Genomic DNA, 72,089 nt, shown 5'->3' with positions numbered 1-72,089 from the left:
AATGAAAGAATTAAAAGTCAAAAGTAAAACAATAGGATTAGTACTTACTTGAAAATGAGCTTTCCATGCAATTTCTGTGAAAATATCTAATGACAGCATCAAAAGTATTTGTTATGGCAAGATTTAATTTAAAACTAAGCCTGACCAAATCCAGAAGATGTTCCTGGGTGATTCTAGACCTTAAGAAATTCTTAATCAGCTTGAGTTTGCTTTTCCTCCGGGTGCTAAATTGTGTGGGTGTGTGTGCGCACCCTGCCCAGTGTTTGTATCCTGCCTTGTGCCCTGTGTTGGCTGGGATTGGCTCCAGCAGACCCCCGTGACCCTGTAGCTAATGTAATGTAGATAATGGATGGATGGATCTCTCTGTAGAAGCTACTACTGCTGAAATTGTTAAAAGTATTCAGAAACTGACACAAACATTTGGAATCAGGTCACCAAGTCTGTATTCTGTTAAAATGTTCTGTTAATAGGTTTCATCCAAATTTGTTGCATTTCTGTTGTAAAATCCTAATCATTAAGGTCATTAGGATATTGCTTTGATAAACACAAACTTTTTTCTTTTTGTGTCACATTCAGAAATAGTGAGATATTTCCACAAGAAACCAAATATTCCAAGCCAGTTGCTTCACAGCATTGAATCTTACACTAAATCCTACTATTTGAGGGTATCGCTCAGTGCGCTGCTCGCAGTTAGTTTCTAAACATCATCTTTATAACAGACATCGGCAAAAATAGAGATTTTAGGTAAGAATTGTTGATGCAGGCATTCAAGCATTAAAGAAATTTTCTAAAGTTTGCCATTTCTTTCTCATTTAAAGAGGATTGTTGGGTGAGATATTGAAATAAAAGCTAACAACTCACATTCACCCCAATTACTGGGTGTCATTATGTTGTATGAAATAGTGTAACTTTGCTGGCACAAAACATCAGCCTGAGGATGCATTATCAACAGAATGAGCTGGCATTTCCTCTTAGAGATGAGGATCTTTGGAGCCAAGAGCAAAAGAAAAAAAGAAAGAATGTGCTTGAGAATTCACTACTGTGGCAATAGCAACTGGTTCTTCTAAGAATATTGAGCTGTCTGAAAGAGTGATATGATTGTACCTGTGGATGATGCTGTAGCTGCCGAAATAAGGTATGGTCAAGCACGAGTAAAGCGCATGTCTAAAGATATCTCACAGTCCAAAAGTTTGTTTTGAAAATATTTAGTGAAAGTTAAAAGCAAATAATCCACACAAGAATAAAAGAAAAAATAGTTACACACAAAGAATAAAAGGCAAAAAAAAGGGAAAAAATATATATTGTCTTAAACTTAGTTTTTCTTGAGAAACTTAAGTTATTTCTGTACTTAAAAGTTCTTTACTTCTTCTCTACTTAAAGATTCTCAAATTCTTATATACTTAAAGATTCTTAGCTTCTTCTTCTGTATGCTTTAAGCATACGGCACAGCTTGTGAATTAAGTGCTATTTTCTTACATATTTACTTCACACACTCAAAAGGCCCGTAAGCCGATTGGCACATAGGCATGTGCCCAGCCAGGCACGGTTTAAAACCATATGCCTTCCATTCCTTAATCAAGGCAAAGCTGTCACTAACTGAAGATTATTGTTTTAGTCAAAGCTGTTATAAATGGCAGGAAAATACCAACACAATTCTATTCACGGGGGTTATAGGAACCTCCCATATTTTATGCATTATCATCTAGTAAAATATTCATGAATTTTATAGAACTAGGAAAATGGCTCCTACAGATGCTTTAAAGCAAAACACTGTATGCCGATATATGAACACTTTAATATTCAGGCAAATTTCATTTAATTTAAATTTGTAGATTGGCAACATAAAATAGTAAAATTCTAAATCCTTCAATTTTTGCAGACTAGTGGAACACCACCAGACGCAACTTTGCACTACAAAAAGAGGATTTTTTACTGCTTTCTTTATCTGTACTTATCCATTGCATAAATTTGTCTCTTTAGTCTAAGCTGTTTGGTAGGAGTGATATCTGGCTTAATTTTGTTGATTGTTGTCAGGTTTACTTCATTGTGTAATTCGTTATAACGTAAGCAGTAAGCACTTAGTCTGGCAGTGCATTGGCTGCTCTAATATTTGATTGACAGACACATTCAAGGGAAATGGAAGACTAAGTCCATGCATGTTAATGAAGAGAAAAGTATATATTTTTTTGCAATAAATATTGATTTCTTATATTGCTTTCTTTAACATAGTTCTTTATGAGCATTCAAATGTTTAAGGAATTACAAACAAACTTCAATTCTGAATTTTCTTTACAGGTTGGCAACCCTTTGGCTTCCCAGGCTCCTGTGCGAAGCACCGGCTGGACCCCTCTCATAGGACCTGTGTTTTATTACAAGATGTGGCCAGACTTCATCTACAGACTGTCTATCTTGTGGATTACACTTTACCTGGAGCCACATAATTCCTTTTTGATGTCAGCTATAGAAAATACAGATATTAGCTGAATGTTTAATTGTTTGCATTCACTTTGATTGGCCCTCAATTACTAAATCTGATCTAGGTGAGCTAGTGTCTTATTACCAATTTAGACATGAACTGTTGGATTAGGACACCCAAGGTCTTAGGGTGCCTAATTGGTTGATACCCATTGGTACCATTATATTGCAATGAGTTACAATAAATTTAACATACAAGAGTCATAAGAAGATATTGTTGCTACAGAAGTGGAGACAGAAAGTGAAAAACATTGTCCTAATTAGAATTAAGTTCTGCCAACCCTGCCAGACCAATGACAAATTTATAATTACTAATATTGTGGTGCCTTTTGTTATAGTTCCAGCAATAAGTGATTGTACTCACTGATTATTCATATAAATTGCCAGGGTTTCTTTTATGTAATCTATAACTATTATAGCCTGCAGGAGGTGCTCCAGCCTCCCTAACCCAACACAAACAGATGCAGACACAAGTTGAAAGCACAACACATGCTTTATTCAGTGGGAAGCACTCTCCTTTTGTTCCCCACCTGTAGTGCACAATACAGCATGTACCAATAATACAATAAATGCAGCACTTTGTCATCTTCTTCCTCTGTCTTGTCTCTCTTTCTCTCTCTCTTCTTCTTCTGCCTTCACTCCTCCTCCAGCAAGTGTCGTCCTCTCCCTCCCGACTCTGGAGCACTTCCAGTGGCCCATTAGCATGATCTGGAAATACTTCCGGGTGATGTGGAACACCAACATTATAGGACTCTGCAGCCTGGGACCCAACAGGGTTGTGTTGAACTTCAACTCCCATGGAAGCTTGTGGGAATCCAAGGCACCGTTGCAAGCCAAGAGGCTGCCATCTAGTGCTCCAGGGGAGATAATTTCCTGAGGCATCCCGGCTGGGTAAAGGCCCTGGGTGTTTGCCACACTATATGGATACGATTTCTTTAGCAACAGCCATGTTTTCTACCAGGGCAATCTGTAGTGCTTGGTGTCTGATAATGGTCTTTATTTCACTTCACCTATGCTGCCTACATTTCTGCAATAGAAATAAAGTCACTGTATTAACTCAGTTAATAGTAATGTGAAAAGGAAAGGAAAAGGAGAAGCTGTGGAAAGGAGATTTACCAGGACACTTAAAACTTTCAAACTTGCTTCTTTTTTTATGTACGCACCCAACTTTCAGAATTACTCTATATTTTGGAGTGGCATCATGGGTTACATACAGTATATCATACCATTATACCAATTCAACTACTCCTAACAATACAGATCCATTTCAAGTAGAATTATTGACTCTGCTATTTATATTGTACTGTAAAATACTACCATTCAGAAGTAAATACTCTCCAGCATGTAAAAATGTAGATGCATATAATACAGAGTAAAGTTTCTGAAATGATACCTGCAACAAATAATTTCATGAACGTACAAGGTAAAAGTGGCAGAAAAACGTTTTATTTCTTTGACATTGAGAAAAGCACTTTCAACTACATGCTTTATATAAAAATGTAGTAAAGAAATAAATGTTTTTTGTTTTTAGCATTACTTTGGGAAATGATTGATTACATGATTACATGAAAAAGATGATTACATCTTGCCTGAAGAAGGGGCCTGAGTTGCCTCGAAAGCTTGCATATTGTAATCTTTTTAGTTAGCCAATAAAAGGTGTCGTTTTGCTTGGCTTTTCTCTACTTTGGGAAAATTAAATATTGAGTCTTTTTCTATTATTATGGATGAGCAGCAGATGGCACTGTTACATTGGATTTAAAAGGGATTATACAAAATTGGCTGCAGCGTTGGATTCTGTATGCTTGTAAGCATGCCTTTTAAGCAAGCATGTGTATGTGATAAGTCGAGTCTGCAGACACTTTAAAAGTAGCAGTTATTATAGCTATATTTAGTTTATCATGGGTGAGAATGTGGTGGTGGGGCAACACTGCACTGGTGTTTAGTATATGGAGTTAGATCACTGCCAAGAGTCAGTGTCTGAGCACTACTCTTTTTGTAAGTGCAAGTTACATTTTGAGCATGAGTGATGCACATGGCAAAGGTTTTGCAGTCATGTGATTATCTGCAGTGTTCTTGTGCAGCATCACTGCCATAATTATTTTAGAATGAAAGTGGCAAAGCAAGGGTGAGATTAAAAGCAAGGTTTTTTTCCATTGGTTTGCTGCAGGTGTTGTATCCAATTCTGTCTCCCCTGTCCCCCTTGGCAAAAATGTCAATCAAACCTCAAAATCAGTGACATTTCAAGATCAGTACTAGATCACAACCTTTTCTACACATCATGGCAAGATCTAAATTCTGTTCTCTTAAAAAAAAATTATTCACTTTTACGAGTACTCCACCTGCAGCAATGAATCTGTGAGAATTTGTGTTTTTTGGGCCTATTGAAAGGTGTCAACTGAGTGTGTAATGCTTGATTCTTTTAACGGTAGAGATCAGAATATTAAAGAAGAATCATGCAGATCTGCCTCTATATATAAATAGTTGGGAGTGTAACTCCCTGCAGCGCCCCCTGATGGCACCTCCAGACCTCACCACCTACACCACCAGACTACAATTCCCTGTATTCCTTGCAGGTGTTCGGATGGGTACCGATATTCAGGGCTGCTGCTGTCTAGTACATGGGGGGAGACAATAGGCAGGGATCTTTGATCTCCCCTGTCCTTCCATATTATGGGTGTCCCATCCAGGCATGGACCCCAAACCAGTTTCAGCTTCTGCTGGTCCTTCCATTATTTTATACTGGCTAGTCACAAAGGTTTCTTTCCAACCAGCCAGCCAATTTAACACATGTTCTGTCCTGGCTTCCTGTCTGAGTAACAAACCATCCCTTTTCCAGGCTGGAAGTGAAAGTGTCATACTTTTTCCACTATAATGGTATTTTATTACCTGTTTATTTATACTGTTACTCACACAGAAATTTATTTTCTGTTCTTCAAAATAATTTGATGTTTCATTTATGAGAAATGTATTTGTTATGTCAGGAGCAAACTCATGTCAGTTGCTTAATCTTCAATTTTTAAGCATTAATATGCTCAACAATAAGTGTAACAATTAATTAAATAAATTACCTTTGAAAAAGTATAATTATTATTTTATTGTTATTTTAAAACAACATTTTTTCTTAACCAGAACTCTAAATATCCATCCATTTTCTTAACCCGCTTATCCATGATAAGGTCACTGGGAAACTGGAGCCTATCCCAGCAAACATAGGACACAAGACAGAAACAATACATGGACAGGTACCAGTTGTACTGAGGATGAACACACACACACCCTATAGTCAGTTTGGCAATTTCTATAGACTATGGGATTAAACCGGAACACACAGAGGACACCCACATGGACTCTGGAAGAACATTCAAACCCTGCTCTTCTTGTTTTAAGGCAGCAGTGCTACCACTGTGCCCTTCTGCCAAATTAAATATAGACTTCATAAATGTTTAATCACATCTTTTCACACTATGGCTTTCAATTTCTCATATGTGCTCAAAAGTAAAACATTTAAACTCTCATACATAAAACAACCAGATAAATGAAAAGTCTACTGACCATGAAAAATCAAGATAAATAAAAAATTCTTTATGTGACTGAGTGTAAATTTCGAGCAAGTTCTGATTTTGACCATATAAGATGTATCTATTTTATAAAGAGATTAAGCTGTTTTGTGAATGGCCCTTGACTAAAGCAACAGATCCCTTTATTAAATTTTTTTGCAAAAAATGTTTTAGAACTAGCAGTTGTAAATGCAACATTCTGTTGCTGTTTGTTGGTAGTGTTCTGCTATTAATATGAAGCAGTATTGATTTCTCAAAGTTAATTTCAACAAAAACTATGACAGAGATTAATATCATGTATAGTATATCTAATGCTTTTTAATCTAACTATATGAAAAACTTGGAAAAGGCAACATTACAAAAAAATAAGATTATGAAAGTTCTACAAACAAAAGACCATCAAAAGTAGCTTAAAGAGATGAGCTAAACTTTTTACTTTTCTGAAATTTAAATTAAACATTTGAGACAATAAAGTGTGTTGTCAAACTATTAGAAATGGACTAAACAACAACCTAGAAACATTTTAAAACACAAATTGATTACAATTTTAGTTTAGTAAGTAAAAACAAAATAAGAAACTCAACAGACTGAATAATCAATTTAATGTTATTTTCATTTAAATTTATTATTTGTACAACACCTTTCTGATTTATTGTAGTAGCAATATAGAATGATTCATTGAACTAATTATTAGATCTTCTTCAGTAACTGGGAACATTGTTACATTTACAGACTATACACCCAAGCATACAACATTATTACTCCCTCTTTAATTTAAAGATTTTAAGAATGTGATTAGCATTTTAGTTGCTATGTGTTGGCACATAAAATATTGCATTCATTAGGGAATAGTATCCGGATTCATAACTCAAAACTGCACCAATACCAGAGCTAGAAAAAGAGCAACAATATAACCTACACAAGTCAATTCAAATAACTGAAACTGTGGATTGTTTTTAATTCTAACAGAAAGCAGAGGTAAGATTTGTTTTTTCTTTATTGAATCAAGTAGTGCATCAAAGTGGCATAGAGTAAGAGACTGGGGAAAATTCCTGCCCAAGTGTCTCTATGGGTTTGTTCATTCTCCTCTAGTGACTTTTTTCTCCAGGTAGTCCAGCGTTTTTCCATACCTGAAAATGTTCTTTCAAAGTTGTTTGGCAATTCTAAACTGAGACTGTGTAGAAGTGTGTTTGAATATGCACTGAAATAGATTGGCACCTCATCCAAGGCCAGCTCCTGCTCAGATATAATCTGCACAAATCCCACAGGTCCTACTTCTCACACTGTCCAGGCTCCAAACATTATATTACACTGGTCAGAAAATGAATAGGTGTATGGGTGGGATGGATAAAATCAACCAGAATATTTCAAATGACAGCAAATTTCCATTTAAAAAGTTCACATATATAAAAACAGGCTGTCATACAAAAGTCACCAGGAGCTCAGTCTTGTTATATTACAAAATCAATATGGATATACAGTACAAGCACTGGGCAGATAAAGTTTGCTTAACTGTGCTTACTCTGTAATTTAAGCCTGTGTTCTGAAAACAAATCATACAAACTTTTTCACTTTGCAAAATAGCTGATTTTGGAAACACATTTGGAAATTTCTCTTGGGACTGTGTTTGAAATTACGTATTTTTTCAAATAAATCAAAGCCTTTAGCTGCAAATATGCAGTCCCATGCGCTTTAAAACATGGTGTCTATATCCTGCTTGATTTATTTTAAAATTGGATATTAACAGTAAGCAGTGTGTTTGTTACTGCTAGTTTCCTGCTGCTCCCATGTAAATAAATGATAATATTTCCACTAACAGCAGAACAGACCTGTCCTAGCATGTAAGATTGCATTCAGTTTTCTGAAACATTTTGTTAGATTTTTTTTTTATACTGTACTTAGGAAGCAGAAGCAGAAAATGTATTTGGACTTTGGAAAGTTAAGGAGAAACAGAAAAGAAAAAGGGAAACATCCTCCTTCATTAATGGCTCAAAAGACACACTCATTGTAAACTAAAAGGTTCAACAAATAACATACAAAAGTGGTGAAGATGTACAATGAACCTATTCCTGGTGGCACGGTGGTGCAGTGGTAGCGCTGCTGTCTTGCAGTAAGGAGACCTGGGTTTGCTTCCCAGGTCCTACCAGTGTGGAGTTTGCATGTTCTGTCTGTGTAGGTTTCCTCTGGATGCTCCGGTTTCCTCCCACAGTCCAAAGACATCCAGGTTAGATGCATTTGCGATCCTAAATTGTCACGTGTGTGTGTGGGCTAGCACCCAGGCTGGGATTTGCTCATGCCTTGTGCCATGTGTTGGCTGGGATAGGCTGCAGCAGATCCCTGTGACCCTGTGTTAGAATATAGTGGGTTGGGCAATGACTGACTGACTGACCTATTCATTGGAGAAAACACCATTATTACCAAACTGAGCCCAAACTATAAAAGCAGGTCAATTGTTACCTCTCACTTTCTTAATGTGTAAGGAGATGAAGTTAAGGAAAGGCAAATACAGTATCCCCATCATACATTCCCCATTTGAAAAATGTCAGTTCTTTAATGTATAAAAAACAAGCAATGCTTTATGGCAAAAATAATAAACCCAGGTGAATATATTATATAGTTTCAAAAGGAAACTAAAGAAACATATTTTTTCACCACACAACTGCAGCACAGTTATAGACCTAAATGTGTAAAAATGTCTTGAACAAAATATGACTGAATAGGTTTAGTATTGCCTTTAAGTATATAACATAATAGAGACCTATCACATTTATATTACAGAAAAGACTGCTGTTTCACTAAGCTCTTAGGTACTGGAAACAGCAAATCACAAAAATGACAACACAGAATTCAGGGAACTGAGTTAGATTACTTTTAAGGTAGCCCAAAGGCAGGCCATGCAGCACAGTGCTAAAGGCTTTAGACATCAAACCCTAAGGTTGTAGGGTCAAATCCTGCCACTGACACTGTGTGACAATGAGCAAGTCACTTCACTGACCAGTGCACCAATTGTAAAAAGAAAAGAAATGTAACCAATTGTATTTCAAATGTGATCAAAAAAATGAAAGGAACAAAAAAAAAAAATCATGCTGGATATCTATACTGATATGGACTGGGTAATGTGTTAGGAAGGAAAGGATGCCACCTCATTTGATGGAAATGAAAATCATCAACCTACAGAGGGCTGAATTCAAAGACACCCCGAAAATCAAAGTGAAAAAATGATGTGGCAGGTTATTCCATTTTGCCGAAATTTTAATGCAGCCACTCAAATCATACTCAGTACTTTCTATGGCCCCTATGTGATTGTGTGCATACCTGACGTCTGGGGGGCATGCTTCTAATGAGACGGATGGTGTCCTGGGGGATCTCCTCCCAGATCTGGACCAGGGCATCACTGAGCTCCTGGACAGACTGAGGTGCAACCTGGCGGCGTTGGATGGACCAAAGAGGAATCCAGGACCAACTGCACTAGCATAGGCTGTGACAATGGGTCAGAGGATTTCATCCCGATACCTAATGGCAGACAAGGTGCCGTTGTCTAGCTTGTAGAGGTCTGTCCCTTCATGGATATGCCTCCCCAGCAAAACAGGTCATGCTGAACGATGTTACAGGCAGCATAACGTTCTCCACGGCTTCTCCGGACCCTTTCATATCTGGCACATGTGCTCAGGATAAACCTGCTGTCATCTGTGAAAGCACAGGATGCAACTGGTGGCCCTGCCAATTCTGGTATTCTATAGCAAATGCATATCAAGCTCCAAGGTGTCGGGCAGTGAGTACAGGGCCCACTAGAGGACATCGGGCCCTCAGGACACCCTCATGAAGTCTGTTTCTGATTGTTTGGTCAGGGACTTTTACACCAGTGGCCTACTGGAGGTCATTTTGTAGGGCTCTGGCAGTGCTCATCCTGTTCTTCCTTGGTTAAAGGAGCAGATACCAGTCCTGCTGATGGGTTAAGGACCTTCATCAGCCCTGTCCTGCTCACATAGAGTATCAGCCTGTCTCCTGGAATCTCCTCCATGAAATTGAGACTGTGCTGGGAGACACAGCAAACCTTCTGGCAATGGCACATGTTGATGTGTCATCCTGATGAAGTTGGACTACCTGTGTAACATCTGTAGGGTCGAGGTATCGCTTCATGCTACCAGTAACGACACTGACCATAGCCAAATGCAAAACTAGTGAAAAGCAGTCAGAAAAGATGAGGAGGGAGCGAAAAATGTTTAGCGGCCCCCACCTGTTAAACCATTCTTGTTTTTGGAGTCGACTCATTGTTGCTCCTCTTGTGCACCTGTTGTTAATTTAATTAACACCAAAGCAGCTGAAACTAATTAACAACCCCCTCTGCTACTTAACTGACCAGATCGATATCCCAGAAGTTTCATTGACTTGATGCTATACTCTGATTAAAAAGCGTTCTTTTAATTTTTTTGAGCATTATATATATATATATATTATATATATATATATATAGTGACAGATAGGGGGCGCTCTCGCTCCCTTGAACCCCTGTCCACGACTCCAGACACCAGGTAAAAGTCCACAAATTGACTTTATTCAAATGCCACAGTGCACAAAATACTCTCTCCTCCACTATACTAATTCAAATCACAAATAATCACAATAAATCAATCCTCCACTCCCAGATGCGTTGCCACCCTTCCACCCAACTCAGCTCGACGTCTGGGATCTCCCACAATCCTTTTAAATACCCTGACCCGAAAACGTTCTAATCCCCAGTCCATGTGACCTCCATACTGCAAGGAGGGATCCACCTGGTGGCTTGGGGGTATTGACCGGGATAAACGGCCGCCCGCTCCCCTCCCAGCAACGAATTATAACTTGGAGCGGCCTGCCCCGAGAGGGAAGTCTTCCTCCAAGAGGACGTTCCGGTTGAGCCTTGACTAATCCTTTTATCTTGGTCCCTGGAGAACCTAGGGGGAATATTAGTCCAATTCGACATCTTGTCCCCCTCTCTCCAAGGACAGTTTTGCCAAATGTCGCCCAAACTTCGGCACCTGTAGCACTGCCTCCGTCCTCCTGGTATTCTCCCCCTGTGGAATTGAAAACAGTTGGGAAACTTTAGGGCCGCCCCTTCTCTTGTTGGGAAAGAAACCCCTACCGCCTCTAATGGTGCTCTTTCTTCTTTTTCTTTCTTTCTTATTAGGAGACCCCCGTTTTATTTTCGGGATCTCCTGTTTGTTCTGGGGCTTGTCCACAGTCTGACTCTCTCTATTAGATAAAGAGAGACCCTTTACTGTCTGCACCCCTTTAGATTTACAAATGACCGGTGGCGGCGTCTTTAGGACTGTCTCGCTCCGGGAGCCAGCACTATCCAGCTGCCCCGGCTCGATCGATACTTCCTCCGACCGGTCTGTCACCGTACCGACCTCCTTTGTAGGGTATGCCATGTATTGGCACCCGCTACTCATTAAAAGCGGGCCCAGATTATACTGCGTCCCTATTACTTGTTTTACAGTACCGGCTTGGCTCACCTCTTTCTCATTAATAGTCATTAAATATTTGGCAAACATTGTACCAATTTGACATAAAAGGGTTATTCAAAAATCTTTTTTTTTTTTTAACAAACTTCCTCAAGACAATTTATATGGATTGCTTCATGTTATTGAGCCTGTGCCAAATTGCGACTCTCCTACTCTGCTTTTTTTCTTATATGCAGAAAAGGTTTTTGACCGTCTATATTGGGACAATTTTGGTCAGCCATGCATCACGTGCATTTTGGAGATGGCTTTACTAATTTGATCGAAACGCATCACTCAACAGTTGTACCTGCAAATTAACTCATGTAGTTTCCTTTACGTATTGCAAAACAGTCTTGTCAGGGTTGTGAGCTTATTCTAATCTTACTTACATTACAGTATCTCTCAAGCATTTAGACTATAGACTATATTTATAAGATTTTTAACATGTCATTTCTTTATATGTGTATGATATTCTGTTATTCTTGAATGATGAATTTGTTCAACAATTATTGATTATATGTAGGGCGGCAGTGGGTAGTGTTGCTGCCTCGCTGTTAGGAGACCCAGGTTCATTTCCCGTGTCCTCCCTGCGTGGAGTTTGCATGTTGTTTCCGTGTCTGTGTGGGTTTCCTCCAGGTACTCCAGTTTCCTCCCACATTCCAAAGACGTACAGATTAGGTGCACTGGTGATTCTAAATTGTCCCTAGTGTGTGTGTATGCACCCTGCCTGGGGTTTGTTTCCTGCCTTGCACCCTGTGTTGGCTGGGATTGGCTCCAGCAGACCCCCGTGACCCTGTAGTTAGGATGTAGTGAGTTGGATGATTATATGTAGAGCCAATAGTAGTGCTGACAGCAATCCTTTACCCATTCAGTTTAGATGTTTACGCATAGATATTTATCCATCACTAAATAAAATTTCTTCCTTGAACCATCTCTGTATTTCCAGTGATATAAAAACTTCTTTGAACTCTTCACTTTTCTGTCACTTCCTGCTAAGAAATTGTACTCTGCTTGAAATTGTTGCTTTTACATGTACAGTATAATCCTACCTCTAACTGGCTACTATCTTTTCACATAATGGCCCTGCCTTAGGTCTCCATTAATTAATATGTACTGTAAATCCTCTTATAGACCTGATCCTTTAATTTCTGTTTGGACTAAACACCTTTCTCATTATAAAGGAAACGTTTGCTAGGATACCGTGTTCATGATTACATACTTGTCTTCCATTAGTTCTCACAGCTATAGATCATCCATAGAACATTTCTTACTCCAAGAAGGTTTCTCAAAACTGGCATTATATCTGATTCTTGGTGTCATTCCTGGTGTTCCTGGTACTCTGGAGGTGTCCTAGCACATTTGATATTTAGTCTGTAGTCATTCTTTTGCTTTCCAGTGTATCAAATGTAACATTTCCCTATCCCTTCAGTTTTTATCCTTTTAATTATTATCAAAAGATTGTTTTCTTATTGGTTTCTATAGCTGTTGATCTTTTTGCTTATAAATGGGAATCCCCAGAATTAATGACTGTTTAAAAATGGAGTTTACCTGTTTTATATCTATGCATTTCAAATTGTACTCTAATTTAACTAGAATACAGGGGTTCATCTATCCATTAAGGCAAGTTCAGAGGGGCAACAAGGTATTGTGAACTTTCAATTTTGTTGATACTTTGAATTCTCCTTTTGGTGTATAATTGTTACGAAAGTTATTTTGATACCTTTGGTCTATTTGCTATTACTACGCACTGCAATTTTTGTTGTTTTTGTGCAGTATTTGTTTCTTCCATCATTAGATCAGGGGTCTGTTCCAGAAAGCAGGATTAGTGTGAAATCTTGTTAAAATAAGTCAGAATGTATGAAAATTGGGCTAATTCCATCCCTGAAAACCTGGATTTAGCCAAGCTTGCCTTTCTGGAACAGATTAAGCCAGAATTTAATGACTTGTGAGGCTAGAGATGTGAATAACTTGCAGACCCTAATTTTTGGAATGGGATAATGATTTTCCTGTTCCAGAAAGAATGATTTGCTGAAATTCAGCTCAGTTGCTGTTGCAACCAATTTTCTGAAACTAACCTGCAAATAGCAGGTTTAACATGAAGAATTAAAGCTTTCAGGTCGCAATCATTAAAGAGCAGAATATCCAATCGTAAGATCAAAGTCCATAAATATCCTGTCAGAAATGTTGATCCCAACTTCCCTTAACCAGATTGTGCCCAGAAAAATGTAATCAGAAAGCAACCAGAAATTCTGGCATGACCTTTGTATAATCTGCATGTCTGTTACTGTTTTACATCTGAGAATTTACTGGCCTTTTTATATAGGGCAGTTTTCCTCACAACATTGGAGATGCCACACATCTGCAAATTGCCTAACTTTGAAGAAGTGTGTGCTCATACACGTGCACTGGATGTATTCTCAAGACAGAAAAAAATAACCACCAACAAAAAGGAATTCCACAAAGTCAAAGATAGGACAATTCAATCAAAACAACTGCAACATTTCTGAGCTGTAATAACTGATAATAGACTGGCTGGTGGAACTAGAGATGGGAGTAGATTCATACCTGGTGGCATGGATCGTGGACTATCTTACAGACAGACCTCAGTATGTGTGTCTTGGGAACTGCAGGTCTGACATTGTGGTCAGCAACACAGGAGCGCCACAGGGGACTGTACTTTCTGCGGTCCTGTTCAGCCTTACAGTATATACATCAGACTTCCAATACAACTCTGAGTCCTGCCACATGCAAAAGTTCGCTGACGACACTGCTATCGTGGGCTACATCAGGAGTGGGCAGGAGGAGGAGTACAGGAGCCTATTCAAGGACTTTGTTAAATGGTGCGACTCAAACCACCTACCACTGAACACCAGCAAAACCAAGGAGCTGGTGGTGTAGTTTAGGAGGCCCAGGCCCCTCATGGACCCCGTGATCATCAGAGGTGACTGTGTGCAGAGAGTGCAGACCTATAAATACCTGGGAGTGCAGCTGGATGATAAATTGGACTGGACTGCCAATACTAATGCTCTGTGCAAGAGAGGATAGAGCCGACTATACTTCCTTAAAAGGCTGGCATCCTTCAACAGCTGCAATAAGATGCTGCAGATGTTCTATCAGACGGTTGGGGTGAGTTGCGGTAAAAGATTATTTTAGTCTATGAAATGCTTCTTGACCATCTTTAGTTCAAAAAACGTTTTTGGATGATCTTCTAGTAAGGAAGATATTGGAGAAATTAATGGCCTGAAATTTTTAATTAATCACCTGTAATAGTTAATAAATCTGACAAATAACTTAACCTACTTGACTAGTTTCCTCCAATCAATTACTGTTTTTACTTTGAATTATTTCAAGGTAATACCTGTTCTTGTAGTCTGAAAAATACAACAGATGATTGATGAAAATCACATTTTTTCAGTTTTATGACTAACTGATGTTTATATAATCTTGATAATACCACTAACACGTTGAACACATACTTAATGTTAAAATCTTTGAATATAATCAATATATCATTAATATATACAGTGGTGTGAAAAACTATTTGCTCCCTTCCTGATTTCTTATTCTTTTGCATGTTTGTCACACAAAATGTTTCTGATCATCAAACACATTTAACCATTAGTCAAATATAACACAAGTAAACACAAAATGCAGTTTTTAAATGATGTTTTTTATTATTTAGGGAGAAAAAAATCCACACCTACATGGCCCTGTGTGAAAAAGTAATTGCCCCCTGAACCTAATAACTGGTTGGGCCACTCTTAGCAGCAATAACTGCAATCAAGCGTTTGCGATAACTTGCAATGAGTCTTTACAGCGCTCTGGAGGAATTTTGGCCCACTCATCTTTGCAGAATTGTTGTAATTCAGCTTTATTTGAGGGTTTTCTAGCATGAACCGCCTTTTTAAGGTCATGCCATAGCATCTCAATTGGATTCAGGTCAGGACTTTGACTAGGCCACTCCAAAGTCTTCATTTTGTTTTTCTTCAGCCATTCAGAGGTGGATTTGCTGGTGTGTTTTGGGTCATTGTCCTGTTGCAGCACCCAAGATCGCTTCAGCTTGAGTTGACGAACAGATGGCCGGACATTCTCCTTCAGGATTTTTTGGTAGACAGTAGAATTCATGGTTCCATCTATCACAGCAAGACTTCCAGGTCCTGAAGCAGCAAAACAACCCCAGACCATCACACTACCACCACCATATTTTAATGTTGGTATGATGTTCTTTTTTTGAAATGCTGTGTTCCTTTTACGCCAGATGTAACGGGACATTTGCCTTCCAAAAAGTTCAACTTTTGTCTCATCAGTCCACAAGGTATTTTCCCAAAAGTCTTGGCAATCATTGAGATGTTTCTTAGCAAAATTGAGACGAGCCCTAATGTTCTTTTTGCTTAACAGTGGTTTGCATCTTGGAAATCTGCCATGCAGGCCGGTTTTGCCTAGTCTCTTTCTTATGGTGGAGTCGTGAACACTGACCTTAATTGAGGCAACTGAGGCCTGCAGTTCTTTAGACGTTGTCCTGGGGTCTTTTGTGACCTCTCGGATGAGTCGTCTCTGCGCTCTTGGGGTAATTTTGGTCGGCCGGACACTCCTGGGAAGGTTCACCACTGTTCCATGTTTTTGCCATTTGTGGATAATGGCTCTCACTGTGGTTCGCTGGAGTCCCAAAGCTTTAGAAATGGCTTTATAACCTTTACCAGACTGATAGATCTCAATTACTTCTGTTCTCATTTGTTCCTGAATTTCTTTGGATCTTGGCATGATGTCTAGCTTTTGAGGTGCTTTTGGTCTACTTCTCTGTGTCAGGCAGCTCCTATTTAAGTGATTTCTTGATTGAAATAGGTGTGGCAGTAATCAGGCCTGGGGGTGGCTACGGAAATTGAACTCAGGTGTGATACACCACAGTTAGGTTATTTTTAACAAGGGGGCAATTATTTTTCATACAGGGCCATGTAGGTTTGGATTTTTTCTCCTAAATAATAAAACCATCATTTAAAAACTGCATTTTGTGTTTACTTGTGTTATATTTGACTAATGGTTAAATGTGTTTGATGATCAGAAACATTTTGTGTGACAAACATGCAAAAGAATAAGAAATCAGGAAGGGGGCAAATAGTTTTTCACACCACTGTAGTAAGACAAATGTCCAGAGAACATCTCTTAAAATTCATTTCCTTATCCATATGTCATGAAAAGATATTAATTATGTTCCGTAGATGCGTTAAATGCTATTTTCCACTCATGTTCATGTAAAATAAAACCAAATGGAGGAAATAATTCAAAAGCACTTTTTAATCAGAGTATAGCATCAAATCAATGAAACTTCTGGCATATTGATCTGGTCAGATAAGTAGCAGAGGGGATTGTTAATCAGTTTCATCTTCTTTGGTGTTAATGAAATTAACAACAGGCGCACTACAGGAGTAACAATGAGAAGACTCCCAAAACAGAAATGGTTTAACAGGTGGAGGCCAATGAAATTTTCCTTTCTCATCTTTTCTGACTATTTTTTTACTAGTTTTGCATTTGGCTGTGGTCAGTGTCACTACTGGTAGCATGAGGCGATACCTGGACCCTGCAGAGGTTGCACGGGTAGTCCAACTTCTCCATGATGGCACATAAATACATGCCATTGCCAGAAGGTTTGCTGTGTCTCGCAGCACAGTCTCAAGGGCATGGAGGATATTCCAAGAGACAGGCAGTTACTCTGGGAGAGCTGGACAGGGCCGTAGAAGGTCCTTAACCCATCAGCATGACCAGTATCTGCTGCTCTATGCAAGGAGGAAAAGGATGAGCACTGCCAGAGCCCTACAAAATGACCTCCAGCAGGCCACTGATGTGAATGTCTCTCACCAAACAATCAGAAACAGACTTCATGAGGGTGGCCTAAGGGCCTGACGTTCTCTGTTGGGCCCTGTGCTCACTGCCCGGCACCATGGACCTCAATTGGCCTTTGCCATACAATACCAGAATTGGCAGGTCCACCACTGGCACCCTGTGCTTTTCACAGATGAGAGCAGGTTCACCCTGAGCACATGTGACAGACGTGAAAAGGTCTGGAGAAGCCATGGTGAATGTTATGCTGCCTGTAACATCGTTCAGCATGACCGGTTTGGTGGTGGGTCAGTGATGGTTTGGAGAGGCATATCCATGGAGGGACGCACAGATCTCTACACCCTAGACAATTTCACCTTCACTGCCATTAGATATCGGGGTGAAATCCTTGTACCCATTGTCAGACCCTATGCTGGTGCAGTGGGTCCTGGGTTCCTCCTGGTGCATGACAATGCCTGGCATCATGTGGCAAGAGTATGCAGGCAGTTCTTGGAGGATGAAGGAATTGATACCATTGACTGGCCCCCAGGCTCTCCTGACCTAAATCCAACAGAATACCTCTGGGAAATTATGTTTCAGTCCATCCAACACCACCAGGTTGCACCTCAGACTGTCCAGGAGCTCAGTGATGCCCTGGTCCAGATCTGGGAGGTGATTCCCAAGGACATGATCCGTCGTCTCATAACGAGCATGACCTGATGTTGTTAGGCATGCATACAAGCATGTGGAGGCCATACAGATTACTGAGTACGATTTGGAATTGCTGCAATGAAATTTTGGCAAAATGGACTAGCCTGCTGCATCATTTTTTCAATTTGATTTTTGGGGTGTGTTTGAATTCAGCCCTCTTTAGGTTGATATTCATATCCATCAAACAATGTGGCATCCTTGCATTCCTAACACATTACCTAGTCCATATCATCCTGCATGATTTTTTTCCCATTGAGATCTGATGTATTTTCAAAATGTTCCTTTAATTTTTTTGAGCAGTTATATATACAGTGTATATAAATTCCACAAGTAGTGAAAAGATTCCAGGCAAGCCACCACAGATATTTTGAATGAAGCCCATTTACTCTAGAGTATAAGATATAAAAATTACAGGTTTGCACAGTTATGGTTCTAAATATTTTATTTAATTCACTGGTGTGGTTATGGATCCAAGAATCGGTCATGACGTCTGTTTAGTGATATTTGTGCTCCAAAATTATAGCACCTGTTTTTCTTTTGACACATTGGGCAATCTAATGGATGCATCCAGAGTCTGTGCCTTGGGAAGTGGGCTGTTATGATTTTTGGCATTTTTGAACTGGCAGTATCAAACCCTACACTAATTTTTATGTACAGGATAATATCAGTTTAAATTAGTTATTTTTTTTGTCTTTTTTATAACGTTATTGTGCCACTATTTTGTTCATTGTTTTTGATCACAGGTGCCACCATTTTGTGTGTTTTTTTTTAATGGCCACAGTTATATCTTAATTAACAACAGTGTTTACAATGTTGTTACTAACAATCAAGTTTTTGGATTCTTTGCTAACTTAATACAGCATGCTTATTTATTTCAGATCAATTTAGGGCAGGGCTCCTCAATCACGGTCCTGGAGGGCTGCAGTGGCTGCAGGTTTTCTTTCCAACTAGTTCCCTAATTAGAAAGCAGTCCATGCTGATATTGAAACTTGGTATTGAACTGTTTGGCTTGTTAAAGTTTGCATTCATCCAAGACCAATTTGAATTGCACTGTAGAGTTTCCTTCTGTGAGAACGCTATCCAAGTGTTTTGTGGACCAGAACTGATTTAAACTTAATGGTCCTTCCAATTCCCCTCTCATTCATTTCTAAACATTTTTATCACTGATACTTCATGATAAGCACGTGAGCCGGAGACCTGCTGGTTAATTGGTTATCTACATCTCATTATTAACTAATGTTTGATTAAAAAAACAGGCAACAATTAAAACTTAAATGCAGCTGCTAAAATCTAAAATAGGCAATTAAGGGTTCTGAATGGTAACAGGTGATAGAAATGAAATTAAGCCCAAAAAACATATTGCTTTAGTAGTAAATAAAAAGGTTCTAATTAAGAAATTGGTTAAAGTGAAAACTTGCAGCCATAGCAGACCTCCAGGACTGTAACTGAGGACCTCTGATCTACAAAGTAACTAAAATTTGCATTTGATAAATGAAAGCACTAAGAAGGCATATAGTTAAACATCTATTATCATTATCAGCAAGGACTGATTTCTTATTAGGACACTGGCTGGAATGAAAACCCGTAGCCACTGCGGCCCTCCAGGACCGTGATTGAGGACCACTGATTTAGAGAGTTAATATCTTGTGTATTTCCTTGATTTGTCTAATTTTGATTGTTCAGTCTCTGTGGCTTTTGACCCTACCCATTCAAGACTTTGCTATGCTTCCTTCCTCTGGTGTCATTTGTATTATTGTTCTTGGCTAGCAGAATATCAACAATTCAGGGTGTGTATTTCTAGTTCCTTCTGACCACAAGCTGCATTTACTTAGAAAGAGCAAGAGTTAGGGAGAAAGACATTTCCCTCCATCTTGAACCACATGTCACTATGAGACAGACAGAGCAAAAGTAGAGGAGGTGCATCCATCCTACAGCAACACACATCACCAAGAGTGATAAAGAGTTGGAGTGCAGTAAGTGTGCATCTACCTTCTCCCTTTATCTTGTGCCATGGTGAGTAATAAAGACGAAAAGTCTGACAGGAGTGACTCTTACTGCTTATTCAATAAATGGATAAACAATGAATAAAAACATATTTACATATTAGCATTTACATAAATAAATAAATATCAGACTCTGTTCCAAAAATATAACATTTTATTTTTACATCTGTGTCTGGGTGGTAGTATTTTCAAATTGTTAATGAAAATAACTCTGAGGACAGTTAAAGTGTGATGGTGAATTTGTTAGATCTAGACTTCCATAGATAGCAGCAGCTAAAATAAAAACAAACTACATTTGTTGCTTTAAATGATATATCATAAGTTATACAGCATGATTATTTTTAGAAAAAAATAACCAAGTCTTAAAAAGTTTGAATTAAGAACAAATGTGATGTTCAAGTACTCAGTTTTGAAAGTGATATGACACTCATGTTTTTCCCATACTCTGGGTTTGCTTTAAACAGCTGTTTTGGGTCTGTGCCTTTGGCAAGTATAAACATTCTTTTTCTTACCTAAGCTTTCCTAAATGATTTGTTGCCAGAAAATGCCACCAGGGACCTTTAAGTAGGACAGCAGATCTCAAGTTTACTGAGCACCAGATTTCTTTATGTTACTTTACTGTCAAACTCAGGTAGGAGAATGCAAACTTTTTTCAGAACCACATATACTGTATAAAACCTACTTTGAGAAAAATAGCCCTGACCTTGTTATACTTAATTGTGGTCCACAGAACTTACAGTAACATTTAATCTAAAACTGTGTGCACTCAACTCAAAAACAGCTCACTTGTTATACATCATTTATTTTTTTCTTACAGGGCTATAATCAGGGGCCTAATTTAAAATTTTCTATAATTGCCACGAGTGGTTATCCACTGTTCATATACATTTCCATATCTGTTTCTTCTTCTTCTGATCTATTTAGGTGCGCACCTTAGCATCTTCATTTCCTCTATATGGTGTAGGACAAGGTGGACATTCCCCATGTTGATAGGCTTTAGTGGTGCACCAGGCGTACATAGAAAGCTGTTCCTTCCTTCACTTGCATTAAAAAACTAAGCGACTGAACTCCAGTTTATACCAAGGTCTGCCTGGACTTCATCTGATAACAAAGGTGTAAATCAGAGTTGCACTGAAATCTTGCTAGAGGCACTTGTACAGACTTCTTAAGCCAGAAGGCTCGAGATGAACTCAATAAAGAACAAAGACCTATAATTCAAGGGATGACAATTCCGATGGACAGAAGAACTCGCCTATTAGAAGGCAATGATTTTGTAACTGGAAGTGATTTTAATCCAATCATGAGAAGTTATACATTCCCATAAAACTCTTTGCACCATCTTGAAGAAGCTCTCTAGGATATTCATTGGACACTCACTGAATTCCCTTGAGATTGTCTTGGGGCATCCTCTCTGGCAAAATGATCTACTGAGACCTGGGGCCTCATGTATAAACGGTGCGTACGCACAGAAATGTTGCGTAAGAACTTTTCCACGTTCAAATCGCGATGTATAAAACCAACACTTGGCGTAAAGCCACGCACTTTTCCACGGTACCTCATGCCTTATCTTCCGAAAGTTCTCCGCTCGGTTTTGCAGACTGGCGGCACCCAGCGTCAAAGCAAAGGTACTGTTCCTGTGTGGTTACTCATTATTTTCCTGACGCGGCTTTATAAATACACTGAAACTAACCGCATATTGTTTATTAGTGTAATGCATCTGATTGTAATTAACTTGTAATAATATAATGATCCAGGGAACAGCCATAGTATTCCAAATACCATAACTGCTTTAGTGTTGTTACTCTCACTTCTTCTTCTTCTTCTTTCAGCTCCTCCCGTTAGGAGTTGCCACAGCGGATCATCTTTTTCCATATTACTCTCACTGCACCACTTGGAGTATTTATATCACTGTATCTGAGTGTGAATCACAGCAGCAGCTGATCAGAAAGAGAATTATCGGTATACAGTTTCATGGACACGCTGTCTCAGCCACTGCAAAACGTTTTAAAGCCTTTCTTGTACAGACCTCGCGGTTCAGAAACAGTTTCATCCCAAGAACTTTAAATGCACTCAATCAATTGCACCTTGTAGAACTGTTTGTACTTATAAGTACAATCACCCCACTGTAAACTTGCACTATAGTTATAATATCGCACAATCTGAGCCACTTTATAAAGCGCGTATTTACATATGATGACGATATCATTTTTAAGGTGAAATGCAGCAAAATATGTTTATTAAATTATACAGATAAAACTTTAACTTAATTTAAATAATCTATATTCTTCACTGGGAGTGTTGTTAAAGATAGAATAATTAAACATGTACTACAAAGATATTTCAATGTTCCTTAAACATTTTGAAGAATCGGCGCTGAGCTTACAGATGGCTTAACTTCTATTACAGAGCTGATTGTGTGGCGATCGGTTACTTGGGGAAAGAAAAGCAAGGACTGCAGTGCGCTACGCCAATATATATTGAATATAACACAGAAAGAGAAAATAACAACACAGCTAAAAGCGCGTGACAAATTTCGGCAAAAGTTAAACGCTTGTGTCATGAGCACGAGGCGGCTATGCAGTGTCTGCAACAGACGAGGCCATTCACCGTGCATAAGATACCTTACTGACATTGGCGGGCGAAGGAGCCACTGATTCTTCCTCTGCCCAGTGCCACCACAAGCCTAGAGCCGCCCCTGAGTACTGCTGCAATAAATTATTTCATCGAAGTGAAACACATGTATAATAACGTGCTTTAACTCCTATCATCATGAAAATGATATCACGTATACATCTCAGTATTTTTATTATTCAGAGAGCTGTAATATCACGAATGTAATGGATTCTGTGTCTAGTTGGAGGAAGAGAGCCGGTTTAAGAAGCAAGTAGTGATTCACACACATAGGCACATAGAAGATCAAATATAAAACAAAGCATTTAACGTGCTACTTTAATTACGATGTGATCTGAGAAACTGGTTAATTAAACGATTTTAAGATGAAGTTTATGATGTTGTACTTTAATGACAAAATAAACTACGTGATTAAAGTGGAAATGTCGAGATTGAAGTTGACATTTCGTGCTTTTTCCCCACTGTGCCTTTTTTTTTCTGTACCCTAATAAGCTTTCATATGACACTCAGACAGTGGGGTACAACTCGGCTTTTCACGGCGACTTTGATATGTGGCTTCTTTTTTATTTCCGGCACTGTTAGATTTTGTGAAAGTGAGCTTTCAAGTTTCTCCAACACGCTATGTCACTCGATCAACTTCCTTTTGTTGATTATACCACGGTTTATTTGAACAAATAGTATGTTTTTCCTTTGCCTCCACTTGGTATTCGCTGAAATCCTTATATTTTCCCCCGTGCTTTTCCCATTGTCTTTTCACAGAAGGCTGAGTTTAAGGGCGATTTATATTCATTTGCATATTCAAAGTGGTGTAATTCTGGGAGGAGTTGGGGCGTTACATAAAGCGCGTGTACGAGCGTTAGTTTTCACGCTGATCGGGATTTATGTAGCGGAAGAACGTGGAAGATGGAGTATGCACAGATTCCTGCATCTGGATTTTTCTGTGCGTAAGCACATTTCGGCTTTTGTGCTTACGCCATGTTATAGTGCATGTTCTACGCACGGCATTATGCATGAGGCCCCAGGTCTCTGAAACCTATAAAGTTATGAACCACTCTTCCTTGCAGAGCTGAATCCGACAAACTCTCCTCTTTGTGAACCTCTGTGACAAGCAAAACATTGAGCTAGTCTGAAAGCTAAGAAGCAGCCATCACTTGAAAAATGGAAATTCTAAATCTAAAATCTTGTGCCAGAAGAGTAATGCTTTTGCCTGAGCTGCACAACAAAGGGCCTAACAGCAGAAAGCAAGCTAAAGATACAGCATCACAGCACTGACAAGGAAGGATCATGCAGCAAAGAGAAAGAATGCACATCAATTTATGAAGAATCCTCCACTTTAATCTGGACCAACAACAAAGCAACAACTCCAAACAACTTTGGACATCATCTTTAAAGACGGCATCGTAAAACTATCTTTGACAAGATAAAGTAGAACTCTAAATACCAGTAAACAGCCAGCATATAGGGTCAGCACGGTGGTACAGTGGTAGCACTGCTGCCTCACAGTAAGGAGTCCTGGGTCTGCTTCCCTGGTCTTCCCTGTGTGGAGTTTGCATGTTCTCCCCGTGTCTGTGTGAGTTTCCTCTGGGTGCTCCGGTTTCCTCCCACAGTCCAAAGACATGCAGGTTAGGTGCATTGGCGGTCCTAAATTGTCCCTAGTGTGTGCTTTGTGTGTGTGTGTCCTGCGTTGGGTTGGCACCCTGCCTGGGATTTGTTTCTTCCTTGCGCCCTGTGCTGGCTGGGATTGGCTCCAGCAGACCCCCGTGAAACTGTGTTAGGATATAGCAGGTTGGAAAATGACTGACTGACTAACAGTCAGCATATATGTTATGTGTTTGTCTATCTAGTCTGACTATGCCGTCTTATATGACTATATTTATATATATATATACATTTGTCATACCTCTATAATACTGTTTATCAATAAATTGTATTATTTTGTTTCTTCAAACAAGTAAACTTCAGTTACCTAGGTATAAGTCTAAAAGCCAGAAACCCCCTCCTACAAAAGAAAAAGGTTAAGTAAATAAAGTAGGATTTTCCCAAATTATTTGGTTAAATACTGGTATTGCCAAAGGTAAAACTGATGAAAAAAATTAAACAAGTTAAAATTTCTTTTCCAAATCCTATATTATAATGGCATCCTAGTGGGTGCCATTGATTATTACTCATCAAAATCCTACAATCGATCTTATACAATTATTATGCCAATAACACTTAATTTTTCCCCTAATAAAACACAGGTTTATTCCTATAAATCAGTCTGGTTGTTTGAATGATAGACCTCTAGTTTAGTCTGTATATTACTGTTAAGAACCAAATTTGGTTCCACCATTTTCTACTGTGTGTTCTAAACTGTGGAAACTCAAGTAAGGATGTTTTTATTTACAATTTGAAAACAGAACAACACCATAGACTGTTCTTCCATGATTCCATCATTTTTTTAAATAATCAGAACAGTGTTTACCCTCTGACAATGCCTTCCATAAGAAAACAAAATACGGAAGCATGTAAAGGGTGTATCTTATTAAAAAAACATTTCCTGTGTTATATAATTAATTTCAGGACCATACAAACTACCTCTGTAGCGGCCTTGACAAAAGAGATCAGGAGATAAGAGCAATTATAAATGTAGTCAATAGTCAAAACTGTAATACACAAAAAGTAAGTGAAAACCAAGGTTAAATGCTAAATCAAAGTCACTAAAGACTGAGTTTCTGGACTTATTGTGAGTGGCGAAAGGAACAGAAAATAATAACATGAACCAGTCTTGTGGTCAGCGCCAGATACTGTCAAGACCCTGATATCAGAAATATATCGAGTAACCAAAGCACTGGGGCAAACACAAAATTAAAACTGAAATGTAACAGTGCCAATGTCTACACTTAGAAAGGACTTACCATGATATCATATATTTGAAAGCATAAGCGTAAACTAATAGAAAGTATAAGAAATTGACATATCGTAATATTTACAAAGAATTATTTGAATAGCACCTAAACAAGTACATTCAAGAAATAGTGAACTAATTTTTCAGATTATTAGATGCTTACTTATCATTTTCATAATGTATCTTTTATGGGGAAAAAATTTTAATGTTACACTGAAAGAGACCCAGAAGAAGACACATGATTCTAACCTTAATGACACCTCTTGTGTGTCTACAAACATAAAAGAAACCTTCAACAGGAAATGTTTCATTTGATGGACCACCTACATTAGAGAACAGAAGATTTGAAACTGGCTTTTGTTTTCTCCTTTCACCATCTCTTTTACTTCTGAAGTTAATGAATGGGTTTAACTCATAACACCCCAATTTTCTTTGTATGACTTGTGTGCCAAATCCAAACTTTATGACTTTGTTCTTCTAGAATGATCGATAAGTAGTCAACTACCACTCATTTGCTTAGGATTTAAATGTCTTTTGCTCAATGGACCCATTTCCTTCCTTTCCCTTGTTCTTTTCTCTTTTCTTGGAAATACACCACTTGCTGCAACACTTATGACTCTCTCCTTTAATTTTCCCTTCATTACATTTACAGGACTTTGTGTGGTTTTAGGGGATGTGATAAGTCCACAGACACCTTTAAAGTAGCATTTTTTATAGCTTTATTTAGCTTAACACTACAGTAAGTGAGAACAATGTGGTGGAGTAATGCCGCACCAGCATTTACTCCCCCCCCCAAGTCCAAGTCACCCTCATAGATAGATAGATAGATACTTTATTAATCCCAAGAAGAAATTCACATACTCCAGCAGCAGCATACTGATAAAAAACAATATTAAATTAAAGAGTGATAAAAGTGCAGGTAAAACAGACAATAACTTTGTATAATGTTAACGTTTACCCCACCAGTTGGAATTGAAGAGTCACGTAGTGTGGGGGAGGAACGATCTCCTCGGTCTGTCAGTGGAGCAGGACAGTGACAACAGTCTGTCGCTGAAGTTGCTCTTCTGTCTGGAGATGATACTGTTCAGTGGATGCAGTGGATTCTCCATGATTGACAGCAACAACAACAACAACATTTATTTATATAGCACATTTTCATAAAAACAGTAGCTCAAAGTGCTTTACATAATAAAGAATAGAAAAATATTCTATTGCTCAGCACCTATCACTCTGCCACGGATGTCAAACTGTCCAGCTCCATTCCTAAAATAGAGCCTGCTCTCTTCACCAGTTTGTCAAGGCGTGAGGTGTCCTTCTTCTTTATGCTGTCTCCCCAGCACACCACCGCGTAGAAGAGGGCACTCACCACAACCGTCTGATAGAACATCTGCAGCATCTTATTGCAGATGTTGAGGGACGCCAGTCTTCTAAAGAAGCATAATTGGCTCCTTTCTTGCACACAGCATCAGTATTGGCAGTCCAGTCCAATTTATCACCCAGCTGCACTTCCAGGTATTTATAGGTCTGCACCTTTTGTACACAGTTGCCTCTGATAATCACAGGGTCCAGGAGGGACCTGGGTCTCCTAAAATCCACCACCAGCTCCTTGGTTTTGCTGGTGGTCAGGTGTAAGTGGTTTAAGTCGCACCATTTAACAAAGTCCTTGGTTAGGTTCCTATACTCCTCCTCCTGCCCACTCCTGATGCAGCCCATGATAGCAGTGTCATCAGCGAACATTTGCACGTGGCAGGACTCTGAGTTGTATTGGAAGTCCGATGTATATAGGCTGAACAGGACCGCAGAAAGTACAGTCCCCTGCAGCGCTGCTGTGTTGCTGACCACAATGTCAGAACTGCAGTTCCCAAGACGCACATACTGAGGTCTGTCTGTAAGATAATCCACGATCCATGCCACCAGGTATGAATCTACTTCCATCTCTGTCAGCTTGTTCCTAAAGAGCAGAGGTTGGATGGTGTTGAAAGCTCTAGAGAAGTCAAGAAACATAATTCTTACAGCACCACTGCCTCTGTCCAAGTGAGAGAGGGATCTGTGTAGCATATAGATGATGGCATCCTCTGCTCCCACCTTCTCCTGGTATGCGAACTGCAGAGGGTTGAGGGCGTGGCAGACCTGCAAGGTAGAGGGCTTGTCAGGGTTTCTTCAGGGATCTCCAGGTTTGAATTGGCACTACGCCAAGGTACGTGTCTGATGCCACTGTTTTATCACCAGGCGTCCTTTCAAATGGAAGCAGACCAATGGCAAAGCATATGCCTGTAGCTGCTGTGGGAAGGCAAGAGCAGAGAGGTGACAGTAAGTGCCTGCCAGCAAAGAGAGAACACATGGAGAAAGATAAAAAAAGGCAGATGAAAGTTCATTGTGCAACTTACCTGATGAGGTGAATAAGCAGCAGGCTCAATGTGGTTACATGTGCACGCAAGGAAAGGAAGGTTTAAATTAGTGATTTGACCTGATGAAAAGAGCACGTAGGGTGCGAGACTCAAAGTCTTTGCATTTTAATCAACAGAAGTTGTAAGTAATGATTGGATGGGCGAACGTGGTAGCCGTATAAAACTGAAATCCAAACCACCAGAGGTCGTCTTTTGACCAGACTTCAGGCTTGTAGTCACTATTTAATCTTCTTCTTTTTTTGTCTTTGTGCATAATTTTTTACTTTATTTTTTGATTATTTTTTCTGTCTTTCATTCCTGAAATGTCATAGAAGAAGAAGAAAAAGAAGAAGGATGAAAAAGATATTTATTTTAGATGGATTTCATTATTGTACATAACACCTGCACTTTTTGTGTTTGTTAATGTTCTTCTTTTGAACTATGGGATATATATTTGCAAGACATTACTGTAAATAGTTATTGGCACATCTGGAAAAATCCAGAATTCTGTTTTTTTTGGTACAATCATCAGTGTTTGTTGTCATTGTCTGGTCTCTATTCTCCCATCCCCTGGTCATTTGGTTACGGCTCCAGGTGCCCGGAGTCTGAAACTGTGCGATAGTACCATTGCATGGGGCACTATAGGGTGATGGTTTTATGTAGGGATTCTTTTAATATTTTTTATTTGTATATTCCTTGGAAGTATTGTTGTTTGTTTAATTTGATGTGCTTTGTTTTTTTTTAATTAAAACAAAAAATTATTCACAAAAGAAAAGTAATTAGACCTCAGTGGTGGCTGATGGGGCATCACTCTGTGGTTTTCAATATAAGAATAAACTGATTGTGATGAAGTTTCTTGAGAAACTTAAAGAATGTGTTTTTGCTGTTTACACAAATATAGCTAAATCTGGCCAAGAGTTTGGAGCTGGAGCTCCATATTGGATAGAGAATTTTAATCTTGTTCTGGCTAAAACATTACCCAAAAACCTTTCAGTTTTTACAGCATAATTAATAGCTATCATTTTAAGTCCTAATTAGAATTTGGGGCTTCTTCAACATAAAATATTAATTGTGTCTTATTCTTTGGCTGATGTTTCTGTCATTGATAATACTGATTTTGAAGCAGACGTTTTTTGAAATTATTTAGTAAAAAATATCTCTTAGCCAAATGATTGTAATAATACAAATTGTGCATATTCCAGCTCATATTGGAATGAAATGACAGGTGTCACAGCAAAACCTGCAGTGGAAGAGAATGATGAAATGGTTAGTGCTTTAGGTTCATTTGAAATAAAAGGTTTTACTAAGAAGGTAAAAAACCTATGGTTGGAAAGGAGAGCAATGGAAAGTGTAAGAAGACATCCTTGTAGGTTGATAATGGGTAAGATGACTGAAGGAAATTGTTCTTCAATTTAGAAGGAAGGAATAACATTTTTTTGCAATTTAGAGGGAAAAATGTTATTTCATGTTGATTTAAACCGCAACAAGGCAGGCACAATAAATATCTTTATAGAACAGAAAAGAAAGAAAGTGAATTTTGGAAGTGGTATGTAAGTTCCGATGTGGAGATCAGTGAAGGGATGATTTTTTTCTGTATAGCTTGCACAATCAGGAAAATGAGCCATTGGGGTTTTGATTTAGATATAGATAATCATCCAGTTAGGGGCTTTCAGAAGAAGTTATGCTAAATGTTAATGAATAATGCTGATATACAAAAAACTGAAAAAAAACCAATGCAGAATAAAATTGGGAAAGTCAGTATAGTCATCTATCTTACTAGAGTATATTTAAAGAAATATTGATGAAAAACTTAAAGAAATGTCAATAAATGAAAAATATTGATGGAGGTAAAGTTAGTTTTGTGGCTCATAGATTTCTTTTATACACAATAGCCAAACAGACGAAAGAGGGTGAAGCAAGATGTATAGATTTTATTGCTATGGAAACAAATCTGCTTTTGATTTTGGTGTGGTATAAGCAATCTACAGCAGTGTCCTCTTCTTTCTGTCTCCCTTCTTACAAGAGATAACACCTTACTTGTGTGACCATCACTCAATCAAGGTATCACTACACCCCTTTAAGTACATGAAAAGGCACAACTCTCAGACAACCAAGTCTGAATCAGCATAAACCTTTAACATGTGCCTCTCTCACAGAATCTAGGATGAAGTTATGATAAACAAGAGCTGAAATATCACTTAATTTAACTATGGTCTGATTAAGTCTTTAGAAGTAAGCAATACAGGTCTTAAATATTGTAGTGATGTTCTGCATTTTAACAACAAGAACAAATATATGTTTAAGAACCCTTTCCAAAATGATATATCAAGAAAAAGCCAATGGAGAAAGCACTCAGAAGAACTAAGCAACATAGCCCTTTTATATCCTTTCTCCTTTTACTTTCATATGCTGTGGGCTGGGTGATTTCCGGGTGCCTCTTCACCTAATGACTACCAGTCTGTGGCACTTATGCCTCAAATTGTGAAGACCTCTGAAAGAGTGGTCCTGGACTATATGAGTCCTCTTGAGGAAGACCAGCAGAAATCACTGCAGTTTGCCTATTGGACAAATATTGGAGTGGAGGATTCAATTATCTGTCACACCACAAGACTTATTCTTGCACTGACAAAGTTGGCAGCACTGTGAGAATTGGGATTTTTTATTTCTCCAGTTCTTTCATTACCATCCAGGCATTTTTGTTATGGGGAAAGCTTGGAGATGTGAAGGTGGATGAGCCTATGGTGTCCTGGATAATGGAGTATCTGACAGGCCACATAGACGTTACCATTGAAGTAATAAACTCTACTGCTCAAGGAAAAAAGTAAAACTGAAAAAATTATTTTTTTTTTAATGTAATCAAAAACGATTTGAATATTCCAGTCATTTCATTACAAAGTATAAATGATATTTAATTATAGGTTCATTAAAGATGTTGAAAAAAATGTGTGTATATATAGTTCAGTTTTTATGCTACAATGGAATACAAGTAGTCTGATAACAAAGGGATCTAAATTCAAAACATTTTTAGAAGATGTAAACATTAAACCAAAAATCATTTTTCTCTACAAGAGACATGATTGAGACAAGGAAACTACATGGATTAAGATCCGAGTGCAGAGGGTGACACCTCAGCACTACACTGAACAGTGTGAGTTTTTTTACAGTGGCTAGTGTAGAGATTAACGTCATACCCTGGATGGCGCAATTGCAGGTTAAGGGCTTTGCTCAGGGGCCCAATGTAATAGAGTCACTTCTAACATTTATGGCATTTGAACAGGCAACCTTATGCTTGACAGCACAGATTACTAGCCTCAGAGCCACCACCCAGCCCAATGGTGTTAGAACAGGAGAAAAAGTAAACAAAACATGATTTCTACAGAATTAATGTTGGCAACTAATAATTTAGCTGGGAAATGCTTGTAGGAGATGGCTATCTAATATTCAGTAGGTAAAAATAATTTTAAAATTATGTTTAAAATACTAATTAATCTAATTGTATGAGATTTTATTTTTATTTTACTTTTAAATTTTATAAAGTGGTATTTTAAGAGCAAAGATAAAATAAATTAGAATGAACTGGATAAGCAAGTTAAAAGAATAGATGATATCAATGAAACTTGTGTGTATTCCTAGGAGTTTATTCCAGAAAAGTAGGTAATCACAGGAATAATAACTGTACCTTAGAGGAATATTGATTGTAGTGTGCTTATGAAAGATAAAAACAGAGTTTTTAGGAAAGCTTGGAAAACTACATGTTTAGATGGAATATAACAAAAACAAAAACACCATTTCTAGACAATTAAAAATGCTGAATTTACTCTTCTTTACATAATACAATACAGCATATGCATGTGCCATTTTCAGCAACAGTTAAGACTTTTGTATTTATTTGTAGAACAATATTCTGTACATGTATATGAAATATATAAGAATTACGGGTTATTATTGGTAAAGTTAATGGTACAATGTTTACTGTTATGCCTAGTTTTCTTGCAGAATATTAAATGGAAAGGACATCTTTGACTTGATCTATGTAAAGTGTCTGATATCTGTTCCTTCCTAGGCTCATACATGTTGCCCACACAGAGAATGGAAGGGATGATTGTCATGTTGAGGCTGAACTGGGCTCTAATTTTGTCTTTCCATTTACAGAGCACTTTCACTCCAGCTGTAGAATTGTTGGAAGTTAGATGGCATCATCAGTATAAACTTGTCCCCTTTTTTTGTTCAAGACTATCATTATGTCACAAAAACGACCATAAGACTTTGAGAAGGCCACCCGTATAATTGATTCAAAAGAGTTGTCATGTTTGCATAACTGAGTCCAAAACAGAACTGCTTCTCTTGACACAAGATGGCAGTTTTAAAGGTCAGTGGAGGAAGTGATGTCATTGGCTGCCCCAGAGCCAAGCGGGATTTTCCTAGAATAGTCTGCAAAAGATTGAAAGGGAAAAATTAGTGCACTTCGCCACCTCCTGGTCCAGCGTGGAATAACATGTATTCAAGCCCTTTAGTTGTCTCCTAAACACACATGTGTGACAATTACCATACAACTGATAAGATAGATAGATATTTTTGCTCAAAGAAATATTAAAAACGGGCGGCACGGTGGCACAGTGGTAGCGCTGCTGCCTCGCAGTTAGGAGACCCGGGTTCACTTCCCGGGTCCTCCCTGCGTGGAGTTTGCATGTTCTCCTCGTGTCTGTGTGGGTTTCCTCCGGGCGCTCCGGTTTCCTCCCACAATCCAAAGACATGCAGGTTAGGTGGAATGGCGATTCTAAGTTGGCCCTAGTGTGTGCTTTGTGTGTGTCCTGTGGTGGATTGGCACCCTGCCCAGGATTGGTTCCTGCCTTGTGCCCTGTGTTGGCTGGGATTGGCTCCAGCAGACCCCCGTGACCCTGTGTTTGGATTCAGCGGGTTAGAAAATGGATGGAAATATTACAAATATTTTCAATAAATTAAAGTCTTAAGACTGGCAATGCTAAGTGAACCATTTTGAAATCTTCAGTACAATATTTGAGCTCATCTTTAACAGAGAAAAGACCACAATATACTTTTCCAGTTATTTTTTGCCCAATGTCTGTGTTCTTTTTCCCATTTTAACCTTTTCTTTTTATTTGCCAGTTTCAGGTATGGCTTTTTTTTTAAACTGCCTCTAAAGCAAATATCCCAGAATCATCTTTTTCATTGTTGCAGATGATATTGGCTGTTAATATGTATTTTATGAAGAAGACAACTAAGGACATGTAAGGCATTTGTTTCTCAAACTACACACTCTGATGTCCTTATCCTCTTTTGCAGTTGTAAAACTGGGTCTTCTCTCAAAACTGTAGTGGATGCATTTGTAGGAAATCTTTGGTTTCTTATCACAAAAGATACCATTCATTTTGCTAAACAACAATAGACTGACATGTTTCTTGAAATAAGTTGCTTCATTTTAGTCATTGTTGAACCTATAATGAAACTTTAGTAATAATAGTAGCTTGCAATACAAGGTAAGATAGTTTACTTGCTTTACTGAGCAGAATAACAGGCTTCAGTGGCGCTGACGCAATTGCACAAGTTTCTCTCATAATCAATTAACATTTAAACATGACTAATTAAGGATGAGATAAAGAGAGTTTACAATTAGAACAATGGAATAATGGCTACTGATAATGGGGCTTTGCATTCATATGTGAATAACAAATTGAAAATCAGTAATTTCAAGCAGTAATAGCCATTTGAAATGCAATGTCTTGGCTGTATTTTTATATCATTTTGGTTGATAAAAATACTGTAGCTCAAATAATCACTTGCTACAATCGAGGTATGCAGAAGAGCCCCTCTGAACACACAACACATCGAACTGTGAAGCATATGAGGTACAGCAGGAGGAGACCACATTGGGTGCCACTCCTGTCAGCTAAGAACAGGAAACTGAGGTTACAATTCACACGGCTCATCAAAATTTAACAACTGATGATTGGAAAAATGCTTCATCTAATTCAGATGTCTTAATTTCTGCTGTGACATTCGGATGGTATGGTTAGAATCTGGTGTCAACAACATGAAAGCATGGATCCATCCTGCTTTGTATCAATGGTTCAGGCTGGAGGTGAATGGTGTACCAATTGAGCCTATTTTAAATGCTACAGCCTACCTGAGTATTGTTGGTGTCCATGTCCAGCCCTTTATGACTGCAGTGTACCCATCTACTCATGGCTTCTTCCTGCAGAATAACATGCCATGTCACAAAGCTCAGATCATCTCAAACTGGTTTCTTGAACATGACAATGAGTTCACTGTACTCAACTGACCTCCACAGTGACCAGATCTTAATCCAATAGAGCACCTTTGGTATGTGGTGAAATGGCAGATATGCATCATGTATGTGTGGCTGACAAATCTGCAGCAACTGTGTGATGCTATTGTGTCAATATGGACCAAAATCATTGAGGAATGTTTCCAACATCTTGTTGAATCCATGCCACAAAGAATTAAAGCAGTTCTGCAGGCATAAATTAGCTGGTGAGCGTATATATATTGTCATGTGGGTGTGTGTGCATAGACGACAGTTTAAGGGCTTTGGTAATGGTAATTCTCTGCCAATCCAGGGTTTGGTGCTTTGTGATAATGACATTTTTTCCTCCTTCTGCAGAAAGGAAGACTGACAGCTTGCTTCCACTGATGTCACTTCTGGAGTCCACCAACCTAGACCTACCTCTTCCTGCCAGTATACATCATAAACAGATGAGCCACCATTAGAATCAGTCGCCTGAGAGGACTTCAGTATGAGGAAGTATTGCGTTTAACATACATTTTTTAAAACTTATTCTTTATTTCAGTTATATGGAATTTGCTGCAAGGTGCCCCAAAGCATTGATTTTATCTTGTTGTTACAATATATTTATAGGTCTGAATCGCAATCTGATTATCTGAATGGTTACCTACTAGGTCACGTTTGGGGTTGGTCAGCCAGTCGGCAAACATCCATCATGTCCTCTCAGTTGCTAGAAGCAGATCATATGTATGTCATACAGTACCTGTCAAACAATGGAAAGAGTGCACAACATGTGTTTCACCCTAATTGGGACTCGTCAGCTGATTATCTGGATGGTTGTCTACCAGTTAACACTTGTGGTTGGTCGGCCAGTCGTCAAAAAAACACAACATTCTCTCAGTTGTGAGCAGCAATCATAGAAGTACACAAACCAGCCACCGTGGTGTAATGTCAGAGGCTTTACTTCAGGAGCTGACATCTGAGATTTGATCCCCGCAAAGGGAAGCAACTGATGAGCCCCAATTAGGGCAAAACATGTGTTTTGTACTCTTTGTATTATTTGACAGGTACTGTATCATATATATATATATATATATATATATATATATATATATATATATATATATATATATATATATGTTTGTGTGTGTGTATTTGTATATGTGTATATGTACAGTATAAGTGTACAAGCCCCAGTCATAGTCCTAGTAACAAGTACAGTTATTAACAATTTCAGGCATCAACATTTTTCATGATGTGAATAGGCAAATACATTTTTTGTACATGCCATGGTTCGTTGTGTGGTGGGTGTGGTAATTCGCTGTATCAGTGCATGCTCCCAACCTCCTCCTCCTCCTCCTCCATTTATATATTGTGACAGGTAGGGGGTGCCACTGAGCCCCAGGCTCGAGACACAGTGCGCACACACAACCAAGAATTCAAAAAAAAAGTAAATGTTATGATTCAGAAATACCTTTTTCAGGTCCTTTTATACAAAAGTATTCACATACAGAATTTAGGAAATATATTAATTCTCCTCTACTCTCCTCCAGACAAGCCTTGACTTCCACCTCATAACTCCAACTCTCCTGGATGAGGTTGAGCAGCTTCTTTTATGCCAGAACCAGGAGTACTAACGGTGCCACAAGATTACATCCTGAAAGCACTTGCAGGTCAGGTGGAACCTCCTTAAAATGCATGAGTCCACTCCCTACAGCTTCCTCTGGCGGCACCCACATAATCTGACAGGGCTGTCCATCAGGACTACAATTCCAAACGTGCCCTGCAGTTGTACAAATGGGAGGTCTGCCCGAGGGATTCTGCACTCTCTGACAATGGAAGACCACATGGCCCCAAGAGACAGTCCTTCCCTGTCCTATTATTTCTTCATGGCTAGTACTTGGCTGAGTTGCATGTCCATCCATATCCATCCCAATTTGCCTCCCATCCAGGTAAGAAGCCACCTTCCTTCCTGGTCAGGATACCAGTCTGTCCACCTTGCGCACCTGCATTATTTTTTACTATCTGATATACAGCACCTTTAGTATCACAATGTTTTAAATATAGTTTACTTAGCCTAATAATCACATGTATGTTTCACTATACATTTACGTACATATTAGAACCCCCTCTAAATGTTGATACATTTATACTACTAAATAAGAGTATCTTGGCTATCTTATTAGATCTTTAACCCTGATCACTATTGAATCTTACTCTTTTTAAGATTTCCATCCTTTGGGGGCATCCCTTCAGGCTACATTTATTTTTTCCACCTCACCTACCTACTTTTACTTAATGCAATCTGTAACACTTGGTGAGAAACTTGACAAAAGATCTTGAGTATGTTTTCAAGTGAAACTGAAATCACAATAGTGGAATGGAATGGAAATATATGAGTTAAAACTACATCTTCATTTTTCAAAAATTGACATAACAATAGTACTTTATTAGTGGTGTTGTATTGGTGAGAAATAAATTATTGAAAATGGTCAACTATTGTTAATTTCTGGAAAAAAAACTATATGATACCAGTATCACCAAATTAATTTGTCATGGAGCAAGAAGATGCGCAGTGGCAACCCAGCCGAAAGATGAAGAAGAAGGATGAAATTCCAAAAGGCTTAATTGAGATGGAGGGGCGGGGGCCGGGGATCTGAATAGAAACGAATGAGGGAATTATAAATAAGTTTGGATTGCAGATAATTAATATGATAAAAAAAGACTAAAAAATATGTAAGGCAGTATCTTTCCTTAGTGTAAAAATATTTTGAAAAGTCCCATTATAAAACAATATATGAGAATAAGTATGCTGTTGTACACCGCTGATACTTGGTGGGGTAACTTGCGGCTGCTTCTCGGACTACAATTACCGTCAGTCACCGGGGTAGCCGTTTTAGCGACAAGAGAAGACGGCAGGCTTTATAAGGTACTCGGCCATTTTGTGTGGGAAGTGAGTGTTACTGTAAACATAAATAGTATATATTTGTAAATATTATGTTTTATTTATAACTTTGCCTTTTTCGTTGCTGCAGATCTAACAAGCAGGCAACGCCTAGCCGGGGAATATTTCGTTTCTATACCGTTCTCGTCCTAATATCGCATGTCCACTATTCAGAACCTCCAATCTTTCGGTAAGTCGTGTGCCTGTGTTTTCTGGGTTTATCACTAGTCCCCTAATGAAATGGTTACTCCTCTTATTTGGCATTTGAGTGCTTGAAGTCGTAAAATATCGTAACCTCGCTGAGAGGACAATGCTGTCCCAATTGTGTCACGAGTTTATTTTGTAATTAAAAGATAATTCGATAAGTCTTGGAACTCGACATTTCGCTTTGTTGCATCCATCGGTTCCACACAATTTCTTCCAAGTTATTTCTTTGTTTGTAAAGTGGTGCATTTTTATGTGTTATGTATGTGTCATATCACCCTACTTTCTCCTATGTGTTATTTTGTGACACACAGTTGGTTTCCCCGCAGAGCTTTTCACTCGAGGTCTGTTGTCCTTTAGGGTTATTGATTACAGGATCTAGGATTGTTGGGTATTTTGGGCTTGGAATACCTTCGATTGGATATACGTAGCAATGATGTTCGGCCTGACAGGAGTATGCATGCAAAGGATCAGGTCATCCGTGTAGGAATTTTCCGTTATTTTTGTATCAAGATTGGATGCTGACGCAACAGAGGTTTCTACATGTTATTTAGAACCGCAGATACGCTAAGCAGCTGACTGCATCACCTGCAGATTTTTGTGCTGTGGTGGTCATTTTTTCATACTTCTAGTTACTGAAGGGTTCACCTAGCATTTTGTACCTATGGGAACGTTTCAATTGGCATATTGAAATTTGTCAACAGCGTAAACGAGCCCTCAAATTAGTTTATACTCGTTCTGAAATAATGCCCAGATTGTATTTTTACTTCTGGATTACTGCGGGTTTCCTTTGTTGTTATACTTACTACACGAATGTTGTTGTTTTACTTAAAATGTTTTGCGGAAATCATTTTATGTGCTGAGAATGTTAATGACTTCCCATTATTCCTGGTGTGATAAAACTAACAAAGAGAAAACCAGCTGAATTCGGACCCATCTCTTTTCACCTCGTCATATCTATGGTAAATTCGTTTTATTGAGAAATTCTATCACCATTCATAATTTTCTTTTTCCCAAAACAATTTTGGTGCCCTTCCTTAGAAAGTTAATGGATTCAGGATGCTCTCCTGCTGCAATGCTAATGACTTAATTATTTTATCTAGGCTGAATTAGTTGTGAGAAAACAAAATGCAATCATTGAGCAATGGAAAACCTTTTTCAAAAAAAATGTTCTGTATATTTGCTTCATTCTGTAGTGCAGCAGAAATGCATTTTCTAATAAAAGCATTCTGATTTTGGTAACCACCTTAAGACTTGCTGTGATTGAAAGTGATGGTTATTGCTTATATAGATGTTAAGCAATGCATTTGAAATTTGGTTGTTTCAAGAAAAAGTCTGTTTATTTCTGACCTAGCTGGCACTTTAATTGCAGGTTATGTATTATTAGTGCTTGGTCGCAGTTTTACAAAAAGAATCCTGGTTCTCTTTGTAGTATATAATTCAAATTAGCTTGTGTCGCTTTTGTTTTTATGCATGAAATAGAATAGCCTATCACCTGTAACCTTATGGTTTCAGAGAAACTGACTGCTATTGAGTAACTCTTACCTCACTTTTGAGCATGTGTAAGGGTTATTATTGATTTTTTGGAATCCTTTTAAGATCTAAGGAAAATACTGTATAGCATTAAAGTTTATGGGTTTAAAGTAGCATAATACACGATTATTGGAGTGATTCTCTAAACTTGGAACATTTAGTTGGCAAGTATGAACAGCTTTCTGGCAGTTTTAGTAAAAGAGCATTTTGTAAGTGATATTGAGTTCTGTTTCTTTCCCATCTTCACTTCAAACAGCATATGAACAAAATACCCAGCCTTGTCAGTCTGCAGAATTAAGAACCTTTAATATTGATGTTCTACTTAACAAATATAAGGATTCCACTAAAATGAGTTTAAACTGGTCATTAAAGAAGTGTGTAATGAAAATTAAATTAATTAAAAAAATGCAGTCTGTGAAGTCTGAAACCTACTAGTGACTCCTTAGAGCAACTTTTACCCATATAACCTTGCGTGTTTATTCCAGACTGCACCAAATCTCTTATCACAGTTGGAAAAAATCTATTTGAATAAATATCAAAGCAGAATGTATGTCGAGTGTGTAGCATCCTTGTATAAACATATCATTGAAGAGTAATTGCATAGCATAATGTTAATTATACATTGAATTGAAACTGCAGTAAACTAAAATGAAAAAAGAATGGACATGCACATTTTCATACAAAAAATGTAGCTCAAAGTGCTTTACATAATGAAGAATAGAAAAATAGAAGACACAGTAAGAAAATAAAATAAGTCAACATTAATTAACATAGAATAAGAGTAAGGTCCGATGGCCAGGGAGGACAGAAAAAACAAACAAAAAAAAAATCTCCAGATGGCTGGAGAAAAAAATAAAATCTGCAGGAATTCCAGACCATGAGACCGCCCAGTCCCCTCTGGGCATTCTACCTCACATAAATGAAACAGTCCTCTTTGTATTTAGGGTTCTCACGGAAGGACTTGATGATAATGTTCATGTAGACTTCTGGCTTTTAGTCCATCAATGTTGGAGCATAATGATGCTTTGAGTAGGTGGTGGTGGCGGTGCAGACCGCCACCACAAAGAAACCAGAAAAAGAAACAGAAGAGAGAGTAGGGGTTGAGTGAACGCTGTCTTTTCCTTAGCGGAGTCTGTTGGCACAATTTGTCATGTAACTCTCAATGGTCACTTAACATTTGCTTATAGACATGGCATGTGTGTATTTTAATAATAATGCTACATTTTATTTATATAGTGCCTTTCATATTTTGAGTAGAAATGGCCAGTCTGTAATGGGAGATTCAACCTCTGAGAGGCCAAAGACTTGTATTGCGTAAATGTGAATCATAATTGTTACAAGGAGGTTGAAGCGTATTCCTTAAATTGTTTCCTTATCCTCCTCTATTGACTATTAAGCAAGGATGCAACTTTTGAAATGTTTATGGTTTGTGTCTGGGAAGTTTTTTGGAATTTTTGAAGATGCTGTACCTATCTTTTTGGACCTTTTTTGAATTTAAGGTGGTTTTGTGATAAATATGGTAGGCTTGTATTTGTAGTTATGTTTCCCCACGCTACTGAGGTGTACCAATATCATCTAATCAGTTGAAGCTTAAGAAAATCGGTGCATTTACTAGCAATGTGCTGTATCAGTGTAATCAGGTTAAGGTTAATAACTTGGTTAAGACTGAAACCTGGTTTCTTTTATAATCTGCGTTTACATGGTGCCGGTAATTTTCTGGAATTCTCCATTGGCAAAATACTCTGACGTCACTAAAATGTGCAAAGAAAGAATTGAATGCCATGATCAACCTCTATGAATATAAAAATAAACATGGTGCTTTTGATAGTTTTCTTGTGTTATTTATAAATAAGTTTGGTCAAATTAACACTTTTATAGGCTTCTGTTACCAGATTGCATTCAGCAAACTCTTTTCTTCTGGAATGTGCCATTGTGCCCTGCAGTGGACCCCTTAAGTATGCTTCTTGCATCATGCCCAATGCTGCTGGAATAATAGTATCACTGGATTTTTTGCTTCAATAAGATATGCCTTAGGTTACTTGTCACTTTAAAAAGTGATTGGACTATATTTAGCACAAGTTACTTTAATGTTTTACCCTAATGTCCCCTAGATTATATTGCTGAGCTTAGCTCATCAACATAAATTTAGCAATTTTTGCAGTATTAAGACAGTTTAAGCTAGTAGAAGGAATAATTCAATCTCCTGATCATTTCCTTTGGAAATGTGTTTTGTTGCTTTAACATTTCTGACGAAGGCATGTACAAAGCAAATACATGCGCAGGCTGAAAGAATGCTGTGGACATGCACAGATAGTAAAATCCTTAACAATAACCCTGTTATGGGTTTACATAACCACATAATCAGATTATTCTCAGTAGTGCTGCAACAACTAATCGTCAATCAATAATATTTGATTATTAAAAATATTGGCAACAATCACTTTTGTCAATTAGTTGATTACGTCATTAAGATAACTACATTATGCTGCGCAATTGCATCCCTACTTTATTCAGTTATGAACACCTTTGAAAAAAGGCAGATGGCAAGCAAGAGCCAGAAAAGACAGTTCAACCTGACTTTCAGTGTTTGGGAGCACTTCACTCTGAATGCAGGGGACAAAAAAAGGTGGTGAGTAGGTCTGACCTCATATGGCTTGAGAGCACAATGGAGATGCACACACATTTGAATAGGAAACATACTTTTACAGGCTCTGTGGAGGAGGAGGATGGCTTGCTGTCATCCCAGTAAGCTGAATTTTAGTTCAGGGTTATGTGTACAAGTAAATGAATACAATTTTTGTTGGCTGTGCGTTATAACATGTCTTTTGGTTTGATGTGAGGAATAATTTGAGACATAGATCAACCCTCTTCAATGGAAATAAAATACTAGCATATGGAACTGAATTTCATGATAGGCAACTAATGATTAGCCACTAGGTAGTGAATATTAAGGTTTTCATTAGCTATATTTTTAAAAAAACGTGGTTACTCTGCTACATTATAGTGCTGCATTAAACACTTGCAAACATGTGTAACGTTAGCATTTGTGTGTTTACAAAAATTTGTTGAGAAGAAACTCAAGTCCACATATGAGCAAAAAACTTTTTTCAGCCCTGTGTACAAAGGAAATCAAAAACGTAGCCAGAGTGCAATGGTTAATCCCACAGCACATCAATTGCGACTAAAAGGTGTATTGCTCATTCTGAGTCAAAAGATAGCTGGTTGGCTCTGTTGCTGCTGGTAAACAGAGTGCAATGAACATGTGCAGACTAAAATCCTTAATAGTAACCTGGGGTGTCATGTATAAATGGTGCGAATGCACAAAAATGTTGCATATGCTCATTTCCACGATCACATTGCAATGTATAAAAACTAAATTTGCCGTGATATCACGCACATTCTCACAGCAGCACAATCCATTGCATATGCACATTTCCTGCTAAGTTTTGCAAACTGGTGACACCCAGCGTTAAAGCAGTGGTACTGTTCCTATGTGGTTTTCCTTTCTTTTATAGATTCGCATCCCTGACTTATCAAATACACTGAAATAAACAGCGTATCATTTATAAATTTAAGGAATCTGATTGTAATCATTCTTAAACAATATAATGGTGCACGGAATGGCCAACATATTTCAAATACCATAACTACTTTAGCGTTGTTACTCTTAGTGCACCACTCAAGAGTATTTTAACTCGCTGTATCTGAGTTTGGAATCACAGCTGTAGAGCAGCTGATCAGGAAGCTCTGCAGTGGCTTGTTTTGCGAGAGCAGAGGATTCTCAGGATACAGCATCTAGCCCTGGAGGACATCTATAGCAGCTGCAGCCTCAGCCATGCACATACTTGAACTTCTCCCATTTAGCAAACGCTTCAGAGCCTTTCCTGTAGGGACCTCACGGTTAAGAAACAGTTTCATCACAAGACCTATAAACACACTCAATCAGTCAGTCCAAGTGTTCCTGGTAGAACTTTTTGTACTTAAGTACAATTACCTCACTGTAAACTTGCATTACCTGAGCCACTTTATGAACCATTTGCACTATCTGCACTATAGATACATGTATATTGTACTTATGCTTTCATAATGTATATTTTTTCATTGTTTTTTATTGAATTATTGTTGTTATTTTATCATTTTATAGGAAAATAAGTTTATGGAGGATTTGCATATTGAATGTCATTGTACCATACAATAACAATAAAGGAATTTAATTCAATAGAACAGTGCGTGTATTTACAGATGATGACGACTGGAGTCGATTTAGATTTCCAAGAACTATCTTATCTGATATAATTTTAAAGATGAAATGCTTTAAAGTATGTATGTTATAATGTATGTTATACAAATACATTATTAACTTCATTTAAATGATGAATACTGTAAATAATTAAACGTGTGAGCATGGTGGCGCAGCTGTAGCAATGAATTGGCACCCCGTTCAGGGATTTTTCCTGTCTCGTGCTGCATGCTTGCTAGGACTGGCATGACCCTGGATAGATAGAAGGAATAGTTAAACATGTACTGCAGAGATATTTAAATGTTCCTTAAAAGTCTCGAAGAATTGGTGTTCTAAGCTTGCAGATGGCTTGACACTTATTACAGAACTTATTGTGTGGTGATTGGTTATGTGGAGACAGAAAAGAAAGGATAGGAATTGGGGGTTGGTAAATTGAAAGAGACAGTATTGCTGCAATAAATTATTTCATTGAAGGTTGCACATGGCCCACACTGTAAAAAAATCAGTAAATTTAACAGTAAAAATAATATAAATGGTGAAAGTAAAAGACCTTTCTGAAAAAAAGGAGTTACCTTATATTCTGCTGAAAATTACCTGTATATCTTAAACAATACATTTCTTTATTTTTTACAGCCAAGTTCTGTAAAATCGATATTTTTTTACTTTCAAAATATGCTAAATACCGTTTACTGATGCATTACAATTACACTAAAAAATTCTGTTAATATTACAGTGTAAAACTGTTAAATAGCGAAGGTAAACAACCGTAAAATGTAAAACGGTAAAGCGCTGTTTCAATAACACTGAAGTTATGATATTTGCATAAGGACACACTCCCTTATACCATATTGTTCCTGAAAAACCCCATACCTTTTTATATGGGAAAAAAAAACTTAAACCAAGTTAGCAGATGTATTTTTCCCTGTGTGCTGCAGGTTTTTTGAGGTTATGGAAGCTGATTTATGGTGGGTTGTATTCAATAAGCTGGCACACCTGTAGGACGCCATACACCACAAAAGCAAACTTTACTTCCTCACCAGACAATGTTCCATAGCTTCCTTAAACATTAAGTTATTTTCAATGTGTATAATTAAATGGTACATGTTTGCTATCGGTGGTTGTTACTTTGATGCAAGCTGTGAACTGGGGTTTGACCCTGACAATACTTTCTAATGGTTTATTGATTGGCATATTTATTACACTACATGAATTTCTGATTATGGTTAACATATGTATAACATTTTCTTCTGTTGGAATGTGTTGCAACGAAAAAACAGTTTATACCGTAGACCTAAAAATATTGTCACCCTATTTATTACAGTAAAATTTTGGCAACCTGGCTGCCAGTATTTTATCATAAAAATGACATTTTTATAGACCTAAAAATACTGTCCCATTCATTTTTGCGGTAAAATTCTGGCAGCCCAGCTGCCAGTATTTTACTGTAAATGTAATTTTTTTTTTTTTTGACAGTGCAGTAAGCATCTTGCAGGAGGCAGGAACAATCTCTGGATGGGGCACCAACTCATTGCTACGACAGTGCCACCATGTTTAACACATGCTTTTAATTCATTTCATCATGAAAATAATATGAAGTATACATCTTAGTGTTAAAAATAAAGTGGACATTTGAACCTGTGTGTTTTTCTTTTTTTTTTTGTACCCTAATAACAGTTTCTTATGACACTCAGACGGAGGGCTACAACTCTCCTTTTCATGGCATCTTTAATATCTGTCCACTTCTTTTTTTTTTATTTGGGTCACTGCGACTTTCTGTAATTGACCTTCTGAGTTTCTCCGCCTCTCTGTTTCACTCGGATCAACTACCTTTTGCCTTTTGTTTATACCACTGCTTAATTAAGTCACAAAATAGTACTTTTTCCTTGCCTCCACTTCGTATTTGCTGAAATAGTTTTTTTCATGTGCTTTTGCCATTGTCTTTTAACCAAACGCTGAATGGAAAATGATATTTATATTGATTTGCATATTAAAATATGTAAGTTTATGGGAGGAGTCATGGTGGGACAGCAGGTGCTTGCACATGCATTACTTTTCATGCTGACTGGGATTTCTGGAGTTGAAGTGTGTGGAAGTTGGCTTACGCACAGTTTTGTGCATCTGAATTGTTTTGTGAGTACACACATTTCCACTTTTGTCCGTACACCATGTTTTAGTGTGAATTCTACACACAGCATTATGCATGAGGCCCCTGGTCATGGGTTTAACTGGCCACGTGATCCTGGGTTATTTGTGGAGAAGTTGTATGACTGTTTACTTTTCTCTGAGACCAATATTCTGGTTTCTCTAACCAGAATCCGGGTATACTTGTTATTTTTGAAATTGGATTTCTGTAAATTACCAGGTTATTAACTCTTTTAGGGCTTTTTTCTTTGTTTCTTTTCTCCCAGGGCTGAATATTTTTCCAAAAACTTACTTTTTTTTTAAAAAAAGAACACAAAGCAATGGTTTAACATATCAAATCCGCAAAAAATATTTCCTTTTGACAAAAATGTTACTGTCTTACATGTTGTATGAGCCTGCATACTATATGATTTCACATGCATATCACATACCTGTTACACAACAAGTCCTGCAAAGTATGGTATTGCTCAAAGCAGCCAATTACATGTATTGCCACATTGCACTGCTTACAGTATGTGTTGCACTGGTGCTTCCTTTTCAATTGTCTGTTGCTGCACTTTCTCTTATATATTGTTAGTGTGTACTATAGAGAGACAAGTCAACCATTTGACATCGTGCCATGCCACTGCCACCAAGTTTTCCGCCTGCATGAAAACTGTATTGTCACCTCTTTTCATCTTCAGCCCGTCTAGCTTGTCAAGGGACAGTTCTTTCTTTGAAAGAAATACTTTCCTGTATATGTAATTACTTTCAGGCAGAAACCAGTGTTTGCTTCTGCCAGTACAAAATCCTTTGTGCCATACTTTGTGGGCTTGTATGGCATATATTGGCAGAAAAAAAGGTGTCCCTTGTATTTTATTATAGATTCATGCACAGACATATCACGGCCAGGCTGATAAACTTCTTTATATGTCGGTTCCACAATGTCAAGGAAGGGCTGAACTTTATACACGGGGTTATAGCTTGGCTCACCCCTTGGGATTTGCTTCTGGTTATCACAGAAGTGAATAAAACTTTGCAGCAGCATGTACCTGTCATCACGTGGCATAACCTGTCCAAAGCCACCAGGGGACAAACCACGTTTGGACCAATGCTCCCTGAAGTTTTATAACCAGTCTATTCCTATCTCTATTTGTAATGCCACAAAGCCCTTCATCTCGTCTTTTGTTGTGGGTTTCCACTTTGAAAAACGAGAATGCGGTGCAAGCGCAGCCCGCGATTCAAAAAATCGCTCTGCTTACCTGTTTGTCTCGTCTGACAGTAGCTGAAAAGCAGCATCAGGAGAGAACATCATGAAGTAGTTCAGCGGCTGGTAATCTGCCGTGTCCAATAGCAAGCCATGCTGTCTTGTGAAGTGCGGTTGACAGTTTGGCTCCTGTGGATCAATGTCTCGGTGTTCCTCCCACACGAACCTTTCCGTAGGTGTGTTGGCTGCATGAAGGCGCTCAGCTGGCAGCTGATCAGCTGGGGCGGTATCGACTGGTGTCTGATCAGTTGATGCCAGTTCCTCACTCTCTTGCTCACTGAACACTGTCAACAAAATCAGATTCTGAAATATCAGAGTCTGACTCCGTGATAATGCACAAAACATTGTCTGCTGAGTATTTTCTTTTCTGCACTCGCTTCGCTCTCTTGTGAGATGTCAATGCCATGTTGCCTTTGTTTACATTTGTTTACATTTCGTAACTCGCGCACACGCAAGGATTAGATGCCGAGTCGATTAGTTTAACATTCCTCCGAGCAGAGAGGGAATGCCTGTGATGTAACAGTGAGTTTTGTCAGCTGATTGTCGCCATTTACCCCTGGATGTTGACTTTTTTCGACATGTGCCCTCAACCCGTCCTGTTGACAAAAGTCGACATCCGCCCTAAAAGAGTTAAAGTGCTTGTAAATGCCCTGAATGAAATATAAAAAGCATACAGTATGCTGCCAAAGAGTCCAGTAAAAATTTCAGCCTTTGTGATCATAAGAAACAAGGAAACCTGCTGAAACAGTACTCTTCAAATATGAGTGCAGAGAAAACTTTTCTTGTGTTTCATTTATATTGTAACAGTTTACAGTGACCTACTGAATGAGCCTTGAACTCGCTCAAATGGAGAAGCGCCATCAGATACCCATGGCTATATCAGATTCACTTGTATATTGAGGATTCAGTAGACAACATACAATCAAAACACCATTCATATATATAATTAAATACTTCAGACAGTAATCTGTGATACTGATCTCAGAGCTTGAGCTTTTTTTTTTTTTTCTTATTAAAGAAAACTTAGAAGTTAACAGAGGATTTTAAAAGTGGGAACAATTGAAGAGGAGGGAGCAGACAGGACTAGACTGAGAAAGATGGACTGGTAAGAGAGGGAGGTCAAGTAAAATGTATAATGTTTAAAGGTAGTCACTAAAGTTTGACAAGGACAGTTATACAAAAAGTTTACCTAAAGGAAAGATTAAATAAAGAAGCATGTCATAAAAAGATGGGTTACACTGCACAGCAAAGTTTTTGATTCTTGAACACTGTTGAGTGTTTCTTATAGATTTTTGGGTACTGATCACGAATATCACCGATCACGTACTGTTTCAGAGAAATCTTCAGTTTTGTCATGATTTTTTCTTAATTGTATTCAAACATTTTCGCTCTTGTAAGGGACTTATCAACAACGGTTTGTGCAGCCTGGGCATGTCCAGGCATAAATCAGGCCAGGTTGGAAGTTATTCTGTGGAAGTTGACATCCTGGGCATGCCTGGGCTGTTCTGAACGAGCTTGATGCTGTCTCAGCATGCTGTAAAGGTGGCTTGTATACACCGATGCTGCTCATTTGGTTTATATAGATAGTCAGTGTGTATGTATAGTATCAGTATAGTAATAGTATCTGTAGCAATATAACGGTAAGTAAGCTTGATGCAATAGACGTTTTGGTGTCGGGCGATATGTCTCGTCAATGTCATAACAGCCATGATACATTCTGTTATATCTGTAGAGAATATACACTTGTACCTCAGAGACATTGGATGACTGCTCATGTGAAGAAAGCTTATCTGTATTTTGGCTGCAAAATTGGTGATCAAGACAAGGAATGGGCGCCTCACATTTGCTGTGCGACAAGTGCTGTCAGTCTGAGAGCCTGGCTAGGAGGCACTCGAAAGATGATGCCGTTTGCTGTTCCGATGATATGGCGAGACCAGAAAGACCATGTGATGGATTGTTACTTCTTGTTTTTGGCAAAGAAACCAGACACATTAGTCAAACAGAAGTCAGTTGAATATCGTAATCTGCCTTCAGCAATGAGACCCGTGACACATGATGACAATCTTCCAATTCTGAAACCACCAGAGGATTGGACCTTAGCCGAACCAGATGAAGAAACTGCAATGCAGGGTACTGACTGTGACATTGACCCAGATTTTGAACCGTGCTCATCCGGCGATCCACATCTGATAGCACAGTCCAAATTGAACGATTTGGTCAGAGATTTGGGTCTGTCAAAAGCAAAAGCCGAGCTGCTGGGTTAGAGACTGCAGGAATGATGTTTGCTGTCACCAAATATGAAAATTTCTGTTTCGAGGCCGTTATCATGATATAACCAAATTTTTTGCGCAAGTCAACAAGTCTTTGTTTCTGTTATGACATTGAAGGATTGTTCTCGACCTTACGTTGTGATCACAACCTGGAAGAGGGGCGTCTCTTCATTGATTCGTCAATGTTAAGCCTGAAAGCTGTTCTGCTACACATTGGCAATGTTTATCCTTCAGTACCTGTTGACTATGCAGCACACATGAAAGAAACTTATGAAAATATGGAACTGTTGCTGAAGCACGTCCAGTACAGCAAGTACAACCGGAATATCTGTGGACATCTTAAAATCATTGCTCTGTTACTACGACTGCAGCTCGGCTATACAAAGTACTGTTGCTTTATCTGTGAATGGGACAGCCGTGCCAAAGAGTCGCACTATTCTCAACAGAGCTGGCCACTCCGTAGAAAGTTAGTTCCAGGACAGAAAAATGTCACACATGAATTGCTTGTCGATCTGGCAAAGATATTTTTGCCCACTCTTCACGTAAAACTGGGACTAATGAAAAATTTCGTGAAAGCACTGAACAAGGAAGGCGAACATTTTCGCTATTTAAGATATATGTTCCCAAGAATAACTGATGGCAAGATCAGAGGGGATTTTTGTTGGCCCCCAGATCAAACCACTTGTTGTTCATAACATGTCTGAAGATCTGTTTGTTGGGCTGGAAAAAAATGCCTGGAAAGCCTTCAAAGACGTTGTTGACAATTTTCTGGGAAATTAGAGCCCCAAACTACATTTAGCTGGTAGACCAACTTCTCAAAGCATACAAGACAATGAAGTGCAACATGTCACTCAAGATTCATTTCCTCCACTCACACTTGGACTTCTTTCCCGCAAATCTCGGTGCTGTCAGTGATGAACACAGTGAAAGGTTTAACCAGGACATTGCTACGATGGAGAAATGATACCAGGGCAACTGGAATCCATCAATGCTTGCTGACTACTGTTGGACACTAAAACATGATGCACCAGATATTGAATACAAAAGAAAATTGGGAGCAAAACACTTTTAATTCTGTTGAATTTAATAGCTTATGCGAAACATAAGTGTGACTAAATACGTTATTGTCAGTAAACATATAAATGTCCATTTCTCAGAGTTCCTACGCGATGTAGTAAAACCAAAACTATATTTGTGCATACCCAGTAGTTATCTGTTACAATCAGCAAAAACATTTCCGGAAGCAAAAACATTGTGTAGTGGTTGGTAGCAAGTATGCATGTATTATGCATGTTATGCATGTATTATGAGAATTTCAAGCACAGGTTTTAAATTATACAGTTTACTACGCATTTGTTTGGTCATAAACATGGCAAACGTTTCTTTTAACACATTTTAAATATTCTGAGTAGCAAATTTTATTTGGAGATCTGTAGTTTAAGTTTTGCCATGAAATGGCAGGGACTGTTCCTGCTCTTCACTTTAGTAGTCTTCAGTTACATTTTGTGCCCTAATTTGTATTTAAGATTGCTAATTTGTTGAATTAAATACATTTATATGCCAGTTTATTGCTGACCAAGTTGAGGCCATTCATACTTGCAGCCAATGTTTTCTCTTAATTTTTTTTTTTGTTGTTGACTAGGTGTAAATAATAGGTGATCTGGTACTTTTATGACCAATTTCTTTTGTCACACTAAATGAGCTTTCCCTTGTGAAGTATCATCGATTGTCGCAAAGTACCAACAAATGGATGAAGAGTTCCCTGTGGAGTTTCAGGAGCATAGCTATGCAGCACTTCTAAACTGTTGTTCGGAAGAGGGAGCGAGTGGCATGATAACATGCTAAGTGGCAGTTCAAAAGTGCTTTGCAAAACTCTGAAAAGGCCACCGAGACTCAAATATTGATTACATATTGGCAGTATATATTCCAAATGTCCCACAGCAGACCTCAAGAGCCTCAATTGCAATGACGTGAATAATTTGTGATGGTTAAACTGAACAATTTGACATATGGCCAAATGGAGCTGTTAGTCAGTGCATGACTGTATATCAATAACGTAATTAGAAATAGATTGAAATTTTGAGTATTTACACTCACTAGTGCCTTGTGTGTGTATATGTATGTGTAATATATATACATACTAGACATTAAGCCCGTTACAATAACGGGCGATAGAACAGTAGTGTATAAACATTAGTAGGAACAGTCTATATTAAATGGCAAGGACCTTGACGTCATTCTGTTTGTTGTCTTAATTTTTTTTTTTGTCAAAAATATTTTTGCAAGAAGCCTAAAGAAAAATAAAATAGAAACGTATATGACAATACAGTAAGGATAATTAATATTGTCTTAGTGTAAAACTTTGTAACAATCTGTAAGACACAATAGCTGAAGAAGATATTTAGGTAAAATGTTCTATTTTTTTACCTCATGAAATTTTTCTATACAGTTTCATTATAGACATTTCTTGTAAATATTCTGCCTGAGTTTGGCAACAATTTGCCTTGCTCAGGACCATCTGCAACCTTGACAACAACATCTGGAAAACGTATAACTCATAATAATGCAACATATAACTGACCGTGGCTGAATACTGGTTCTGGCAAGTAAATGCCAACTATTTCTAAGGTTTGCTCTTCTGAGTCTTTCTCTTTTAGCGTTTTTCTGATGGTCAGTTTTCTTCAATCGATCTATTTGCTAGTATTTTTCTTTGTCTTTCAGCATTTCTTTTGTTGATGTTTACTTGTTGAGCTGACTGTTCTTCCAGGAGATGTTGCTTATATAGGATTTGATTGTCTGTGTCTTTTGTCCTACTTGACGTGTCCTTTTTTTTGGGTGGCATGTTGTTAGTAGATACGTCCGTAATATTTTCTCTTACAGTAATACTGGCTTGTATGAGTCTGTAATATGCGTCACTGTATTGTGTGTCTTTAATTTTCTCTCGCAGTAATACTGGTTTGTATTTCCGTAAAATGCCTGCAATTTTCTCTGACAGTAATACTGGCTTTGTTGTCTGTAATGTGACTTTAATTTTCTGTCAACATTGGGCAATCAGCAGAGTGTCCCCAGCAACTGATGTAATGTGTGGCGTGTAGCTGATAATCGTGCCCGTGGCGTCTCCCCAGCAAGTATTTTAATCTGTGCTGGCGTGCAGCTAATTATTGTATGTGTGGTGTCTCCGCAGCAACGGATTTTATGTGCGTGGCCGCGACTACCCAATCGGCACTCTCCCCAGCAATGTTGTCCTTTATTTCTTATCATGCGCGGCAGTGGCAAGGCCATTCAATGTGTGCCCATCTTCCATTGTGTGTGCTTTATTTACTTATCATGCGTGGCAGCAGCTAGGCCATTCACTGTGTGCCCGGCTTCCAGTGTGTGCGCGTCCACAGTGCCACGCGCATGGGCAGGGCACGGTGCGATGCACGGCCCGCACATGTGCACTTCACCAAAAGAGACACAAGCACGGACATCTGGACGCACACAGGGGTTTTATTAAAGCGGATATATGTAATATACACATACACACATTATATATATATATTTTTTGTTTTTATTTAAAGACCATCACAAAATATAATCACAAACTGTACTTTGCACGATACCTTGATGAGCTCTGTAAGCCGTGCTGTTTCATTGAAGGACAGGCGTGGGGCAGACTGACTGGCAGGATGACACCGAACCTCTTGCTGCATCCAAATGGTGGTATTTTTTGCTTTTATTCCTGGTGCAGCTGTGGTGTTCTTATATATGAATGGACGTTTCTTGCGGGGAGGGCTTCTGTTCTCTTTCTCCGATGAAGAACCCTCATCTGCATATGAGTTCACCTCTGTTATAGCACGTCTTTATTTGAAAACAGTGTCCGATCGGGGCGAGCTTGAATGTGACTGAGAGAATAAGCTGAATGCTGTGGGATAGTAGGCTGCTTGTGCTTATCCACACATTTTCATCACAAAAGTCGCTGGTGGAGAGGTGTGAACGGATCTAAGGTGGGCCGAGTTTACGAGTTTTTTCGTAGGTTTTAGTAATTCTAGTGTTGGTGAAGCTGAGGCACCATTCCAGACAAATAATGGGGTCTGAGTGAGACAAACTCAAAATTTCTAGAAAATTACCACTGGGATGGAGCCAGAACTCATACAGAACTTTGAAAAATGCGGCCTAAACATAACCTTGCCTCTATTCACAGGATTGTTTCTGAAACCAAACCTCTTGATAAATTGTTCTTCCTTCTCCTCTGGAATAGCCTCACAGGGGATCCCCACAGCAGATGTAATCATGTTAGCAAAATCTAGTTTTTTCCTTGGAGTGTAAGAGGACTTACCTCAATGAGACTCAATGCAGAAAGGTAAACCATCTTTAAGGTAACATACTGACCCTGTAATCCTACTAGGAGACCTCAGATAAAATAAGTTACCTGGAGGGGCATAATTGGGAGGGAAGGGTCTATCTGATATGAATCGACAAACAACATATTCACTGACAAAGTTGCTTGTAGGTGTACATGGCACCACAGTGGCCTTGGCCAGTAATCAGTGTTTGGCTTTGTAGTTGTCTGATTTGAAGCTACATGTGATAGTAGTACTAAATAACTCTGGCCTCTATTCATAACGGAGGAAAAATGGAGTAAGGCGAATTTGTTTGCCTCAAAGTCTGGTTTGAGTTCAATATTAAAATATTTGTATTCCTTAATAAGTAACAGACAGATGTTATAATTAAAATATTTTCTAACTAAAGTAATGTTGTTTTTTTTTTTTTTTAAATCTAAAATAGTTTGATTGTGCATTTGGGTAAGAAAGATTACCTGCTATCTAATGTCTTTTTTTATATTCTAGAAGTCCAGTCGTCTTTTGTATTCCTAACTCAATATTATCATTTTTATTTCCTTTTTAAAAATGTATTTTTTCTTGTTGTGTTTTACATCTTTTTCTGCTTTCCCTTCAAAGACCCCTTTGCTGATGCAACTAAGGGTGACGACTTACTCCCGGCAGGGACTGAAGATTATATTCACATAAGAATTCAACAGCGAAACGGCCGAAAGACGCTTACTACAGTCCAAGGGATTGCAGATGACTATGACAAAAAGAAACTTGTAAAAGCATTTAAAAAGGTACCTAAACGAGTGTGCCAATATCATACTTTATCATCATATTAATCAATGTTTGCCTTTTATTGCTTTACTTGTATATGATTTTCTTAGTGAGTGAAAGTAAGAACTAAATAAATCACAGTGCTTCAAATTATGTAGTGACAGCAATATGAGCAGTATCTCATTTTGGTGGTTTTGATTCCCACCACCTTTTGCTTGAAGATGGCAAGTGCTCTTCATATCTAAGTAATGTGTTTTTGGGAGAATTTTTGATATGGCTTATACATTTGAAATATTACATTTTTCCTTTGTTTTGTGTAGGTGTAAAGTTTTTCTATTTTCAATTTTATATTGTTGATTAAATTCATTTGTATAATAAACATTGTATGTGTTTAAGGAAACTCAAAGTGCTTTTCCAAAAATACAATAAACCGAGCATATTAAATAAAATTTAGAATGAGAAATTAAAACTAGCAGGTGTCAAGACCAAACAAATTCTGCCTAGTCAAACTTCCCAAGTAAACAGTTTTTGCTACTGCTTCCAGTCAACAGTAAAAATGTACAAGTACTAGTTCTCTTCATAATTCTGTAAATTGTAGTTTGGTGTCTCCCCTTTAGTGATGAGAGAGACTGACTCCCCTCTTTCAGTATTATTTTGTCAAAGTGGTGTATATTTAACAGTAACATATGCATAGGGCAATAAGGCATTAGTAGCCATTTGATTCTGTAATTTACTTATTGCCGTGGCGTTTGAGTAGTTTTATTGATCTGCTTCTCATTTGGGTGTGCGTGCGCACGCGCGCGCGACCACAGTAATTATTACATAGAAACTGTAACATACCTTTTAAAATTGATTATTTATCAAAAAACATCTTGTGCAGTTGATTTGCATTTCTGGTATTTGAAAGTTTAAGTCATTTTACCACTAATCTTTTTTGATAGTTAAAATTAATCTTTACTGATTACCTTTTACTGCTGTTAGGCATGGGAAACACTGTAGCATTATTAAAGACTGTGGATTTAGAGAGAGTCCTCTTCCTCCCTTATTAAGAAACCATTTTTGTGTATTCGAGGTGAGACACAGAAATAACCGGATTGGTAAAAATATATATTTTGGAATGAATTACAGCATTCTAAACATTGTCACCTTCTATAAACATAATAGTAATTCTTTGCATTTATCTAGCGCCTTTCTCACTACTCTCCCTCCCGATCTCTACACGCTCCATACGTATCTTCCATTGATTGAAACAGTGCTTGAAGTCTTCTTGCTTGAGATGCTTCAACAGATTTGCCATTTTTGTCTTCCATTCAGGTCACTTTTGATTTTCAGGAATAAGTAAAAATCACAAGGAGCTAAATCGGGCAAATAGGGAGGATGATCGAGGACAGGAATGTTTTTGTCAGTCAAAAACTGCTTTACAGAAAAAGAGAAAATTTTGATTTGTTGATTCGCTGTTTTTTTTTTTTTGCCTTCACCCAACATTATCGCGGCAACTCGTATAGTGATTACAGTAATCCCTCCTCGATTGGTGAAAATCCGCGAAGTAGAAACCATATGTTTGTATGGTTATTTTTATATATTTTAAGCCCTTTTAAACTCTCCCACACTGTTTATAAATATTCGCCGCACAGTTATACAACATAAACCCTTTGTATTTTCTTAGATATTAGGTAAGAATCATTGAAAATATGTATGTAAACACACTGTTTATATACAATAAAACCTAAATATTATTTTAAAGATATCAAGCGTCTCCGATATCACATATGTTACAGCCATTATGATAGACAGGCCACTAGCAATAAATACATACAATTCAAGAAAAATTGTATGCTGTAAATGTGTGTACAGTGACACTAAACATATGTACATGTACTAAGTACTGTAAGTAGAAAATTAATTATGGTTACTCACTCACGATGACTTGTCCGATAACGATGAGTTTAGTTTTACTGCACAACAAAGGAGAGCGTTACAACCGTTCTAAATGAGCCTCTTCAGGCGACTGTGTAGGACCGCCGTTGTTCTTCTTCCGGCAGTCTTCAATCCAAATCCCTAAAGCAGAATCCATCCAGACTACTGCCTTATTACATCCACTTACAACTCGTTTTGCACCCTGGTTAAAAGGACACTGCGGCCGTAGATCTTATATTCCTTTCCTACTTTTTAAATCGTAGCCTCACGCGGTGTAGCTTTTCCCTTCCTTCAACATATCCAAAACATTTACCTTTTCGGCAGTTGTTAACATCTTCCGTTGGCGCTTGGGCACGGCCCCTGAAGCAGTAGCAGGAGCAGATCGTTTTGGAGCCATAATGAGGGCTTGACTATGCACAAAGATAAACACACAAGAGCACAAAAGTTAACTCTTTACACAGCGAAACACGTTGATGCTGAATGAGCGAGACGAAACTTCCTGGTTAAAGCCGCGGAGTCTAATTCGGCGCTCCGTTGCTGAGCCATTCAGCACACAGGAACTTAACTGCAATCTCTGATTGGTTAGCTTCTCAGCCATCCGCCAATAGCGTCCCTTGTATGAAATCAACTGGGCAAACCAACTGAGGAAGCATGTACAGAAAGTAAAAAGAGCCATGGTCCGCAGAACACGCGAAGCAGCGAAAAATCTGCGTTATATATTTAGATATGCTTACATATAAAATCCGCGATGGAGTGAAGCCGCGAAAGTAGATGAGTGATATAGCGAGGGATTACTGTATTGTGCAAATACTAACTGGGCTATTCACAGAATATACCTAGCCAGTTGGCGGTTTGAGAAGGAGTGAAGGAGTGTATATGTTATATGATTCACTTCCGGCCAACCTTTAGACGGTTTTCCAGGCAAGCCCAGTCCGGCTATTTTTGTGTCTCACCTCGTATTATGTAGATTCTTTGTGCAGTGCCCTGCATTGGTTTTGCGCATTATGAAGTAGTTTTTTACAGGCAAAAAATACAACCTTTGTGAAATAATTTGAAAGCACTTCCTGTTTTATACCGTAATCTATACTAATAAAAGGCAAAGCCCTAACTCACTCACTCATTCACTCACTCATCACTAATTCTCCAACTTCCCGTGTAGGTAGAAGGCTGAAATTTGGCAGGCTCATTCCTTACAGCTTATTTACAAAAGTTGGGCAGGTTTCATTTTGAAATTCTACGCGTAATGGTCATAACTGGAACCTATTTTTCTCCATTTACTGTAATGGACTTTAGCTCGATGGCCGTGGGGGGTGGAGCTGCGTCACATCATCACGCCTCCCACGTAATCACGTGAACTGACTGTGAATGCAGTATGTAGAAAAGAAGGAAGAGCTCCCAAAGAGCGCTGAAGAAAAAGGCATACAAGCTTAGTAAGTTTAAATGAAGTTTATGGACACGCTTCCGCTGCCGTTTGTCATGCATTCGTCGAATACTTTATTTGCGAGATACAAGACTAATTAGAACACACGAGGTATAAACGAGACTTTGCATCACTTTGTAACAGAGTTAAAATTGCTGTAGCGAGAAACTTTTAAGTGCCGGGTCTTAGCTAACATTAAAGCCGTGGACATCGCAACATCACACAAGAACAGCTCACGTGAACTGACTGAACGCAGTACGAGTGATCACTTCCATGCATCAAACCTGTTCAAAAAACACATTACATAATTGACAAGGTAGGCAAAGAATATGCTCCGAGCTGAGCTCCACAGCTAACACGGTCTTGCGGAAGCAACTTCGTCACGCTGCCACCAAATAATCACAGAAAAATCCACAAGTTAATACTTACACTGTTTCTGCAGTTTCTCCACACTCAATGTATTCCTCACATCCCCGTTATACCCTCTGATCTCCCATTTCAATTCAGATGCCTCCAATTTCCAGTAAGGCTCTGCTGTGCAATGACAAGTAATAAGTCTCAGGGACAGACTCTACAAAAGGTTGCCATTGATTTCAGGCAAGATTGCTTTTCTCCTGGACAACTATACGATGCATTCTCAAAAGTGAGCTCACGCAGCTTTGTCATATTACAACTGGAGTGCTGAACTGACAACGTGGTATACAAAGAGATCCTTAACAGATAGTTATTGGTATATTTTCTCTCAGTTTAAAAGGATTCTCTTCGTCGCTGCGAAGCGCAGGGATTTTGCTATATACAGTATATACTGTTTATGTGTGTGTGTAATATATATATATATATATATATATATATATATATATATATATATATATATATATATATATAAATAAATAATGTGACAGCAACACTCATAACAGAGACAAAACAATTACATTGACAATCATGTTACGTTATTTTTAAAATATTTCCTTTTCTTTTTCATAACTTCTTTAACATACTACTTCTCCGCTGCAAAGCGCGGGTATTTTGCTAGTAGTAAATATTTTGGCTTGTGCTTTCCTTTTTCAGAACAACTGAGTGTAAAACCATAATCCCTAACTCCCCCGCCTGACCCCCTAATTGTCAGTAAGCCACAAGTTGATAAGGGTATATTTTAGATGAAGTCTGTATGCCTAAGGACCATTTACCCTTAGTTTTTTTTACTTGCCCCCTGTCGAATCCCTACAAATTAGTGATTTTTCAGAGCTTTAAAAAGAGATTAATGAACACCTTATTGCACAAAGTTTGTATTTAACAGAGCTCTGGAAGTTAGTAGAAGAATGTCTTACTGCATTATTCAGCTAAACATGCAATAAAGAGATTCTGATTAGATAAACAGATTCTTAAATAACAACACATCCTAACAGCTGTATTCATAGTTACTTATTTCCTGTTACAACATACAGTATGTACCACTGAAGCTTTTTGGAAGAAATTTCATATTACAATGGTTTGTCTGTAGTACTAGGGTGTTGTACAGTGTTAACTATTATGGATGTGGTGAGAAGTTAACATTGCCTGAAGGAGCCTGAGTAGCTTTGAAAGCTTGCCAATAAAAGGTGTCATTTTGCTTAACTTCTCACCATATTACAGTGGTCTAATTGCATGTTTTGAAGTACAGTGGTGCCTTGGTTTGCGAGTGTAATTCGTTCAGGAAACGTGCTTGTAATCCAAAGCACTCGTATATCAAAGCGAATTTACCCAGAAGAAATAATGGAACTCAAACTGTTAGTTCCACAACCCAAAACTATTCATTTAACAATGATTAATACAAAATATAAAGTAAAAATACATCAAACAAATTAACCTGCCCTTTACCTTTGAAAAAGAATCATGGCTGGTGTGAGGAAGACGAGAGAAAGGAAGGTTATTGTGCAGGATGACTTTCACTATAACTCACGTAATCGCTACTATCTGTTGGCTCACTAGAATCTTTTTAATTTTTTGCGACTTTAACAAGGAACCTATCCAATGACAGTTGCTTTTGCCTGAAGAGCCACTACACTTGGACACAAAATAAAAAAAATTCTTTACGTACTGTAAGGTTTCTAAACTCTTTTGGGATTCCCCCCAACGGGATGACACGCGAAAGAGTGACCCGAAGCAACCACAGGCTCCTAGCGCTGTAGCAGTTTGCTGCAAAAGTGAATTCGAAAAGATCACAGTCACGCTATAAGTGCCTGCCGTTGATGGGTGATGCAAGGAACATTATAAATGCAGGGCACAGCATTACTTGACCACTAACCTGGCCACGACCCTGCCTGACTGCTGTGCCTGTGTATAGGATAGTGGCAGATCCCACTACAATAAATAACCGCGCTATTCCTGTTTCAAGCTGAATAAAGCTGGCTTATGCTAAAGTACTGAGACTCGGCTTTGTGTTTTGGGGTGCAAGACAGGGATTCTCACATTAGAACACACACACGAGGTTACAATGCTATAGTAAACAGTATACGATCTTACGGATGTTGACTATACGAGTGAGGCACACTGACTGAAACAGAGCATGGGAGACAATTACCCACAATCCCGCAGAGGGAGAAAAACCATCGGCTCATTTGTGATCACATGGCGCTCAGCATACAAAGTGTATACATACTACTTGTATTGCAAGACCTCGCTCTTTTATCAAGTTAAAATGTATTAAAAATTTTACCTCGTCATGCAAAACACTCGCAGACCAAGTTACTCGCAATCCAAGGTTTTACTGTACTATATGTTTAACTTGGAATGTTGATGTTTTACTTAAGCTGCATTTTACTTAAAAAATAAATAAATAAATAAAAATATGTACACACTATTTGTTTATGCAATTGTTTTGAGCAAGGATATGTCTGCATAGTATGATCTGTTCATATTGTAACTGTTTTATATGCAGAAATTTGCTTGTAATGGTACTGTGATTGAACACCCTGAATACGGTGAAGTTATTCAACTTCAAGGTGACCAAAGAAAGAACATTTGTCAGTTTCTGCTTGAGGTAAGTCTTTGTTTATGTGGTGGTTTCAACAAAAAAGAGCGAGCAAAACTTTTATTATTGCTGTTTGTCTAGGCTCAGTGAATTCTTCTGCCAGCTTTGGGTATAGAAGATAACTATTTGGGGTGCCAGTCCATCATAAGAAGCTGTCATCCACTTGTAGCCACACTCACTTGCATTGGGCCAGTTTAGAATTGCCGTAATGATTTCTGTCGGTTATTTAATTCAACAGTATTATAGACTTGACTGATACCTTTACACTAGGGAACTTAGATCAGGATTTTTTTTTCTCACATGTAACATGGTTGTCAGTATTGTAAAGCTTAATTAAAGCTTTCAGTTTGATTTGACCCGGAACTGGATAAGTGGTTTAGAAAATTGTTGACTGAATTTTTGTCTTGCATTAGAGGTCTGCGCTGCTCGTGCTCGCCTGCTACTGCAGTATTCCATTCCATGCCCGCAAGCTCCCACATTTGGCCTCATTTTTCCCACTCCCACCTGCACCCTAATGGTTTTGTTCCACAAAAATGTGGAACAGACATGAAAGGTAGGTGCTGCCTACGTACAAGTCATAAGTAAAAGTTTTGCTCAAAATTGATGCTTTTTAATATAAGTACACAGTAACTGAGAAAGTGTGAAAGTACGGGCATCTCCTCATCTGTTCGCATGCTCTGTGAGGAAAGACTGTGTCACTAACAGCTGACCAGTGAACTTCACTGCACTCTTTAAATCAGTGCAATTGTATAAAATCACAATTGTTACAGATTATTACAAATGTCGTCTTGTGCCTGCGCCTTTGCAGTCCTCTTAAATGAAAGTGTGACGATGCGGGTTCCGCTCCATGCTCCCATTCAGCTTCTGGGAGCCCTGAGCCCAGCACCTTCGGTAATGTCACCGATGAGCTTGGCAGTGAGGCACAGCAATGAAGCAAGGGTATGGTGCCAAAAGTGCAAAGTGCTTTTATTTAAAAATCAATAAAACAAGTGTTCAAATAAATAGTGCAGTGTTTCAAATCTTCAATAAATAAATAATCCATAAAATGAGTGAAGTAGTGGAGGTTGAAATCCAATACAAAAAGCATGTTTTAAAAACGAGTTAAAAACAATGGCTGGAAGCTGTCCTTTAACACAAAGCCCGGTGCCTTTCTGCTTCTGGTGACTCCCCTGCTTCTCCCGTCCAGGCTATGCACCAGGGGAGCCACCATACATGCAGCTGACCTTCTGCTTCTCCTGGTTCATTTGCATCACCGATCCCTGGCTGTGGTTGGCTTCACCAAACTGCGACTTGGGCTCCCCAGCAACCAGGGCTGTCACGCTGGGGCTTTCATGTCCTGACTTCCGCTGCCTTCCCTGGCCTTATGCGGCGAGCCATCCTCCTTCCGGTCACTCCTGCTCTTCAGCATGCTCAGCAAGAGCGACCACAACCGACTGCTCCTCGGGTGGTAGTCACACACCCAGGTGCACTCCTCAGCTGCACTTGAGCTTGCTCTCGCTTGTTCACTCACACACTGACTTTCCTCTCCCTGCTTCCTTCTGCTCCTGCAACCTCTGTCTGTCTTTTCTCCTCTCTTCATCCACACCACCTCAGGTTTCTATTTATAACGGGGACGTGGCAGCTGTGGCAATCAGCAGCACCCAGGAACAATTACGGATGCGGACGGTTTCTCACATGCGCACTTAGGTGACATACCTGCATCACAAATTCCCCAGGAACCGCTTCAGCCACGCACCACCACGCCCGCTCGCTAAGCCGCAAGTGTGTCAATTATTTAAAAAGTGGCCCAGTTGTCTTTAGCTGTGGACCTGCTACACCACAGAAAGATATAGAAAGTGAAGCTTTGGGCTGAGAAATATTGCTCTTTTGTAGAGCATGTGGATAAGAGTTGGAAAAGTTTGTTCACAATTTCTTTAATGAAGTCTTAATATGTAGGTTAGGAGTATGCAATGGTACAGCGGGTTGCTGCACCCACCACATGACAGACCATCTCAGAATCCCAGATTAGGACCCGAGTGCAGCCAGTCAACAGGTGACATTAATGTCCTCATGCAAAATCCTCCTCAAAGACATTTTGCAAATGCCTAAGGGAGAAGCATGTTTGTGCACTGATCGTCTAGGAGACTGTAAAATTGAGGCCTTTAGAGCTTGGATGTTTTCAGGCATTTGTACAGTCAGAGGACAACCTAGAGATTTTCTGTTCAATGTTTTACCCATCTGTCTAGCCACCCACTGAAAAATTGTTTTCCAATTTGGGACGTCACTGTTAGGAGGAATGCCGAAGTGTGTTCGGAAGGCACATTGTGTTCCGTAGCATATTGATGATGGATTCATTTTTTTTGAAGAACATTTCGACAGCAAAATCATGGTGTGTACCAGACCAAGGTATGTTGCAACTGAAAACTACAAGGGATCGCCTAAAAAGAGGCAGCCAAGTAGGTTAGGGTAGGGATCCTATCTCACGCAATGACCTTAAGAAATGTGGTATTTCATTTTTGCTCAACCTGTAAAAAAGTCCATGTTCTGACCTTGCCTTCCCTGCAGTCTAGACCTTTCACCAGTTGAAAACATTTAGCATATCATAAAATGAAAAACAAAACAAAGGATTGTTGAGCAGCCAGAATCCTATTTCAGACAAGAATGGGACAACATTCCTCTCCCAAAAGCCCAGCAACTGGTCTCCTAAGTTCCCAAACGATTGCGGACTATTGTTAAAACGAGGTGATACTACACAGTGGTATGCATGGCCCTGTTTCAACTTTTTTGAGACGAGTTGCTGCTTTCAAATTCAAAATGAGCTCCTTTTCTTAAAGTGGTACATTTCTAAATTTAAACATTTGATATGTTTCCTGTGTTCTGTTTTAAATAAAATTTGGGTTTTTTAGAGATTTGCAAATTATTCCATTCTGCTTTTATTTACATCTTTCACAGCATCCCAACTTTTTTGGAATTGGAGTTCTATATAGATGACATTGGTTCAATGCGTTTAACAAAATATATCTTAATATTTTAATAGTATTCATCTCACATCACAATATAACACTTTAGTATTTTGCATTAAAAACATTGAATGCAGTATTTATGTTAACTGATACTATGCTAGTTGGTCATACTGAGGACCCATTTTAGTGAAATACTGGCAAATAGCTAGCTGTAAAGGCTTTTATTTTGGCCATTTCATATTTGTATTCTTCTGACCATATTTTGTACAATTGAAAAAGATTGTATGATTTTGTTTACAATGAAGAACTGAATATGTTGCAGGAAACATGTCTTACTGTCTAATTAAGCAAATTTTTTCAACTGTTAATATATTTCCATTATTGTTTATTAAACTTAGTAAATGTTTTTATCTATACACCAAAGGTGAATTTGTTAATTTTAAAATTCTTAATTCAAAGTAATTTTCTTTCTTTTTTTTTTAGGTTGGCATTGTCAAAGAGGAGCAACTGAAAGTTCATGGATTTTAAAACAATGAAGGAAGGTTTATGGAGACTTCATACTCTAAGGACTGATCTGTTTGGTATATTCTGAACAAAAAGAAGTTTAGCAACACATCTTGTTGTTCAAAAGTAGTCTGGGAACACATGTAAATGTATTGTGATTGGATGAAATTGAATTATTCAGTGAGGTAAGGGGTTAGTAGAGCAAGTTCAGGTACCAATCATGTGAAAATAGTACCTTTGTGTCTTAAGTGCAGAGAGTGCAGATTGTTAGCTGGTTAACAAGGATAATTATATTCACAGAATTGGAAACATTCTTATTGACCCAAAAACCATGTTTACACCAGGGTTGAATTGGATTATAACTTGCATTACTGCTTTTAAGAAGAGGAGCAGGTAGGTTGACACATTTCCTTAACTATTAGGATTGCTTGTTCTCAGCAATCCTAGAGGATGGACAATTCTGTACTAAGAATTTCATATGTTTTTTTTCTTGGTGTCATTGGTGAACTCCTGTCTGAACTTGAATATTTTAAAATTCAATCATAGTGACTGTTAAGACCGAATGGTCACATTGGAACATTGTTACATTTCATGTCACCTCACTGCATCTATATACACAATTGCAATGGTAAGCAGTTCTGAAACCTGATAAATAGAAAAGACAAATCCACAGAGATTTTTATGTAATTACTGGCAAACTTCACTTTTAATTAATGAAGCTAAATATGCGTCATTGGTTACATGCAGCAATAAGTTGCACATTTGATTTAAGCTGGTAGCAAATAAACAGGTGTTGCTAAACTTGCTTTTTTCACATTCTTTTAATTTATCCTTAATATTTGCAGTGATAGGACTCATGTGAAATTATGATTTTGTTCCCAGTTGCATGATTACAAAAAAAATTAATTTTTGATTATTTTCCCAGCCTAAAATAAGATGGTGACATAAGAAATACATTTTAGCTCGTTTCCAGTGGAAATGTTTTTAGTTAAGAGTGTTATTTTTCACCCAGTCCAACCTAACTTTTAATGTATTAATGTGTTCTATAAGCAACATTACCAATAAAAACAGGTGAGGATTCTGGGTTGCATTTTTACTGTGTTATGTTGCAGACAGATTTGTTTTATGAATTTGCTCATACCTTCACTTGAATCTGAAAGATGTTTCTTTGCTGAATTGCAATCCTTACTACTTTTTTCTTCTTTGCAATTAAGAATATATTAATATGCATGTTTTAATTAATTGCTTATTAATCATAAAATTTCTATACCGGTACAATGCTAGTCATGCATGAAACCTTTTTCAATTCCTATAAAATTTAGTCAGCAGTCAAAATACTTGCCACATTAAATGTCTTTGACCTTGGAGCAGCAAATGTTGTAGACTGCTTTGGCATTCACAATAGTCACTTTATATTTATTTTCTTTTTTTGTTTTGTGCTGATCTTTCATGAGTGATTCTTATTTTCTTAGATTTTATCCTTCTGATGTCAAAGCATAAACCTTACTTTAAGCATTAAGAAAATATAATTGACACTTTAAATTCTTCTAACCCAAAAAAGCTTTTTGTATTTTGAGTTTTTAACAGTGTTCTGTTCCTAGTTGGGGCTTAAACTTTGTGAAAATTATACCATCTCCTTATTTTTCTTGCATTTTCTCTGGTACTCTGGTTTCTTTCCACACCTTAAAGATATGTCTATTAGGATAACCAGGAATTTAACTGGCCTCTTAGGGTATGTGGTGTAATGTAATGGTCAGTCTGTTTAAGGTTAGTTCCTGTGTTCTGTTGCTAATAATCTTAGCAGTGACAGATACTACAACCCCTTGACCCTTTTCAGCATTTTTCTTATGGTATATGCATGTGGTAGTCTAATTATTTAGCTTGGTTACATCATTTTGCTCTTCTGAATAAGAGCATTTTTAAACCCTTCCCATTATTTTAATTTAGAGCATGATTATTAATCCTGTCTTAGCCTTGCTAGGTAAAATGCAATTTTATTTTTGTAGTTGCTAGTTTGAGAATTATGTTTCAACTCATTTCCTTAACAGTCGTCTGTTTCATTATTGTTCATAGTTGATCTTTACAGTATATTTGTTTGTTATCTGTTCCACTCTAAAAAATGTTATTAACTTTAATGATTTTGGGTCTTAATGAATGTGTATATAGCATTCAAAATAGCAACTTCCTTAAGTCTGCACTGCACTAAAAATCTATGGATATTGTATTTTCTGGTGCTTTCTGTCAGGGTGGGTTTTTAGGAAGAGTCATACCAAGGGAAGAGGGTTCCCTTTGTTTTGGGTTTCTTTGTCTAAGATATGAAAAGGTTCTTACTGTTTTATGTGGAAACTGCATAAACTTGAAAGGAGAATACATGAAGTGCTACCCAATAAATATGGTAATGATATGGTTTTTCCAGCATGCACTGCTTTTTTCACGACCTGCCGTAGAATCTATATTGGGTTTAGATATGAAATTTGACTGGGGAATGTCAAAACCTTAGTTTTTACTTTCAGTGATCTTTGTCCCAGCATGATGAGTCATTAGTGCTACTATCTTGCCATTGATCAAGAGGCCTGCATTTTGATTTCCTTGTCAATCTCTTTATTTGTGTGTTGTTGTTTTTTTTTTTTTATTTTTTTTTTAAATCCTGTATCACTACAGTTTCCAAATAATTTACTGAAAACAGAACTATTTAGCTTTGTATTGAGTGAGCCTGCCAGGAGTCCTTTTCATACTCCAGATGCTTTCATTTAGTGGTGCTTAGATTATTTTTTGGTGGCGCAGTGGGTAGCGCTTCTGCCTCGCAGTTAGGAGACCCGGGTTTGCTTCCCAGGTCCTCCCTGCGTGGAGTTTGCATGTTCTCCCCGTGTCTGCGTGGGTTTCCTCCGGGTACTCCGGTTTCCTTCCACAGTCCAAAGACATGCAGGTTAGGTACATTGGCGATTCTAAATTGTCCCTAGTGTGTGCTTGTTCTGTTTGTGTGTGTGCGTGCGTGCCCTGCGGTGGGCTGGCGCTCTGCCCAGGGTTTGTTTCCTGCCTTGTGCCCTGTGTTGGCTGAGATTGGCTCCAGCAGACCCCCCGACCCTGTAGTTAGGATATACCGGGTTGGATAATGGATGGATGAATTATTTTTTTATCACCAAAAATAGCAATTTTCCTACATCTAAAATGAGCTAAACTTTTCAGTCAGTTTTATTTTAGTTTTGAATATTTGTATTTTTTTTTTAAAGTTCTCTAAAAGGTAGATTTGATTCAAATATACCCCTTGCTAGTGTATATTTTTGATTTAGTAGCAGTTTTCACTTGAGAAGTGCATACCAATGTTTCTATTATATGCTTTAAGTATTTCCTTATAAAAGTTTAATTTGTGGGGAAAGTAACCTGTTGATAATTTACAGCAAGCACATGGCAACACATATGTACAACAATAATTTTAAATGCATATTTTGTATATACAAACTGTATTTAAACACGAAACATTCTAATTGTATTCTGTGCTAGACCTGCTCTACTAAAGATAATAAGATAATAATTTTACAAGGATTCACACTGAGCTAAATGTAAAATAATGTATCTACTGTGGCAGAATATTCCCAATATTACTGTGAACATTGCAGATGTTCTTGAAATACATTCCTGTAAATAAGATTTAATCATAAAATATATAAAATTAAAGATTATTTTTTATTAGGTGTTGAATTAGACTGAAAGATTTTTGTCAATAGGGGTATGAATTAAACTTCCAGTTAAATTACAGTATTTTCTGAATAGAATCACAAATGTTTTAAAGCATAAATATTATCATTGTGTGACCCAATTATTGAGATAGTATTATATTGTGACATCCCTACCTAGCAAGTCCTGTCTGATTCTTTATATTTGAAATTTATAAGTATAGCTTGAAATCTATTTAATTTAGACATTTTAATAGAAGGGAGGGAATAGTCTCTGAACCAAAGACTTCTGTGTACTGCAACACCTGTTTTGATAAGCAACTACATCAAAGAGTAGAAAAGCACAAGGGACAAAGCGAGATGAGCATAACAAACAGTTCTCTGTGGAATAATTGCTACTATTAATGTGAGCACACCTCTTCTGAAATCATGATGCCGTGGCCATTTGGAGCATTAAACAAAATGTGATCAAAAGAGGAAAAATACTAAATGATAAACTGTCATGAACATGTGCAATCAGCTGTAGAGACTTGCGGGCACAACAGAGAGAGAAAAAGACATACACGGGTAAAGCAGTACTCTGTTATTCATGTAAGTTTTTGTCTGTTTTTTCAGTAATAGAACCTGCATGCCTTTTTCAAAATGTGTTAGCTTATAGCCCATACTTCATTGTTATAGTAGGTGTTAATGATCCTGTCACAGCTATAGCTTCATGAGTATCAGCCATTCATGAGCAATAGCTGGTACAATAAATCATTGCATTCCCTGTCATAATTTTGGGTAACAACTTAAATATCCTTCAAAAATATACGGAGCAGTGCAACTTAATTCAGAGCAATGACAATGAAAATGACCAAAGTTTACAGCAGGACATACTTTCTGTTTATTGGGGTGTATTCATTTATGGTCTTAATATGGAAATTGTGTGATGAACTGCTCACATGAAATTACATGTTTATGATTTGCAATCTGCACTGGAGTGAAAGATATTTTAGATGTTATATCTGCTTTTTTAGTTGAGCTCACTGTGTCTGGTATGGCGAGGAGCACAACAAAATAGAACAAGCTTGGAAAAACTACTTTCTTTTCATATAAACAAGGACTTTGTTTGGTCATTGCAGTGTCATGGATGTTATTTTATTTTTTGCTCACACAAACAAATTTAAAACTTAATCTTACAAGAACAGTTAATAAATTGTATCGTATTAAAACAAATAGTTTTTGCTCAAATGGACAGGATAACTTTTAACACTTAAGGGGCAGGACATCAAAGCATCCTGTTTTCCTGAATTGCACCTGTATCGATCATAGAAACATCTGTTTTAATGGAGCAGAAAATCCAGGAGATGCCTCAAGCTGTATTAATTTTTATCACCTGTGAAATGGGTGCCTAGGACTAAGTTGGTTTACAGTTTGGGAAAGGAAGACATGATGCTGATGCTTCAAGCTGTATCCCTTTACTTTACAACCTGAGAATGGATGGGCACCTGGAACTAAAGGCTCGTTTATACTTCATGCTCAGAACGGGTACGTGTATGCATCATGGCTGCCACGCGTTCTCAGCATTCATTTGGTGTGTCCTCTAAGCACGTCCTCAGAAATTAACGCAATGCATATGCGAGTTGCAGTACCAGCAAAACGGTGGTACTCAGAATTTAATGGGTGTTTCAGGCAATCCACAACACAGCAACGCCGAACCTGTTCTCCCCATGGTATCTTGCACTGCCACCTGGTGGAATCTTCCAGATTTACATAAGGTACATACACAAGTATAAACCGTACAATGCTTGCATAGCAGTAGTGCCCGCTGGAGCACGCATCACGTGAAGTATAAACCTGGCCTAAATTATTAAATTGGTATACAGCCTGGGAAAGGAAGACATGCTACATGGAATTTTAGGGTAAATACGCCTTGTCAGAGAGCATTATCAGGAGAGGGCATCAGCAACATGCAACCATTTTCATTTGCTCGTCAACTGAAGCATTCCATGAATATTGATTACTAAATCAACGCACCCCTGGGACATTCATCTTTGATGTCTTAACTTTTTTTTAAGTGTAAAAGAGGGGTTTCAAGTACATCTGGAATTGCACTGGTTTATCAAGCAGTGGGTGAAAGAGCTCTGTCCTGTAATGAACAGTGCATTAAAGTAAAACTTTCACTGGTTGATAAATAGCCTATAGCCAAGGATGTTGAGCCTTTGTATGTTCAAAAATATTCTTGGAGACCAAAAGTAATATTTGGGTCTGGGATACATTTAAAACATCATATGTTATTTGTGCCTATGATAAGTCTGTCTTTTGGAATACTAAGGAAAGCAGCCTGTGCATGTGTTATTCATACAGTACTTGTGTTGGTTAAAGTGCTAGGGAATAATGCGTATATGTATATCTATGTATGTGTGTTAATCTTAAATTGTGACAGAAGACCAACCTGATGAGTACACCTATCCCTGTAGAAAATATAGGGTAAGTAGAGGAGAATACCATGGGAATAGTCATGTAGTTAAGATGTCCACTGGATACGTTATATCTAGGATATGCCAGTCATGGCCCACTTTGAGAATTCCCAGGCCATACCTGGGTATATTTTTTTTCTCAGCTAGACCAGTTACATCTGGAAATTCTGGGTGTTGATGATAGTGACTAGGGTCCTCGTGTATAAACAATGCATATGAACAAAAATGTTGCATATGACTGTTTCCACGCTTAATTTGAGAAGTATAAAAAAATAATCTCCTACTTTGACTTGAGTTGTGTACAAGGTCTCACTTTCATTTGCATCTTAAATAAAAGTGTGCAGAATTTTTAATTTTTGGTAGAAAGGAATATAAGTCTGTCTTTGTGGTTTTAGAACTGATAGAAAGGTATTTGTTTTTCTCAAGATTCTGGGAAATATATGGAGAATGTCATAATTGAATCCAAGGCACGTCTGGCCTCAACTTTTTAGGGGGGAAAAAAAGGGAGGTAAAACATTTGAAAGTTTGTCACTTCTTTTTGTGGCATTATCATGCAGGGTGACTGCATAGACCATTGTGTTGTGCTGGTTGTAGGTCGTGGCTTCAGGTTAATTGCACCTCAAAATAAACTCATCCAATAATTATTTCTAAAACTGTGTATACTTTTCATAATCCTGAGGAACCAGACCCTATCCCTACATTATCATAAATGAGGTGATAACAAAACCAGAGTGAGATGCCACATTGACTCATCATATACATATACACTGTACATTGGACACAGGAAAAGGCTTGGGGGCAGCCGCCCATATACTTGAAAATAGGAAGCCAAAAGTGAAGGTTGTGGTTCAAAAGTTGACAGATTTCAGTCCAAACAAGAATAAACAGATGGGCAAACATGGCGTTTTTAAAGGCAGGCAGGGGAAGTGATGTCATCAGAAGTGACATAATGGGCCAGGAACTGGAAGTTACTTTATCAAGTACCCAGTGTAACACGAGCTGAATACTAATCCTTCGCAGCTAATTGGTGTGGGCTATGCCACTTGTTGGAAGTTATTTGAAAAAATTGCTAATTTGCAACTGTGTAACAACTAGTAATATGTTTAAGTTACTATCAGGCTTGACAATTTCTGTTTTAGCATTTAGAATTATATTCCTGTGGCATTGCTGCTCACGATTTATGAAGTCCATGTCTAGTCATTGTAACTTTTCTCATAGATGAATTCTCTTGTAGTATGCTAATCATTGTTACTCGATGAAACCCATTGAGTATTCATTCTAGGTGGTGTAGGGCCATGCAACTGACTAATTAACCTTTTTAATGTTTCATTAAATGGAAGTTTCCTGTAACCCCAAGGTGATTTTGTTTCATATCACAGGAAGATTATGGTGTTCATGAAAAGTGTCCAAACTCTGTAACCTTCTGAAAAATACTGAGGCTCATAGGAAGTGTTTATTTTTGGAAAGTCAAGATTTGTGTAACAGAATTAGCTTGTGGCACATAGGGAACCACAGTTTTGTGTTTTTTTGTTTTTTGTTAATTTTAAAATTTGTGCATTTAACTGTCGGTACATATTAGAAACAACAGAAGTATTGCCTTTTTAAATTCTTTATAGTATAGGTTGCTTGCATTTGTTTTTAATTGTTTCGGTTCCATTATATTTCAAAATTCTATTTTTTTCCTTTAGCCTTATCTTGTGAAACTTGTGATACAGACACTCTATACCCGGTGGTGCAGTGGTAATGCTGCTGCCTTGCAGTAAGGAGACCTGGGGTCACTTCCCGGGTCCTTCCTGTGCGGAGTTTGCATGTTTTCCCCGTGTCTATGTGGGTTTCCTCCAGGTGCTCTAGTTTCCTCCGACAATCCAAAGACATGCAGGTTAAGTATATTTGCATTCCTAAATTGTCCCTAGTGTGTGTGTGTGTGTGTGTGTGTGTGTGTGTGTGTGCGCGCGCGCTGTTGTTGTTGTTGGCTGGGATTGATCCAGCAAACCCCCGTGACCCTGTGTTAGGATATAGCGGGTTGGATGATGGATGGTCTCTACACATCCATCTACTTTTCTTTCCCTTCTAGTCTTGTGAATCCAGTTGTAGGTCATATTGAGTTGGCACCTGTACAGACCTTTGTGGCTGTGTGGTGGGAGCCAACCATAGTTGACCTGTGCGTGTGTAATACTACTTAAAGGTGGATAATGAATACATAATTCACTTCATGCATGTTTCCTCTTTTTATAAATTTATGTTGAGTAATGCACTCGATGTGAACTTCTCAAACTGCATTACTGTAGGC

At 38.1% G+C, this 72,089-nt stretch overlaps 1 protein-coding gene across 2 annotated transcripts; it reads left to right on the top strand.

Annotated features, from left to right (window-relative positions):
* The first annotated feature begins 37,038 nt into the window (after positions 1–37,038).
* eif1b (eukaryotic translation initiation factor 1B) lies at positions 37,039–66,070 on the top strand. Of its 2 annotated transcripts, none has more exons than XM_039753178.1 (5): positions 37,039–37,139; positions 37,246–37,344; positions 53,730–53,893; positions 60,128–60,229; positions 63,646–66,070. In XM_039753178.1, exons 2-5 carry the CDS (start codon positions 37,314–37,316, stop codon positions 63,688–63,690), a joined length of 342 nt encoding a protein of 113 aa, XP_039609112.1. In that variant the 5' UTR covers positions 37,039–37,139; positions 37,246–37,313; the 3' UTR covers positions 63,691–66,070. The 2 variants fall into 2 exon arrangements, with proteins under 2 accessions (XP_039609112.1, XP_039609113.1); XM_039753179.1 differs by having other exon boundaries at positions 37,074–37,163.
* The last annotated feature ends 6,019 nt before the right edge of the window (positions 66,071–72,089 follow it).

The sequence above is a fragment of the Polypterus senegalus genome, chromosome 5, assembly GCF_016835505.1.
Source record: "Polypterus senegalus isolate Bchr_013 chromosome 5, ASM1683550v1, whole genome shotgun sequence".
In the NCBI taxonomy this organism is placed as follows: domain Eukaryota; kingdom Metazoa; phylum Chordata; class Cladistia; order Polypteriformes; family Polypteridae; genus Polypterus; species Polypterus senegalus.
Note: the sequence above shows the minus strand (reverse complement) of the source record. Positions and strands in the feature narration are given on the sequence as shown.

Bases quoted from the DNA above. Each gene is read 5' to 3' on its own strand.
- eif1b (XM_039753178.1), top strand. From the start codon at position 37,314: ATGTCCACTATTCAGAACCTCCAATCTTTCG. The intron at 53,894-60,127 runs GTACCTAAACGA...TTTTATATGCAG, and splicing joins TTGTAAAAGCATTTAAAAAG to AAATTTGCTTGTAATGGTAC. The intron at 60,230-63,645 runs GTAAGTCTTTGT...TTTTTTTTTTAG, and splicing joins TTTGTCAGTTTCTGCTTGAG to GTTGGCATTGTCAAAGAGGA.